Raw genomic sequence first — 72,089 nt, 5'->3', positions numbered from 1 at the left:
GCAGAAGAAAGGATCATGCAGGACTCAGAGGAAAATAATCCAGACTCCACATCTGAAGTATTATCTTCTCCCTGAAGTTTATTATCATGACTGAGCGCTTTTGTTTGTGCTGTTTGCAATTCATCATATGATAATAAGGAATAGTTTGGGAAATACTCTTGTTTGATACTATTGCTAAGGGTTAGATAATTAGATTGATGCCACTTTTTAATGTCTCTGCGATAAATGTGAAGGTTCAGCCAGCAGCGGCAAAGACTGGAAACGGCTAGCATAGCTCCTTCCAAAGTAACTCCTGTAAAACCACAAATTATAATTTTTACACTTGAGTTTGGGTACAAATTAACCAAAAAGATATAAAGTGTTAATTAATACATTTTAGAGGTACTGGTTTGTGAATTTTGTTACTTTGGACAGCGTCTGGCTAGCTGTTTACCCCTATTTCAAGTCTTTGTGCTAAGCTAACCAGCTGCTTGCTATAGCTTTATATTTGCCGTACAGACATGAGAGTGGAATCTATCTTCTCATCAAACTTTCTGTATGAAAAAATATCCCAAAATTTCAAACAGTCTCTTTTTAAAACTCTATATGGACAACAGACGTCATATCCCAAACTCATCCAGTGAAAATACTCTTCATAAATGGTGGACATCATCTGTCTGTGTCCATTTAAATGTGTTGATTAAAATTATGATTTTTTATGATGTTAGACTGCTTTTAAAATGCAGTCTAACAAAGATATCCCCTCTGAGGTTTTATTGAGAAATGACTCATGTTGGGTCGTCTTCTATTCTGTGCATTGAAAGCAACAACGGTGCGGCAATTTAATGAAAGTTATTTAGTTAAATTCTGTCCCTTTAAATAAAAAAGAAAGAATGTATATGATGAACTGTTGCTTCTAAAGCAGACATGCTCTCTCCAGTATCTGGACTGTATGTAGAGATTATGGTCGAAGTTAATAAAAACAAATATTTGGACGTGTGTGTGAGATTTTGTGTTGCGAGGAACACCGCTCTGACCTCTCACCTCTGACCTTGTTTATGAGCCGTTGGTTCCTGTCCGCAGACCCCTCCTCTGTACCCGTAAGCCCACAGAATTCCACCGCCCACACACACACACACACACTAAAACAACAGGAGTCCTCTTATCTGATCGAGCCATACACAAGGCCCTGGAGAGATAAAGGCAGAACCAAAAGATTAGCAAACGGTGTGTGTGTGTGTGTGTGTGTGTGTGTGTGTGTGTGTGTGTGTGTGTGTGTGTTTGTGTGTGTGTCATGGCCTCTCTCCCACTATGATCTCAGGCTGTGTGGACCATGGGGAGCACTTATAACAAGCAGTTATCCAGTGGTGAATTAGTTAAACTATAGAGATTCAAAATGCTACTGACAGCGACACCTGCTGGCTGCGTGTGTTACTGCAAAAACGTGAAAACAACTACAGTATATTGCAAGATTTAGACGTTTTCATGTGCTTTGAATAATAATTTGTGTCTAATGTGATTTTTTCCCACAAAATGGTGGATACGTTTCTTACTTCACAGACAAGTTTATTCTCGGTGTATGAGCACCAGAGGCTTCACATTTCCACATCACACTTGGCTCCAAATCTCTAATGATGACACAAATCATGTTTGTAGGTACTCAGATTTCAGAAACTTTCCTCCTTCAGCAGATAAATGTGAAAACTGCCGTCTAGTGTCAAACTCTGCACATACATCATTCTGCACAGTGAAGCTCAAACGTTAAACTAACATTAAAGTCCCCCTCCACATTTTTCTAAAACACTTTCGAGTAGAAGTAAAAGTAGTTAACGTCTGCTTGTCCTGAGACATTAAAAATTAATAATTACAAACTTTATTTAGGAATCACTTTTCAAAACAGTGCTTCATGTGTGAAAACCAAAATAAAACAATTCAATGGAATAACATTAATTAATTAAATACTATTGAAAGCCAGTAAGTGTAGACAACTGATAAAATACCCTAATTAAATAGAACAGATGGAAAAATACTGAACTAAAGTAAGTAAAACAAACAATGACATGATGGGTGTTCAACAAATGTCTTTCAAACCTTTTATTAATGGGTCATAAATCTTTGCTATGTTTGGCGGACTGTGAAAACAGCAGGGGAGATGATGGAAACAAATCCTGGACTCTATTGTTCAATCATAGCAAAGTTTGATATTTTGTACTATAAAAATACGCTCAGATTTCACATAAAATAAACCAAAAAGTGCTTGAGTTCGAGATCTATATTTCAATTTGTCTTTTTTTTTTTTTTATCCTTTCAACAATAAACTAAACTAATTACGGCTCATACGTTGTGCAGCCACCTGACCTCTTTTTTTTTTCCTAATTTGTTTCAAAAGTAGGTTATCGTCACTATAAATAGCATGACAGGCATGATTACCTCGGGGGGGAAAGCTTCGTTTGCTGACTCGTGGACTCAGAAACCCTGTTAACAATCTCAAGAGTTTCTGTGGCTGAACATCTTTTTTTTATTGAGCTCATTTTCTCTCCAGACAGCGGCTGTCATGGAGGCATGTTTGAGTCACATACAATTTTGTCTCCACTGCCCTTAAACCACACGAAGGGCGCGGTACATCATTAACAGATGATGTGGTTTTGACAGCTGTATCAAAGATTACATTAAACATATTATTACATTAATATGTTGCAAATTTAGCTCTTTTGCAAAAGTGTGTGACTTTTCTTGAAGTTGTGAAAGCACTCCAGTCATAATACATGCTTTAGGCCAACATATCTGAAAGGCAATATGATGTCAGTGCAAAAACTTAATATGACTGCACAGCTCCCAGACTTGAGGCGCCGCTCAGATTCACAAACGTACCATAAATGTCTTATAATGTCGCAGATTTGGCGTTCTAGCTGTTGTTCACTTCTGTGTTGCTGGATGTCAAATGCTGTTGGCTAGATCATCAGAGTTACTACAACTGTTTCCCAACACCATGACTATGTGATTGTGGTCTAACAGAGGAAATATGAACATAATGTTGGCAGTAACCTGCAGCACCTGGAACCTCTTATTCATCACTACACTGATCTTGATCAGATGTAGTACTGCACAGAAAGTCTGAAACATTCCTATCAGATTACAGAAGGTTGGATGCAGATCTCAGATTTTGGATGGGGCACCTGCACGATACGGCCACTAGATGGTGATAATAAACACTTGACGTGTGTAGTCCAGTGTGGCATGAAGGGATAATGTGAAGTCTCTGTGTCACATCTCCAAATCTGGGAGCTAAAACCGCATCGATTCACTGACTCACTAACAGTATTTCATAGAAGAAAACATGTTCTGATACATATATAGAGAACATTCACAAAAAGGAGCTCTTTCAGGTGTGCTCAATGTTTGTTTGACTATAATTTAGTATCTGTCTATGAACAAAAAATGTTAACTTGATCTTGTTGGACTTTTCTTTGTATAATTAAAATGTAATATCCAGAGCTTGGAAGTTAAGTTATTTCAACGTGTAACTCATACTGTGTTTGACTGATTACCTTGATTTCTTCTACAAAGTTAAGGATTCTGTTAAAGCTGCTGTAAATATGAGTATGTATCAGAAATAATCTAAATGAAACCAACAAAATAGACCATAAACATCACATTGAATGCATTCATCATTGTTTAACACTTTGGGAAAAAATCAAGCCATAATTAAAGATTAATGGAGGTATTTCATCATTTCGTCATCATGAATCAATCATTCTCTTTCTGTATGATTGATCATGCATAGGTACTGAATGGCATTAAGTAAGAGATGACAGTTTGAGATAATAATCTCATCAATAATATAAATGATAGAAGCTGAGCTGAGTGCGTTCCGTGGCTTTAAAACCTGCACATCAAACAAGATCCTTCAAAAGATTCACTTTTTGTTTTCAGTGCTCTGATCTTAGCTGTTGCAGACCAGATTCTGTTATTGTTTTTTATAATCTATCAAGTGACGGTGCAGACACGCAGTATTAGTGTGTAACATTTGGATGCACTAAGCCCTGATAAGACGCTGCCACTTACGTCAAAGAAAAGATTAAGAAGAAAGGGACATCCTTCTGTTCATTCTTTTCCACTATAAAAGAAGCCGCAGTCTTGATCAGTACGTTAAAGTTGCTTTAATTTCTTTTTTTTAAAACATTTATTCCAGGCTGAATTATATCATTACCACAGTTTTGACATGTACATCATTAATATTTTAGTTAAACCATCAGAAAATAAAAACAGCCATAGAAAACATTGGTTTTCTGTCACATCTGGACAGAGGTGTATTTGAAGTCCTGTTATAACAGCACACATACATGCGAGCATTCCTCACTCTTCTTCGGGAGTGTGGCTCTTTTTCCAACGAGTCGCACTGCACCGGGATGGTTAAATCCCATAAAAGCGTCACACACACAGGAATTCAAATACACCTGTACGTCAGGTGCGCAGACTACACTGGAATAGTTTTATTAAAACATTGCAAGACAGAGAGTCATTCACCATTAATAAGAGAGGAAAAACGCTGCTCTTGCCTTTATTCTCCTACAAAACAGCTAGCTATTATTTTATCTTTAAAGTTTGATTTTTACAAGACAGAGAAAAATTAAAAAAACATATGAAGTTGTGATATGAAGAGTGTTGTAAGAGTTTAAAAACATTATGAAAGGCCATTAATCAGTGACTAGACCCACAGATCTTAACATCGTTTGCATCAATGGTGCAAAAAACACTGTAAAGTACAAGACCATAGGTAGCATTGTTACCATAACATGGGCATCTCTCTTTCTAATAAAATCACACATGTAAGATTGTCTCGCTAATACGAGAAGTGGTCATTGATTAATCAAATATTAAAATGCTGTACAGGAATGGTGTTTGAGAGGCGTTTGAATGTTAGGGCTCTTGCTCTTGCTCGCTCTAATGACTAGATCCCGATCTAGTCATTAGATCCTGAATTGACTTGCTTTGAAATCTGAAATTTGCTTACTACATACTACATCACCCATAATGCAAATGGTGGTTATCAGTGTGATGTCACAGCTGTGGGTGGACGCGTGCAGTTACTACAGATCTATGTGTGCATGTAAACAGGACAAAAGTAGGGTAAGATGGATTTTATAAGCAGCTGTGGTGTGTATTGTATTGAATTGAATGTGTGTGTGTGTGTCTGTACAGCATATGTGTATGTGTGTGTGTGTGTGTGTGTACAGAATGTATGTGTGTGTGTGTGTATGAGGGCATGCGTTGCGTCTGTGTAGAAATGACTCAGGCTAGATAAGCTGGCCCTTACTTGCTGCCAGTCAAACACACCGATCACTGTACTTACACACGGTAACACTGAGATAGAGCGATAGAGCCAATCACGCTGCAGTGATGTCACGCACACACACACAGGTTCACGACTACTGTTTTTTATACACTGTACACAGTCTCGGAGCAGGAAAACAACCACTGGAAGTGTCCCGGGCAGTGTGTTTTTTTTCTTCTCGTTCTCACAAAGTCACCTCAGAGAGAATTTGTGCTTAAATGGGTTTTTAAAAAAGAAAAAGAGAGAAAAACAAAAAAGGAGTCGCTACCGGTGGCTAAAAATATCAATCCAACGATGTCACCAGTTGACAAAATAAAAGCAGAGGAGGATAAAAACCTAACAACAGTATAGAAGCAGAGATAAAATACTACAGTTTGTCACAGTATCACATCCCGAATGTCAGCTTATGATAAAAACATAAAAAAACACCCACCATCCTTTAATTTTGAAACATTTTGAAGCAACATTTTTCATCAAGGGACATGATATTTCAGGTTTCGGGACACAACTTCCTGTTTTTTGTTTTTTTCACTGCTTTTGCTTTCCTAATCACATCCCTGAATGAAAACAAAAACATTAAAAGTAATAATAAAAGTTTCCATCCCTCCTCAGTCCTGGAACTTTTTGACTGGCTTACATAGCACCTGGTAAACGTTTCGTCGTAATTTATTCCATTTTCTGTCCGTTGTTCGCCCTTTTCAAGTGTCTTTTCCCGTTTCCTTTATTATGTACAGCTGGAGGGAAAACATTCCACTTGAGTTGGTTTTTCCCTTTTTTTTGAGACATATGGAGGCAGTAGGAGAGAAGAGGATAGAATCAGGCATCCCTCATGTTATTCAGAGTTTTTTGGCACAGGTTGAGCCTCCTTGTGTTCTTTGACTCCTCTCACTCGAATCCCCCCCCCAAAATCGAAACAGTTATTCCACAACAGGATTCCTGGCTCATATTAAAAATGCATTAAGCGACGTGCGTGTTGCACGTATACGGAGAGAGAGAGAGAGCCAGAGAGAGAGAAGTGGACACACTTTTTTTTGAGCTCACGATTCAAGTTATAAGTCTTAGTTAAGACGACGAATGTTAAGCTAAAGACAGAGAGCGTGGATGTGGTTGGTACGGTTTCTATCTAAACATGGCTTTCTGATTCACTGGCTTATTATCTATAAAGATGTGTGTTCAGTTAAGACTATCTGCTTATTTGTGTGTTTGTTTTTGTGTGTGCGTGTGTGTGTGTGTGTGTGTGTGTGTGTGTGTGTAAGTATGAGATATACAGCAAAAGTTTCCATGATAAACACGCAGCACACCACATTACCAGTAATGATTCAACAGTCTATTCTTCATGAAATCAGAGTAAAGCACACGTTTTACTATTTACAGATCTGTACAGTGTGTGTGTGCATGTGTGTGTGCATGTGTGTGTGCATGTGTGTGTGTCTGTGTGTGTGTGTTTGCATGTGTGTGTGCCTGTAGTCTGAATGTAAAAGTGTGAGGGGATTGAGTGGGTTTGAGTGGGTGTAGCTGTCTCCACTAGGGGGCGGTGTACGGATCCCGGTGGAGGAGGACAGATTTGAACAGTAGTAGAAGAAACTGAAGTCCGAGTCAAGGCGCTTTAGTTGCTGTGCATTGTGGGTGTGTGTCGGGCTGATCAGCTGAGCAGCGCTGGGCGTGTGTGTGTGTGTGTGTGTCCACAAAGAATGAGAGAAGAGATAACTGATCTTCTGAGATGGGTTTCGGTTTTATGGATTTTCTGTGTTGAGACGGAGGAGTTGACCATAAAAGTGCTGTCCTTTGCTGAGGCTCTTGGTTGATGAGTTTCTGGCTTGCTGTTGTGTTTCTGGTGAACCGGTTTTGGTGAAATTCAGCAGACCTTGACAAACCAGGGTCCTGTTGGTGCTTAAAGCTCTACTGAGCATTGGGTTGGGTCGTAGTGGTGTTGTTGTTGTTGTTGTTGTTGTTGGCTGTGAGAACTGGATTCAGGCAGTACAGGGGGGTGGACTGGTGCGGCTCCGGTCTCTAATGGACTGAGGACTGTGGTCGGGCAGTGGGGTGAGGCCGGCTAGCTGGGTCCAGCTGGTCGTTGGGAACTGAGCGTCGGTTCTGGTCCGGTCGGTTTGTGGCCAGGTACTTCGCTCTCATACTAGAGGTGTACTGAAGAGACGAAAGACAATGAGGAACAAAAGAAACAAAGAAAGAAAGGAGGAGGAGGTGTGGAGAAAGAGTGAAGAGAGGTAGGTGACGAGGTGAAGAGCGAAATATGAAACAGGAAACAATGTAGCAGCAGGATTGAAAGACAGAAACAGGAAAAAGACGAGAAGAAAGAGGGAGAAAATATGTATTTACACTTAAGAAGTAGTGTAGGAATAGTCTCAGTTAAATAGTCTCAGTACATTAGATCAAGAAATGTGAATGATTGCAAGTGACAGATAGATAGATAGATAGATAGATAGATAGATAGATAGATAGATAGATAGATAGATAGATAGATAGATAGATAGATAGATAGATAGATAGATAGATAGATAGTCATGTGAAGCAAACACAAACACATAAAAGTACATACAGCAGAAACACTTGGACCAGTCATTTGGACAGCCGGGGGTTTGATTACAACAGTCGTTATCAATCATTAATAATCAGTTGATTAGATCTGGATGATGTTATTACTGTAAATTAGAGAATGTGGTTTTCTTTTTGTCAGTGGTTTAAAGTTAGTGCTCTAGTTCTGATGTACAGTAGTAGGTTAGCCTGGTATGAGTTAGTCGTCTCTTATGAGCAGCTAGCTAGTTATAGTCGGAGGCCTCTGGTTTCCCCGCTGACGACAGCCGAGTGCTCTGGTACAGGATGGCGGGCGGCCGGGTCTACGAATGATGAACTGTGGTTTTTGCAGGTTGGTGCTGCTACAAGTTTAGATAGCAGTGGAGATAGGAAACATGTGCTCCTGTGGCTGCCTAATGGTGAAGGGTGAGGGGGGGAGGAGTTGGGGGGCACAGAAACAGTGGACACATACACCTCGACCAGAAGATGCACACATAGACACACTGTGGGAGCGGGGAAGGGGGGAGGGGAGCAAGAACTTTAGAGGTTTTGGGCTTTTCTTGTCAAAAAAGATTGACTGCAGGGTACGGCGGGTGACATGGAGCAAGGAATGCATCCTATAAGTTGTGCAGAGGTAATAATGTTAGATTTGTTGGTTTAATTTTGTCACTCCACAGTATTGTAGCCCCAAATGTATACGGTTAATACTGCATGGAACAACATCCACAGTACAGGCCCAGCAGCACTTTATCACAGCCAGAAGAGTCAACCTGTTTGTGGCACTATAAACACTAAAAGCCACACAGTTAAAACAAGAGGTGCAATTCAGACTGCCACAATTATGTCTTGTGTAATTGAAGAAAAGGCTTGAACTACAATCTTATATATCCTAATCCTATATATTAAAAAAAAAAAAATCAGAGTATTAAAGGTTCTCTCACAATGTCTCTCAAAAGCAAGAATCTGCTGCTATGTAGTTTGCAAGTTCTCCTCACACGGCACTAAAAGCCACAGTGAAACCAACCAGACTTTTTACATCAGAAATAGAGAACAACTCTGTGTCTAACATGTATTAGACTGACCCAACAATCACACTAATACAATAAAAGAGTCGAGCTTCATTTGATGCAAGTGCAAATCCTACAACAGGACAACAGGCTTCTTTTAAAACTTCCCAGGCTGCCAAAATGACCTTCATACAGGCGATCCATGATCACGGTCTACGTTGAGCACAGAGGACACTTGCAGTGGTGTAGGGATAGGGGGACTACCTTCCAATAACCACACTAATGTGCTATAAACATAGCATGAATAATAAATGTATTAACACCATGACATTGACAATAATAATGCCGTTTGATCGGGCTCTATTCTTCGGTTTTGAATATTTCCCAGCAGCACTGTGGCTATTGGAAGATAGTAGAGGGAGAGTGTGATCTAGAAAGTGTGCACTTACAGAGGGTGGAGGGGACTCCCTGCCAATCAGGGGGGTGTTCTCACACCGAGGGTTCTGAAAGTTTGCGTTCTGGCTCCTGCATTATAGAATAAGAGGTTACTGCATGTGGTCACCCTGCCACCGGTGCTGAGAGCACAGTTGTTGAGTTGGTCTTTGGTCTGCCCGTGATAACAACTTAATGACTCTGTGACAAATGGCTCCTAACAAATGGCCTCAGTGATAATTACAAACCAGGGACTTAAACTTTGGTGCCATAAAGCTAGAGGTTAAAGACATCTGTCAGTCCAACATATTGTTTGTACATAATGTGTTTTTCTTAACAACACACAAGGAAAAACATTTAGTCTTACAATGGGACACTGACTCAGTGAAATAGTACTTTAATCAGTGTGAGCTTACAGCAAATACTTGAAAAGTTGCTCTAAAAATTGTCAATAAACACTTTTTAAACTATTAAAGGATTCATAAAGAAAACTTAAAGTTAACTTAAAGAAAACTCATAAATAAAATGTTAAGCTTCAAATGTCCTTAGAAGCACAATTCACTCAGAAGCCAAATAAAGGATATTTCTTTTATCTCTACACCTACAAAACCATAGGTAGCTATTAAAAAGTGAATGAACATGGTTGAATGTGGTATTCATGTAAAGAGACATTGATGTATGTGGGAACATCATGGTTCTAACACGGGAAATAAGCCTTAAAGTACTCAAATGTATTTTTACCCTTAAACAAAACACAGTCTTCATTATTCATTATTCAGTATTAGATGTTCTGTTCCAGTTTGAAATAAATAATGTAAGATATTTATACTTAAAGAACTAGTAAGTGCTTTTACATGTTTTTGCCCATTAACTCTAAATTTATAGTTTACATTGCTGCCAACACATCTTCAAAAGCATTGACCTTCTGCAAGTTTCTGCACATATTTCCTGTATTTCGTTTCCATTAATGTAATAAAACCTGCAGAGATTTGACATTGACTGCTTAGTGTTGGTAAGTCATGTCTTGTCACCATGTTTTGGTAAAGATAGCATACCGTCACATGGTTGGTGCATTTAAGGAAACTTCGGCAATGAACAATGAAGACTTTTTTGACATAAAAGTAAATATGGTAGAGATTATGTATCTCAAGCAGGTGTCACATCTCTACAACTTGATTTTTGTATAATTTTGGTATAGACTATTATGTAAATCTGTTATTTAAGAGGTAATTAAACCCTCTAAAAGCTTATGGGATCCTTATGAGTATAGTCATCAGTATTGTTAAGCATATGTGATATGTATATTACATGTACCTGCAATGGTTGAGAAAATTTGAAATGTTGTAAAACTTTCACGATAACTGTGCAGTCTGTTTTCTTACTTCTGATTTCAAAGTTTCAGCTATTTCAGCTCACCTTTAAAACAGTTGCAAGTAGTAGCACACGTGAGATAAATCTGTATTTCTCTTCTATAATTTCATATTCAGAGCAAGCAGTTGTGAAAAACTCTAATATGTAGCAAGCAAGTGAAATTAAAACTTACGCTACGGTGAGTGCAAGCCTTGACTCTCAGCTTTTTTTGATAACATTGTGGACTGACACAGGCAGGCAGCTGTTTTTCTACCAACACCAGAGGGAAAGCTAGTGAAGGGTACTAACTCACTGAGTGACAGATATTGCTGACGGTGTCTCACAGAGGACATGCGAGCCAAACAACGAGCAGAAAACTAGCTATTCTAACTTTAATATCACAAGCAGTGAGCATTGCTACGCTGCTAGTCTGACTCACAGGGGGCAAGCATCAGCTACCTATGGCAGGCAGTGTATTGATCCTGCTAGCCTCTAGCTAGCGATGGGTGCTAACTCACATGTATTCAGTGACGGGGGCATTGCTGACAGTGTGGGCTGTAGCGGGCAGGCTAGCTTCGCTACCGTAGCTGGAGCCACAGCTGTAGAGACTGGGCATGTGAACGCGGTACAGGTTATCGTGCACACCGCCCCGTGAGGCACCCGACTCGTCCTCTCCGTCTTCCTCATCCGTCCTTCAATTGGTCAGGGTAAGGGCAGGGCACGAGAGGGCATGATGGGTAGGAGGGGAGAAAGGTAGAGGGGAGGGAGATCCGAGAGAGACAACAAGAGTGTAAACAAGTGGTTGAAGAGGAGGTTAGGAGAGGGGAAGGTGTACTTGTACTATGTGGAGTCCGCTGATACAAAAGACTGGGTAAGGCCATGCCTCCAGCACCAAAGCAGCTGAACAAGAAAAAAAGGAACATGGGCAGCATTCACCTTCAAAACAGGTCCATTACAAGTAAAGCAGGGTCTCTAATATCACTGCACGACTACAATTCCCCAGCAAAGTGGAGCCATTTTGGTTGAAGTGTGCAATTACATATAATAAATCATATAAAGATAAAAGTCCTCTTAAAAGGTAGAAACATGCAGTCATTTTTTTCTTCATGCAACCTTCCTCTGTAGACATATAAGATTTGCTCCTGGTATTTACCGTTAATGTCAAACTGTTCGAACGGCATCAAATTTCAAGAATCCATTTTTTTCTTTGATGTATTTCATGCATCTCTGAGTGCTCCATGAAAGTTAAAGCAAAAAACGTCAGGAAAGAAGGAGATAATATGGCTGGTTTGGGCAAACCATTTTCAGACATAAAATGGTCAAAAATGTAAAAACGGCCAGCAACGTAACAGAATGAGGCATCAAATAAGATATGTGCTGATTTGGAAGTTGGATCTCTGGCTACAGAAATGAACAGGCTGATCAGCCACTGAGTGCTTTTTTTTTTCCTTCTTTGTTTTACATCTACAGCAGCAGTCCATTTATAACCAAGTCACATCAGGCCGGTACTGTGAAGTTAAAGGAGGGGGGGGGGGGGGCTGTATTATGAATATTTGTGCAGGTCCTACGTTAACAGAGACAAAAGGCACAAAAAGGAGTTATTGCCCTGACTGACCACAAGATGGAAGTATTTCACTCGTTCAACAGTAATAGAGCTAAGCTGTGCAGCCCATCAAACAGTCTCAGCTGCAGCAGCCTAATAAGCAACCAAACCCGAGGTAAAATCAGGGACATTATGGATTATTGTTTAATACCTTGTGGGCCATAGCATCACATAGCACTGCTGGTAATTTACACCCACCACTATTATGGCACAGGCATGTTTTCATAATTCGCAACCACTGTGATAATAACCATCATTGCATGTGTCGTTTTGACTTCTTTGAACAGATTTTTTTTTTACCACATGATTATTTGGTTGTTTGGACGGGCGGTTTCTCTGACCCTAAGGTCATTGAATTTCTTCAATATTCACCATCATTCGCTGAAGCCCAAAGCATTTCCAAATCAGGACAGGGAGAGAGGAGGAAGGGAAGGAACAGAAGGAAGAAGTGGGGCACAGAAAAACAAAACAAAACAACAAAAAAAACGTGGTGATACACAATCTAACGAAACACTGGTGCTCCAAGTCCACAGCGGTGAAAAGAAAATGAGAGATACGAACAAACATAGACACAAACAGTCAGCCAGACTGGCGGTGCTATAACGGCAAACAATAAAATAAACAAAAACTTGCAGAGAAAAGTGGATGGATGCCAAGACAGGCAGGAGGACGTTCCATAGGATACAACAGCTCAGGAGGCAAATACACTTAAAGAATGACATGCATGGACACCGAGTAGATTATTTACGGGTTGCTCTCCAGTTTTCAAGTCATCAGTTAGACTAATAAGAAGTTAGAGCTAGTAACATGTTAGCTGTTAGTGTTAAGATTAACTACACCGATGAATGAATTTAGGGGATGTGCGTGGCTTGTGAGAGATCGTGTGTGTGCATGTTACCTCTTGCCAGGCCAGGTATGTGGCACACTGCATACAATTGAGGAGAACATGAGAGCGGTGACAAAGGAGAAAAGCACCAGGTAGATGACACCCTCCACGCCGTCGTAACACAGTCCTGTCAACGCTTGGACGTAATCCTACACAGAGAGAGAAAAGAGAGAGAGAGAGAAGAGGAGAGGAGAGGAGGGTTGTTAAGTCTCCCTCCACTTAAAAATGTGTTTTTCTTCTTTTTCTTTCACTTGGATGTTTGAGCTTCACTGTGCAGAATGATGCATGAACAGAGTTTGACACATTCATTTGCAGAAGAAGGAAAGTTTCTCTGTGCTCACCTTAAATCTGAGTTTAAGACGTGTATTTAAAAGCGTGATTTGTGACATCAGAAATCATTTGGAGCTAATTATAGTCCAGTATGAAACTTGAACAACTACGACATGGAAAAGTGAATCCTGCAGTGAGTGCACATACAGATGATGGACTTTGCAGTGAATTAGGAGACATCTTTTGTCCGGCAGTTAAACTTTAGAAATGAAAAATGTTTGCATATTCATAGACGCAGCATTTTTAATGAGGAAGGAAGCACTAAGTGTTATTTTTAACAAGGTAATTGATTTTTTTTTAATGGGATTACTATATTAGACCCAAATTACTATTCAAAGTCGTTTTTTATACTTCTTAAAACATTTCTGGAGGGAACCTTTAAGATCTGAGTACTCTCCTTTTAACACAACACACAAAGTGACTCACCATGTGTAGGCTGCGACAGTCGACCAGAGCAGTCAGCTGGTGAAGACCGACTTCAGTGGAATTCAGCACAGACTGGATTTGCTCGAGAGTTCCCTGCACACGCAAACACACACACACACACACAGCGAAGGTTACACATAAACGCTCGATATAGATATCCACCCTCACGTACGTCCACAAACACACACACACCAGATAAACACGTGTGTGCTGGCCCTTTTGTAACTGCCACTTTCATCACCCTCCTACTAATGCGAATCCACTCATCTGTGAAAATAAGGACCTTCAGATCATTGCATGCACACACACACACACACACACACACACACACAAACCTTGGTGTTGGCATAATCACGTGTTGCTGATCTCAGTAGTTCTGCCACATCATCCTGCATCTCCACCAATGCTTTGTGGCTCCCTGACAGCCTCTACAAAACATACAAAGAGACACAAACAAACACAAACAACAAGTCCTTTAATTATATGATTTCTTTTCAGGTTTAAGCGTATAAATGACCTGAAATAAGGGAAGCGCAGTATAGAAAAGCAATGATGTTGGTCAAATTACAATAGAAAGAAAAAGAAACAGCAAAAACACTGATTTGGGTGAAGTTACCTGCTGGAAAGGGTTAACTTGGCCAGAGCTGCACTTCAGGTAATACTGCAGGATATCTGGGAATGTACCAATAAATACATTTTAATAGGATTATAATACATACATTTGGAATATACACATTACAGGGTATCTGCACATTTTTTAAGAACATATTTAATGACTTCAATACCTTTTTAATACCTCTTTAAGGAAAAAATGCCATTGCTGAAACAACAGGATTTTACTGTTATAGTGGGTTGAAATGGAGCTAATTTTGAAGTCATTTATACAAGGACTGCAACTCGTGATTAGTTTCATTATAGTTCCAACTGAACAAATATAATTACACTCAAAACAAATGTAATACCTTAACTCCTACAGTTCCAGACATTTTTAGACCTTGAATATCAAAAACTAAATTGAAGACATTTAAGGGGACGCTGACATTAGTGAAAGAAACACTGTGATTATAAAAAAACTATTAAAGCTCTGCATGTCTCTAAGGACGCAGCATTACTCCGGCACAGTTGTGTGTGTGTGAGTGTCTGTTTTTGTATGTGTGTGTTACCAAAGCAACATCTGTGCTCTACAGCAGCAGACAGATAGAGCGGAAACAACCGACAGACAACAGAACTCATTAGATGAGTGCAAAGAGGGAAGTGAGTTAGGGGAGAGGAAAGAAAATGGGAGCAATTGGGAGGTAAAGAGGGATATAAAAGGATGAAAAGAGAGAACAAATCAGATAATGATCCTAAGTGTTTTCTGAATATTTCTCTTCTCTCTCTCTTCTTTTTTTTTTTTTTTTTACATTTGGGACAAGCGAGAGGAAAAAGCGAGCAGGGAGAAGAGAGTTGCTGATGCATTGCAGTCAGCGGAGGGAGAGTAAGAGCTTTTAGATACCAGAGTGTCAATCAAACGCAATCCCCTTGGACACACATTCATACACACACAAGCACATACACGCACACTCGTTTCTTAAAATAGAAGCAACATGTCAGTGTGAGATTTGACTGTCAGCGTGGAAACAGGAGTCTATTGTGGATGATTCTGCTTATTTGTCAACCTACAGTACAGTATGTGTCTATGAGTAATCCATTGGCCAGTCATCTCTTACCACCTCCTTTGGTTGTCCACAATAATTAACACTACTAATGACATATTATAAAACATTTAGTTTTTCATAGTAGTGCAGAGCCTTTTATTGCACATAAAAACATTGAAAATCTGTCAGATGTATGGCTGCCCCCAGTTCGCTGGTCCTGCATTTCCCTCTCTGCATACCTTGGTTGATGACAGCATTATCCTTGGTTACCCTGGTGATGTAGGTATCCGGGGAAACGCAGAAGTCGCTGGCCGACTGTAAGAAGGTAAGCACACATGACACATCAGGCTACAGTAACATCCATGCAGTGGGAAGAGATTACATCACTGCGGAGCCGGAGAGCTCTGCGATGTTGCCATGGTTACACTTACAGCAGCGACAGCCAGTTCCAGGCCGAGAGACCCCCAGCTGATTATCAAAGTGAGAACCCCCATGAGACACACTCTGAAGGACAAACAAATGCACATTTCTAAAGTCAACATTCAGCTTACCAACATGACATTCATAACACAGTCTTAACTGACACAGATTTAGAGTTTAGAGAGGATTTGACTCATCCAACAGCAACACCTTTTGAGGTGTGAAGTAACGCTACATACCCAATCAGAGTTCCCCTGGAGTTGCGTATCAGGCCGAAGAGTACCAGGAGACAAATGAGAACATCAAACAGCAGCAGGCCAAGGTACCCCAACCACCTGCAAGAAAACAGATATAGTACAGCGTTTCATACACCCGGATTGTTTTCAGTAGCCGTGTTGTTGTGTGTGTGTGCAGAGGACACATAACCCATATTTGCACACACCAGCAGTACTTTAGTTTCTTTTAGGTTCATTCTTGCTCACTGAGTCATGCATGTGATAATTTACGGGAGCTTTAAACCCTAGAAGGACTCTGGAGGCCCATATAGCTAAAGTTGTAATAAATGTCAAAGAATGAAATGCCTCAATGCAGTTAAGGAGGTTGGCGGGTTTCCGCAAGAAAATGTGATGTTATTTAATATCCATTTCACATTTTTGACCTTACAATATTTATATATATAAAAAATACTTAATGTAGTTTTTCACAGTACACTCAGACATTAGCAAGAAGAAAAGTGAAACAAATGATCTAGTGGCAAGCTTGGGGTCTGAAGCCAAAGCAGTAATGCATTAAACCTGCATTGTTTCTAATGGTCTGCATTGGGCGATGCCACTGGCTGAAAAAAAATTACTAACTAACTGTTAAAAACTACTAGCAAATGAACAGGATGTCTTTAGTCTTTATCAAACAAGGACCACGAGATTGCGATTCCAATTATTATTGATTGACCTCTTCATTAAACAGTGCAGGTTTGTTTGGTTGCACTGTAAACAGATTCAGAAACAGGTATTATTTGGTTGTTATTCTCATTAAATAGGAGTATTTGATGCTCAATAATCCTGGGACCTGTAGCATTAAACTCAATTTGCTATTACCATGGCAACCACCGTCATTACCAGGTCAACCAGGACTGAAATCTTAAGGATTACAACTTCAGGCATTATTGCCATGGTTGGTTAACAACTTTATGAATAGTTGGTCTTTATGGTTTTAACGTACCACCTCTTAAAGGAATATTTACCCAGACAATGGTACACATACCCCCTACATGTTGGTACTGACCTGTAAAAGTCAAAGGCCTCTGTCTTGCGGGCCAGGTCCTCCAGGGAAATGTCAGTATTGGACCAGAAGGGAACATCCACCATCAGCTTCACCAGCTCGTCCAACTGTCCCTGCAGCTTTTGAACGATGGACACGTAGTCCGTCTGCTCCTGGTACGCTGTCTCCAACTGGCCCAGGTTATCCTCCACTGTCTGGTTTAAGGCTAGGGCACTGTCTGACACCTGTACACTCACAGGAAAGACAAATAAGCTAAAAACTACCACAGTCACATTTTTTTTTTTTTGCAATGGATTGTGTGGAGGAAAAAAAAGGGGTGACAATAGAGATAACTCACCAGTTTCTCCACCCCAGACACGGTGCGGTTGGCATGACGGAGCGAGTAAGCCACACGATTGGCTCCGTCACTCGACTCCCCATTTCCGTAGAATCCTACGGCGATGCCAGCGCTGGGAGGAAGAGAAGCAGAGGGAGCACACGATTCAAGAATCAGATGGCATGAAAAGAATCAATATGGATGAGTGAGCCCAATTATATAATTTTGTTCCTCTTTTTTGCTCACAGTCATGCATGTGCAGAGTTTTGGAGTGCTGTTCCTCTGTTAACCAGCAAGAGGCAGCACTGAGCTCTAAGTTATTTGCTATGGTGTCACCCTCGGGCAAGCACAGAACTACCAGGAATGATTCAAACACACACACACACACACACACACACACACACACACACACACACACACACACACACACACACACACACACACACACACACACAATAATTGGGTCACCAGACCGCACATAATATGATCCTTCTGCAGCTTTGCACCCACATTCACACATGACACATGCTACAATATCTGAGGTTCCTGGCCCCCGACGCTGTTCCAAACCCCTTCGTACTTTTTAACCATGTGCTCACCACAATTAACCCCTCACCCGCCCCACCACCAGCAACTTCACTACCGCAGATACCGTCTTTACGCTCGTCACATCTAACCCTCTTTTCACCGCATATACCCCCATTACTGCTGTCGCTCTTATTTTTTTCTTCCTTGGCCTGTGAAGCTCTTCCAAGCCCCCCCTCCCTCCCTCCCTCCCCATCCCCTTTGTGTACAGTAAGTGTGCATGTGTGTGTGTGTGACTGTACTCTTTGTATTGATGATGTATCTGCCTGCACATTCACACCAGACAAACTGTAGAGGGGGAATTTATGGCCATTGTTAAGGCAATTCATTCTAGCCCATTAGATCTTGAGTACCCCCGTGTTACAGCGGGTTTACACACACAAGCCATTGTGTTGGTGTGTGTGTGTGTGTGTGTGTGTGTTGGTTTGTGTGTGTTTCAGAGCTTTACGATGGACAGAGCTTTATATGTGACATAAACCTAGAAATAAAAAGGGGAGCAGGCTTGACAAGACACACAGAATAAAGATGAATAAAGGCTTTAATGAACTTTGGATGTTAATATAAGGATCTTACATTTCCTCACTCATTACTTCCCCCCCACCCTCCTTTATCATCCTTCATGTCATGTCAGTTTTAAGAGTTAATGATCTCCCTCCAACCCTTGTTAACTCATCCTCTTCTTCTCCTCCTCTCCTTGTATCTGTTCTTCTTCTACCACTTACTTTCTCTCCAATTCCCATCATCCTTCCTCTTCTTCTCTGTCCCTCTCTCTCTCTCTCTCTCTCTCTCTCTCTGTGTAGCTTTATCTTGCTGGTTTAATACCTGCTGCTCAAACCAGGGGATTTCATGACATTATCAACGGAACGGCTTAGGATATGAGACATAAAAGGGAGAGAGAGGGGGGAGGGTGGGGTTGGGAGCTGCAGTAAGGCAAAAGTTCAAAAGTCAAAGGATTGATTTGAAGAAAAAAAAACCATTACTCAGATATCATCTAGCCTTTAAAAATACCAAAACCTGTTCCGAATGATGCTAACTCAGAGCGATCGAGCGCTGCTTCGGTCCATTTCCAGATGAAATGGACTGACATCATCACGCTAAAAATGTTTTGCTGTACTTAAATGAGCGGACTAAAACGCTCTCAGCTGGAGCTTGTTAGACAAGGCGGTGAATGCTCTACTGAATCAAAATTGGGTTCACGGTGAGTTCAAACTCGTAGCCAAACCGATTCACCTGAATCCAAAATAAATGCATCCAACCAGTGATACAGCCAAATTACATGTTATGCTGTATAATACTAACAGTGAAACCTGAATACACTAAATAATAAACTGGTATGTATAAACAAAGTGAAATACAAACACAAAATCCCACAACTGACTACTGACTTAAGTAGGAAAATATTATAAAAGGCTGCAATTTCACAATTATTCTTTTGAATAATTGATAACAAATTTAGTCAATGAAATGTCAGAAAATAGTAAAAAAATACCAATCACAAGTTCCCAGAATCTATGCCGACAATCCTAACATTTGTGAGACGTTTTTGGTTGATAACAGATGTTCAACGACCTAACACAAGCAACACAAATGGAGGAAGTCCACATGTAGTCGGGGTGTGCCAAAAATAAAATATGATGTCATGTTAAATTGTGGACGGAGCACGCACACACACAGACATACACGCTCAGATCCATATCAAATATTCAATAAGAAATATTATAGTTAATCATAAAATATTAAAAACTGCAAAAAAACACTCTTCAGCACTGAGTCACGCGAATACAGACACAGACACACACACGGACGAACACACACACACACACACACACACAGCTCCCTCTGACTGTATAATTCATTTCTCGTCGTCTCTGCATCAAATCTGCTTCTGTCTCCATGGCAACCTTTCTAGGCCAGGGAGACAGCCGAACAGAGAGAAATAATAAATAACAGAGAGAGAGAGAGGAGGGGAGGAAGGAGGGAGGGGGGGACTAACAGTGATGAAGTAAAGAGAAAGACAGAGAGAATAAGTCATAAGAGTAGAAAAGTGATGAGAGAGTGAAAGAAAGAGGAGTAAGTTTGTGTGTGTCTATATTTGTGTGCCAAGAGGAGCAGAGTCCAGCGTCTGTGGTCAAAACACACTCCCGCCCCGCTGCTCGGTCACAAAGGTGAAAGACCTCAGAGTGTACACACAGCCTTCAGAGTCAGATCAGTACAAACAGAGGAGTGTTACCACCTGGCCGGCTTCTCATTACAGAGAGAGGACTCCATTGGTGCCATTTAAGTAGATTTACAAACAAGATGTATTTACAGTGTCAGCTTTCAAGTGGAAGTAAATAAAATGGTTGTGTTCTCAGCTTGATGGCTGTATAATCTCACATTATTTGACAGCTTTTGAAGAGTTTTAAAGACCTCTCTCCCCCTGACTTCTGTTTATTCGACACATGTTCTTTCTAAACCACAGGCAGTCATTATTTCTGTTTAAAATGTTCAGGATGTGTGTTTCCATCATGGCACTTCACTGATGTGAATTTGTGTGTGTGGGTGGGTAGGTGGGGGGGCGGGGTGGATAATGAATGATTTTGATGTTTTGATCCATGTAAATCTCTTTTATCAGCTGTTTTTTGGATTTCTGGTGGAGGGCAAGGAGATATCATGAAAGTCTAAATCTATTCAACACATTAGCCAATAGTAAAGTTTCCCACTTTTCCAACTCGGCCAATATTAAAAAAACGTCCTGCTTTAACTTTCTTTGCTCTTTTATGCACAAATTGAAAATGCATATATGAAAGGCAGATGGAAACATACCTATTGATACAAGGAGATTTATAGTACCATAATTACACATGTATGTGACTCAAACATCTGCTTTGAGTCTGACTAGGGCTGGGTATCATTTAAAATATCACGATACCAGTACCAATGCAAGTATCCTTAAAGTGATACCGATACCAACTAAGTACTTCAATCGATACCTATTACACATTTTGTGCGCTTGCTATTATTCAGTGTAACGGGCGTGTAGTGTAGCCACACTTTAGAGCGTTTAGGAAGCATCTTGGCTGCTGCACTGCTACGAGCGCTAACTCAAATTCACTGCGATTTCACCACCACAGACCGGTCGTAGCTGCTGTGGCAGTGGGCCAATCACATGTCGCATTAAATCGAATAAAGCTTACGTTGATTGGCTGTGCGTATAAATAGTCCTTTTCTCTAGCTCTGGGTGCAAGAAGGATCAATTGCATGTATCGTTTGACAGGAGATGTGTTGATACTACTTGGTATCGTTTTATTTCGGTATCAAGTACCGATACGCAGACAATGGTACACCCTAGTACCTTACATACTTTAATCACTCAAGCTTTCTTAACTATATTAAATAAATCTGACAACTGTCCGCTGTTGCAAAAAGTCCAGAAAGGAGAGGTAAACACCTTTAAACAGACATTATTTTATTATAATGGTGTGTGGAGGTGTGTGACGTCCCTCTCTCCCTTTTGCTTGGGCTTCCTGGCTCAGGAGCCAGTGGGCGGGACTAGAGAGGATGTCAGGGAGACTACCTGCACCTGCGTAGTTTGGGCCACAGCCTATTTAGGTGGCTCCATTGCTAATCAATCCCTCTCTCTCTCTTTCTTCCAGGCCTCCACCAACCAGATGGGTTAGAGTTTTTATTGTTTTGTTTGCATACATCGCACCACACATTTCACTCATCCACACATTGCATTCATTACTGATATAACTGACTAACATTCTTCTAATTTAACTTAAATTCATAATAAATGTAGTTTTTAGACACTTCATTTCATGTGTGATTCCTATTTTTGTTGCAGACTCTGAGTCGGCTCGTAACAAACAAGGTGTTACTCATACGGGGGGATAACCTCTCACCTGCAGACGAGCGTGGCGATGATGACGCACCAGGCGGTGCAGCAGCAGTCGGCGCTGGGCTGCTGGGAGTGCGTATGGGAGTGCGAGGAGTCGTCGCTCTTGCGCCGTCGGCAGCAAAGCCAGAAGGAGTAGAAGAGGAGGAAGATGAGGTCCAGGCCCAGACACAGCAGGGCCACGGCACCGAGCAGCAGAATAGACTGTGGAGCAAAGGAAGTGAGAAAGAAAAAGATAATTAGTGATATTAGGGTTTTATTTATGATTGCACAATATGATACATTTTTCTATCAAACTTTGGGAGTTGAGAGTTGTCCTTATCACATGGAAGAAGACAATTTAGGAGGCGGGTCAAGGATACAGGAAGGAAATTATCTGATATGAGCAGAAATAAGACAGACCACATGATTTAGTTTTTTTCTTGTGTACAAAAGTTCATCAATTGTGCCTCCCTTTCAAGAAGTTTGAAAGCCAACAAAAAAAGAGAGTGGTTGTTAAAGGAGCATTTGATGGATGTCATGAAAAACGCATTTGCACACTTATCAAACACGCACACCTTCATGGAGTGAGCGGAAGCCGGGCTGTCGGGGAGCCTTGTGTGCACTAGAGACCCACCACACAGATCACACACCCTCTAAAAGCTTTGAAGTGTAAAAGAAGGAAGGGATGTTGGGTGGAGGAGGGGAGGGGAGGGGAGGGGGGTAGACAGAAGGAGAAGTGTGAAAGATGGGGGGGATGGGGTGGGTAAATTTGGAAACAAAAAAACAAAAAGAAGCTGGAAAGACAGAAAAGAAGGAAGATGTGAAAGACGATGACTGAAAACAAAACTAGAAAGGGAGAAACGGGTAAAGACAGAGATGAGAGGCTGTTACAGCAATTTCCTCGGAGCTGATGAAATCTTTTTTTTATCACGCGCAGACACACACGCTGCAATGTTTAGTTTTTCTTTCCCCTCTGGGTTCGTCTGGGAAAGTCATTGCACTGCAGGACGGCGTTTCTCGTCAAACGTCTGCTAGACAACTTAAGGACAAAGGAATTCTGCTTGGTCAGGAACTAGCGAGACAGAAACAGTGTGCATAAAAGGGGAGTCCTCCATACATGATGACAAAATATGAGTCCACCTCCAAGACTCTCACAGACTTCCTTCAGCTTCCGGGCTTTCTAATCTGCCGGTCTTTACACTGACCTAAATTCTTCCTCACTGCCAGACAGCAATTACTGATCCTGCAGCAATTTATGCACCTCTACTGTAAATATGCACATGTACTGTACAGTATGAATGTGAGCGTGTGTGTGTGTGTGTGTGTGTGTGTGCCAAGATCTACATCGTATTTAAAAACGTTTCTTAAAATATAACATAATAGAAAGCATAATATTTTTAGGCAGTGATTCAAATCCTGCTGGTTTAGGGCTCATGAGCAAAAAAAGTGGTTAAAACATGAACACTGAGATCTTTGTAAGAAATATAATTTGGGATCTAGGGCCGGGTAATAAATGGATATTATATCGGTATAGTGATATTCGCACTTCTGACTCTGTCTCCACCTTTAAATCCCGCCTGAAAACGCACCTATTCCAAGTCCTCTGTCACAATGTGGACGTTTTGTATCAATTCCCAAAAGACCAAATAGATTTGCTGAATGTTGGTTAATAACATATTGACGGAAAGAAAAAGGTGAAGATCAACAGTGAGTCTACAGCTAGAGTTCATCTTCACAGATCTCAGCGTTTGCCAATTTTAGCTTTTTTTGATTTGATGACTAAATAATTACCGTAGCGAGATGAACTTAAAGTATATTGTGAGTTCCTACACCGTCACTCATGATAAGATAAGATGAGATATTCCTTTATTAGAAATTTACAATATTGCAGCAGCAAAGTGGACAGTAAAAGAAAGGGTCGATAAAAAGAATAAAGAACAATAAATAATAAGTACAAAAGCTAAAAAAAAAAAATGTAGTAGATAACAGTAATATTATACACAAAAGTAAATAAGTAATATTGATGGTGAGTGATAATTTACCTGAGTTTAGATTGCTATTGCACAGGCTTAAAGTGAGAATAAATAAATATATAAATACATTGCACAGTTGAATTGAAAGGAGAAGTAAACCTAAAACACTGATATTACACAGTAGAAAGATCAGAGACTAACGTTAGCACAGCGGAGCAGCAAACTCAAAAGAGAGCAGCTGACCAACACACACTGCAGCATTTAACGACTTAAAATAACTCGGCACTCAGTCTGTCTCAACTCAGAAACCCTGAACTAACACTGTGTGTTGGACAGTGCAGAGGCTGCTCTCCTCTGCTGGAGATAACACAGAGGAGCACTCCACCTCCACCTCAGTTTCTTATTCTCATACAGGCAGGTGACTAATTATTAGTTTAGTCTATTTTGCAGTTAAAGTTTACACAAAACGGAGCAACCTGGTGGTCGATTGATTAGAGCACATGTCACATAATCACAGCATCCCTAGTTCGAATTTGGCCAGGGACCTACGCTGCAGGTCATTCCTCTTTCTCTCCCTCTCCCTGTTTCCTGTCGGCATCTCTGCCAGCTACTATCTAAATTAAGGCAAAAAACCCCAAATAAACCTTTAAAAAATATATTTATACCCAAAATGCCAGATAATGACAGAAAATATACAGAGCAAGGAGAGGCAGAAAACCCAAATGGGCTTATTTAAAGCCTCCACCAAAGAAAATGTTAAAATTACACAATATTACAGAAAATAATATGACTACATAGCACAAAACAAATAGTTACAACATATATATCTATAATAACAAAAAAATATGATAATAATAAAACCAGAAAAATGAGAGTAAGTGTGTGTGCATGTGTCTGTACAACATGTCTTTTTTTAATTCATTCATTCACATGCAGGTAACTTTTTTTAAATAAAGAGCTTGCCGATTATTTATCTTATGTGCCAGTTATATGTCATGTTGTATTTCAGTGGACTAAAAACTGTGCAAAAATAAAATCATGTATGGAAATTAAACATTTCGATGCGTCAAAATGCATCATAATCGTTTTATCATCGCATCGCAGCTCTCTGAATCAGAATCAAATCAAATCATGAGCTGCATGGAGATTCCCACCCCTTAAAAACTCCGATCCATCCCTGATTTGACATGCTGTTTTTCCGTAGAAATTCCTGAACATCAGAAACCTCCCAGAAATAACTGTTCACAGTAAGCAGTCACACTAGAGCCAGCTGACATGCTGCCACTAGCTTCTCTTTAAAAGGCACAGATCTCTTTCTCACATTGCTAAACAATGCAGCTTAATAAGGTCGCTGTTACAATGTAAAGTCTGACAAACCAGAGCGGCAAAAAGCGCTGTGTCAAATCTGGAAGGGCTTAAGTAAATCTAACCGGGCTACTGGGTCACTAGCCCACATAGAATAGGATAGGATGTGATCTGCAGTGTAATGTGACATCTGACAAGAGAGAGGACTCAAACACAATCCTGCTGAGACATCAATGTTCTTCAGTTGTTTGAGGTTTATGATGACTGATGGGGAATTTATTCATGTGAATTGGTGTAGAGACTAATTATGAGTCAGAATATGAAAAGTAAGGGTTAAACTTAAATTGTCACCATCACCCACCATCAAAACTAACATAAACTTGCTCGTAGCTCCGTCTCTTTACAGCGTGAGTTACAACCCGCCTCATCTGTAAGGAACTGTGTGCATTTATGTGTCGATACCGGTGCTTCTGTGATTACCGCATCACTTTCTCACGGGAGAGCTGGTTGGTAAGCCGCGGCTGAGCCAGAGGAAATCACTTGATTGCTTTTCTCCAACAGGTTAAAGAAGACGAGGTGGAGGATGGGAGGAGAAGATCCTGATGGGAGAGGAGGGGGAGATAAGCTCTGCAGATTCCCAGTCTGTGGCATTATCCTATGTTATTATCTATAGGCTTAGTGCTAGAGACGTTGTGCTATGTGAAAGGCATATACTGTGCACCACTTATGCATTGTTTGAACTCTCGAGCCAGTAAAATCAACGTCAGGACTTGATACCACATAGAATAAAAACGCACTAAGCTTCGCAGAGTGAGAATGAGAGCTCACGCTACATTGACGGTTGATGGATGTTTTCAAGACGCACGTTATAAATCATGCTACAGGGGTGAAGAAGGGAGCGGTGCAGACAGAGGAGGAATGAGAGGTTGAGCAAAAGAGACATTTGGGAGAGAAAGTGTGTTATTTTTGATATGAGATCAACTGCAGAGCTCGATCAATAAGTCTTCTGATGAAATATTCATTTACAACTATTTTGTTGCTTCCAGGATTTTCATTTTCTGCTTTTTTTTTTTAGTCGTATGTAATGTGACAGTGAGCTTAATCTTTGGGTTTTGTATTACGGTTTAAACAAGCTCGGGAAGTTACAATGGGAATATTTCATTCTTTCTGAGAAAACAATGAATGCATTATTGTGAAAATAATTGGCGTTTTAATTGAAAATAAAAATAATCATTTGTTGCACCACAGTAGAACTGTTTAGTTAATAAAAGGTCAGAAGTGCATCTAGGGTGTCTGCACATTTTTAAGTACACATTTAATGAGTTTTAAGACCTTTTAAAAACCTAAGTTAACAAGTAAGTAGTTAATGCAGAAAAGTGTCACATGTGACTTTTGTACTCATACATAATATATTATGAGACATATAATAATGTAAAAGCAGGATTTTACTGTTGTGGTGGCTTGAAATGGAGCTCATTCTGAAGTCATTTATATAGGACTGTAACTAATGATTAGTTGCATTATAGTTCAGACTGCTGATTATTTTTTAACTTGAATAAGTTGATTGGTTGTATAACTATCAGAAAATAATGATAATAATGATAAATAACATAAAGTGAACAAATATAATTGTGCATCAGTCAAATGTAACGCCTTAACGCCTACAATTAAGACATTTTTAGACCTTAAATGTCAAAAACTGTGCATCTTGATTTCTATTATCTAAGCTGATGTTTTCTCATTGTTTTGTCTTTTTATGTGATTGCAAAGCCCAAAACATCTGCAGTGATGTAAAACAAAGAAAAGCAGCGAATGAGAAGCTGGAACCAATAATGGGCCTCATGTGAGAAGCCATATACAAACAAATTCCCTCTTCTTTATGTTCTTACCTATGATTTGTTCTTATATTGTTAGTACGACGTAAATCCTGGGAACATTGCACATGTATATATCTGTATAGATTTTCTACACATTGCACTTTTTCCCAATTTATTGTATATATTATATTATAATTTATTTGATCCTATTGTTGTCTTATTTGTTGTTGATTCTATTTTTAGTACACTTTTACCCTTACGCTGCTACTGTTTTCACCCTGTACTGCTGTGTCAATGTGAATTTCTCCCTAGGCGGATCAATAAAGCTGCAGCTTATCTTATCCCATTGATTTCTTATTTTTGCTCTTCTCTTAGGTAAGAGAAGATTTTAAGGCTTTTAAATCACAATTCAATATCTCATTACTGCTAGATTTCATCTTCTTCTAGAATATGAACAGTATGTGAGGTTTAACACTAATTTAAGATAATATTGCTGCAGGAGTCCCGTCAACCTTTTGACATCTTTGCTTGACAAATTATTTCAGTGACTAATTAATAATCAAAATTGCTGATCAACTAATCATGTCAGCACTAGTACTTATTTATTACAGCAGTGATAGGAGTGATAACAGATCCAGGACTCTTAGTGTTTACTGTTCGGGCTTCATGTTAAACTTATAATCTGATTTGAGGACCAGGTCTCTGCAGCCTCCTCAATCTCCGCCCACTGTGTATGATGGCCGTGAGATTAACTGTTGGCCTGACGAACCGTCAGAGCTGATTAAGCGTGGATCAATTAGCTACTAATAAGCATGATGAGCTTGGGTGTGTGTGTGTGTGTGTGTGTGTAGTTAGGCTACTCGAGATCAGCTTGCAGCATGGAGGAAGGGCAAAACGGTAAACGGCTAGGCACAGTGATCTACTTTCAATCTGTCCATTTGTGTGTGTGTGTGTGTGTGTGTGTGTGTGTGTGTGTGTGTGTGTGTGTGTGTGTGTGTGTGTGTGTGTGTGTGTGCGTGTGTGTGTGTGAGCTGACAGGATCAATCACTTCCACCTCAGTGAGTTGTCCTTGCACACACTCTCCCTGTGCTCTGTGTGTTACTCTCTGTGGTCGGGCCTTTGCCTACTTTACTATCCTGACTGACCTCCAGTTCATCCTGCTAACATTCACCTACACTACCGGGACAAAGTGAAACCAAAACTTTTTATTTAATTCTTCTCTCATGAGCCGGGTCATTAGGTGTAGGGCTGGGCGATATGGGCAGAATCAAATATCACGAATATCACAATACCTCAATGTTGATAATTTGACAATATTGTAGGGATGACTATCGGTGCTTTAAAAAAATATTTAAGATTCAAGAGTAGCATTTCTTTTTTGGTCTTTGATGAATTCCTTTAAAAGAAAAACCTATGAGATAATGCCTTCCACTGTGCAAACTGCAGCAAACTATAAAAAATACCAATTACTGTCTTACTTTCCACAGCTGGGAATGTGTGTGTGTGTGTGTGTGTGTGTGTGTGTGTGTGTGTGTGTGTGTGTGTGTGTGTGTGTGTGTGTGTGTGTGTGTTGTGTGTGTGTGTGTTATTACAGGTCACATGATTCATCTATAATGTTCTGCAGCTGTTTAACTGCGGCTGGTAGCTGACTCTGCACTTCTGCCATACTACAAACAGACGAACGTGCACACACACACACACACACACACACACACACACACACACACACACACACACAGACAGGCAGAACCTCAGAATAAGAGCTCCAATTTCAGCTCTTCAGGAAAAAGAAAATACAACAGTTTTTTCGCTGAAAGCCACAAAGTCAGCATCTCGGGTAAAGTCGAAGTCATCAGAGACCGACTGTAACTGAATACTGAACAGACTTTTGTTACAGTGTGTTTGGTTAAGGAAGAAAAAGTGAGTGAATGAGGGAGTGAACGAGTGAGTGAGACGTTGTGTGTGAGAAGAAAGTTTTGAAGCGGCTCGAGAGCTGAATACAAATGAACCTGTGCCAAATCACATCAGAAAGAAAAACACTACACAGAAGAATCTCTCTCTCTCTATTGTGTGAGAGTGTGTGAGAGAGAGGGTGTGTGTGTGTGTGTTGTTGTGGTGTGGTGACAGACTCGGTGCACTGAAGGACATTGTGTGTGTGTGTGTGTGTGTGTGTGTGTGTGTGTGTGTGTGTGTGTGTGTGTGTGTGTGTGTGTGTGTGTGTTTTGCCTCTCTCAGCTGGATGAGTGGATGCATGAAAGCCTTTGAGACAGATATACTGAGCCAATCTAAAGACAGGCCTCAGTGAAAGAGTGAAAGAAAGAAAGAAAGAGAGCATTCTTTCACAACAGACTACAGCCCTCCTCCCCTTCCCACTCTCCCCCCCCCCCCCCTCCCTCCTCCCTCGCACCCTCCCCAATCCAATTCAACCTCCTTCTTCTTGTTCTTCTCACCCTCTATCCCTTTCCCTCCCTCCCCCCGTCTAGCCAGAATTAATGATTTCACCCTGAATGGAGCCCCTATATTCACTCACACACACACACACACAAATATACACACAATAACACACACACACACACACACAGCACCCTGAGGGAGGTCCGTGACCTCACCTCGACAAACAACACCAAGTGCTAAATACGCGCTGACACAGAAAGCGAACATACTGTTTTCTGACATACATAAATACAGCACGTTATAATATGCACAACTTCTGTACGTCAAATGATGCACAAACAAACATATGATCATATCGCGGAAAGCTCAATGACATAGAAACAGCCCCCGTCTGTTAAAATATGTCAGGATGTAATTAGTCAAAAAAAGGGGGTCCTTAAAATTCCAGTGGTCACACACATTGACACACACACCAGCACAAAGGCCCTTAGTTTAAACATTGAATAGCTCCCAGGAAGTGACTATTTGGCAATTTAGAAGCACCTCCCATGGCTCATCGAACCCTCTCTCTCTCTCTCTCCCTCTCTCCCTCTCTCCTCCAATCAGTCTCTTTTTATCTCTCTCTCACTCCTCCTCCTCCTCTCTCCGGTTCTCATCTCGCTCCCTTGTTCATGGCTGTGGGTGCCTTCCCACGCTCAGCTCTTGAACTTGCACACCCTCCCCTCCCCTCCCTCTCCTCTCCCACTGCATGTCAGCGAGCTGCATTGAGGTGGTGACTGCAGTGCGTGAAATGCAGGTTTCTAAACGATGTGTCTTTGGGTTTATGTGGACTATACCGAGGCTGCGTTTTCTGCTGCAGAGACCTGGAAGTCACCTTGCTGGAGGATTCAAATGAAAATGCAGCAAAAACCGGTCCAAAGCCCCTCTGTGAAACAGAGAGGCTCTGCAGGGGCAGGGATTCATCAAAGAAGGACAGCAATTAGTTTTATACATTTAACTAATTCTAATGAATGTTTTTTTGCTTCTGGGATGTTTTTTCAGTAAATTGAATAATTGTTCATCCAATAAAAATGTCACAGAATCGTGAAAAATGCTTATCTCAAGCCACCAGAGTCCACAGTGATGTCATCAAGTTGCCTGTTTGAGGCTGAAAACAGCAAATGTTTCACTTCAACTATTAACCCTTTATCAGGCGAATAACTCTATTTGGTATCTTCCGTAATCACCTAAAATAGCCTCCCCATGCCTCTCTGAGGTCGTACAACCATGAGGATTTCTTATATATAGAAAATGTTTTACCCCTTAGACCACAGAGGAACCATATATGGTGACTACATTCATCTTGAATCGCAACATAAAAATGATACATTTTGATGTCACAAAAGCAAAAAAGTCATGTAATATCCCCCAATAACCCTCTCGGGTTAACATTTTGAATTTCCAAGTATTTCAATTAGTGCCTGATTATTTTTTGCTGATTGACTTATTCATTGCTTCTGAGACTTTTGGTCCAGTCACCCTCGATAGTCAAGCGATGCCTACTCACAGCTCCTCTTTACTAGCTGCATGTGTTATTAAACTTTAAGCAGAAAGAGGTTCTACTCTCAGATTGTGAAATATTAACAGTGGTTTTAGCATCCCAAATAAGTAAAACACAAGAAGACAAAAGAAAAAAATGTAAAATATTGAAGCAGAAATTGTCTGTCTTATTTTGGTATTCATCATGCCAACCCTAGGATTTATATTGCAACCTTTAGGGGTCTCAACACACAGGTTTGAAGCCAATCAATTGATCAATGGATCGACTAATAAATTCTGCTACATCCATCCATAACAATGATGGAGCAGGTAGGGGGGGTTAGTGTCTTGATCAAGGACATTCCTCTACTCTCTCATACACACACACACACACAGCATTGATCAATGCAGGGAGGTAACCCACAACTCTATGGTTGCAGGACAGCCTCAGTCACCATATGTCCACCCTGCTGTGAAATTGCAGTGTGGACAGGTGGCAGGACGGTGAAGTGAGCTGCATGAAGAAGGGGGGGATGATGAATTCTGAGTGGGAGGCAATTATTCTCCCGTACTTGTCTTACCTTCTGGTACTCAGAGTCCTCCGGCCTGAAGTCACTGCTCACTACCTGGAACTCCAAATTGAAATGAGGCAACCGGTGGAGCAGATTCACCCACCACGGTGGAGAGTAGTTCACCACGGCCGCCATCCTTCAGCAGGTACCTGCCCGGCTGTCGCTTCACTGTCTAACCCTGATTCCTCACGCGGACACTGCAGAGAAAGTCACGACTGTTGGTGGGTTAACATGGCACCGAAACGACACCACTGCACATTTCATTTTCCTTTTGGCACAGCTGGAAAACAGATATTGACGTCATTTCACCACATCATATTTAGCATGAGATAAATGTAGAGTGTGGCTCCATCCCTGCTGCTAAATCCTTCAAAACTGACCCCATCAAGGGCAGTAATTACCGATGACTGACATACTGTACATGCCAATCACCATCAGCATACCAGTATACTGCATACACTCTTTCTAATAGTTATGAGTACAAAATATCACTGTTAACTAAAACACATCTCCTGCAAATTTCCCCTTGTAATGTCTTTTTCTGTCTTTCTTCCCCTATGAATGATGACACACCTGCACATGCTGCTGCATTTTTTTTTTTAAAGACTGCATTGTGTGACGTTACTTCACCAGTTTTCTTTGAAATATTGCACCCTTTCATAATGCATTGCATACTTAGTATAAGTTATATTATTTTGCATGCGTTTGTTTTGCAATTACTGCCTTGTAATTTGTCATATGCACCATCATAATTGTTGTGAAGCCATATGTTAATGTCATCAAACAGCTCACCTGTCACTTCCTACACAATAAACAACTAAACAACAACATGAAGCTTACAGGAAAGGCGCATTGATCCTAAAATGGAGTATTAAATACCCCCCCCCCCCCCCCTGTTGTTTTAGACACACAGATTAAAATCTATGAGGTCATGCTGCTTTAAGACACACTGGCACTTGAATTATGGCTGACAACAGCAATGGCTGACAGCTACCTCGCATCACCCAAATTTACGCCCTAAAAAACTGATAAAACTCTGGCTTTGCGGGGGGGGGGGGGGGGGGGAGTAGGGGGGTAATAGATGAGTCGAAATGGCCGTTATATCAAAAACCTCCACACACACACACACACACACACAAATATTCATCATATACACACACAAACACACAGCCGCCAACTCCTCTGCTAATATATTGAATTTACTGTACAGACACATGTAGGTCAACTCGGTCGATGGTGTCCTCGCATATTCAATATTCAAACCCCCCCGCAACTCTTGTTTGTTTATTAAAGGGGGGGTCGATAAATAAATAAAAAATAAAAACATATGTTAGCGTTGCCCCGGATTATCTCCCTTTATCCTGCTTTGTCCGTTAAAACTACCGCAGTCTCTTTCTTTGGAGTCGTCAAGGCAACCAAGGAGGAGTAACGGCCAGAATCCACTCGGGTGGCTTCGTGTCTGTCCGTCAACATCGAACCCTCCGTTCGAACTCTGTGTTAAAGAGGAGAACCGAGGGGGGTAAAGGGGGGGCGACTTACCTGGTGAATCCCAAAAAAAGCAGCGGGTGTAGAGACTCAGTTTTCTAGTGTCGTTTTGGGGAGTCCAGGCCGGCGTCGTGTATATATTTCATATTTCCACTATTGTCTTCCCAGGTCCGGTGGCAGCCGAGCACTGCTGCATCAACGCGGACACTCCGAGCTCGCTGCGACGGCTGCAGTCTCAACCACATTGAAAAATAAAAAGGGGGAATAGCGGTCAACGACACTCACATTTCACCACGGAGAGACTCCTTCGTGTCGTGTCTCCCCCCGACCCCCAAAAACTAACCGTTCCCCCTACAGATAGAGAGCGACAATGCAGCCGCAGATGAAGGGTTAAATTTGTTGACCCGCAATCCAGTATCTCTCTCCTTCTCTGTCTCTCTCTGTTATTTTTCCTTCACAGTTTTTCAAACATGCAGTTGGTGTCTTTCTTCCTAATAAAGCTCTCGTCGTCGCCGGTTCAACGCTTTTTAGCGCTGAAGCTCGTCAATTGGATGATATAGTTGGAGCATGAAGCAAAACACGGTGTTTAAAAAAGCCCTGGAGGACGGGGCTTTGCGGCAGCTCCAGCTCTGCAAACGACTCCGTGTGTGTTTGTGTGTGTGTGAGAGAGAGAGAGAGAGAGAGAGAGAGAGAGAGAGAGAGAGAGAGAGAGAGAGAGAGAGAGAGAGAGAGAGAGAGAGAGAGAGACAGAGAGACAGAGACAGAGAGACAGAGAGAAAGAGAGAGCAGATGCGCAAAGAGTCCACCCCCTGACGTTGAAATGATGGTATTACATGTTAAAGAGATTTACTTTTGCAGAAGAATAACCTATTTAAATATGAAAGAACCAATACAACAATGCCAAAACACTCTGTTAACAAGCAAAAGTCATGCATTCAAAAACACAATACAGGGAGGTATTCAAGGTTCACAATTGTTTTGCCCCTGGTTTAATTGTATCAACTCATAATTAGTCTCTATACATAATGTCGGCACCTCAAACCATTCATGAATACCTCATCAGTCATTAATAAAGTGGTGATTTTAAAACAACAGTCAGGTGCCCAAATGAAAAATGAAGCAGGTATTTCTTGCCACAATCATTCCTCCTGTTCTTATTGGCCATTAGAAGATATTTTCATAATTCATTTAAAATGTAAGTGATGGGAGACAAAATCCACAGTCCTCGGTTTGATATATTAAAAGTAAAATAAAGTGGATACCTTTCCAGTAAGAAACTTCCCTCTTTGTGTTTCCTCGGACAATGTTTCTCTGTTGAGCTGCGGTGGAAGTATAGTAACAAAAATTGGGACTTTGGCACTAATAAAACTGTAATGTTTAAAAATATCTACTGGCACTAATAAAACTGTAATGTTTAAAAATATCTACTTGATTTGACTCATTTGGACATCTGAAACTTCAGATTAGCTTCACATAAACTTTTAAATACATTTTTGCACGGAGGGAGGACTGTGGATTTTGGATCTTCTAATGGTCAGTATGAACTGGAGGAATGATTATGGCAAGAAGAATCTGCTTCATTGTATATTTTGGGCACCTGACTGTTGTTTTAAGAAAGACTTGTGAACCCGTCCTTTAAAAGTAGAGTGGTTTACTTTACAGCAGTGATGGAAGAATATTTCCATTTAAGGTCACGGTACCAATACAAGAATGTAAAAAATATTTTAGTCATGCATTTAAAATGTAACCACACAGAAGTTTTAACGGTCTGATGTACTAAAAGGACGGGTTCACAATTTTTAAAGTCTGTCCTAAAACAAGCCAGGTCTTGTTGTAATAATGCCTCCTGTTCATACTGACCATGAGAAGATCCCTTCCAAACGTACCCTCAATGCAAGTTTATCTTTGTCTTTTGAGTAAAAAACATCCCCACTTTGTGCCTCGACAGACAGTTCTCCTGTTTAGCAGCAGTGGAAGGATCATAACAAAAAGAAGGAACTTAGTAGTTAAAAAGACTAACTTAGATTTTTTATGTGCACTTTTACCTGTTGGGCCTCAAACAGTTATTTGAATGAAACCATATGAGACGTTTAGACAGAAAATCCCAACACTTAATGACTCATGTACGACATCTGAAACAGGTCAAGGATCTCCAACCAGACACTGCTTTGTAAACGATCATAAGACAAAAAGGTTGAAAGCTGCTTGTTTAATCTTTAACAACGTATTGTATTTTATAGGTTTATAGTGTTTTCTGTGTAAAATCACAATCTGAAAAAAGTAGGAACTGTAGATGTCAAATAAATGTAATAGAGTCAAATGTACAATACTTTTACTGCTACAGCGAGTATAATTGTTAAGTATCGTAATGAAATTCTCAAGTAATGTATAAGTGCCTCAAATTTGTACTGAAGTACTGTATTTGAGTACATTTAATTAATCTCCATCAAGCAAGAAGCACATCAGATATGGCGGTATTCATTATAAAAACAATTTATTTTATTGAATGTCTCAGAAATTCAGTTACACACATCATGTGGGGAAAACTGCACTCGTCGTCTGTTGACGTCTCTAAAGGTCGTCATTTACACATCACTGGCATCACTCCCCGTGTTTCCTCCACTGTGCTGACTGTGTGTTTAGTATTGCAGCAGACTGATGTATAATTTATTCACAGTTTGGCTCAATAGTGCATCAGTTGAGAATCGTACCTCAGTATCAGCCGTCATTTGCTAAGCATACATGATAGATTTACGTAAGGACGTTTTCGTGTTACAAATCAGGCCTGTCAACATATGACTCATTAATTACATTTTCCTGTGAAATCCAGAGGATTTTTCAGTGATGTGGCTCAACTGGACCAGTCAGGTTAGCAGAAATTAATACATTTATTATTACCATAAATTAAATTTGAATCTCCATGCAGTAGGCACTTTGGCAAAACAAAACAACCGCTGAGAATAAATAAGACAAATTGAAAAAAGGGCTATTTGGCTCGAATAATACACTACCAGAATAACAGGTCAAAATGAAAGAGGATGCTGATTTCATGATCACAAGACTGCTTTCTCCTTCACTTTGACAGGAAATCCTTTCGCCCCAGGGCCAAGCGTTTAAACACTAAACCAGTTGATCACTCAAATAAGACACTGAATGCATATTTTTGTTTTGACAGTATCCTGAATAAGACCACGATCAAAGTGAGGTGTTTATGTGCCTCGTATTTCCATGTCATAAAAGATACTGCACCTGATTTCCCAGAATATTCTGGTTATTACTGTAGAAGTGCTTACACAGACGGCAAAATATGCAGACAGCAAATATTGTGAGTGCTTCATAATATCCTGACTTACAGAACGTCCCAGCTATATTTTGTAGGTTCAGTAAGACAAAAAAAATGGTGATTTAAACCTCTGAGTAGAAACAGAAGCAGATATTCTTCCTGGCGACGCTCCTTTCTCTCTCTCTCTCTCTCTCTCTCTCTCTCTCTCTCTCTCTCTCACACACACACACACACACGGAAACACACATACAACCCAGGTGGTCTATAAGATTAAGACTTCTCTTCTTCTCGGGGGACGTGAGGGAGACACGATGATGTCATCAGAGTCATCAGAATCGACTGCAGTGGATCCGCCGGACTCTGCTGGGAACTGGAGCTCCGTTTGGGCTGCAGGAGACACATGGATAAAACTGTGTTAATTGAATTTAGCCCTTTCTTTTTTTATTCTTTTTTTTTTTATTCTGTATTTTATTATTTTTAGACTGCAGACTGTAATACATACATTCATCAAACCGGTAGTATCATCTCTGCTATCCATACATTTTCATGATTTATAAACTTATACAGTTTGGGAGAGATTAAATGTTTGCATAAGAGCAAAAAAAGGAGTGACGGGTAAGTCCAGGAGAGGTAAACTAACATGGTAGAAGGTGCAAAGAACAGGATTTCATGTATGCTGCAATTTGCACAAGATATACTGATGCATTTCAGATTCTTTAAAAATCTGGCTACATATTTCCCAACTCCATTGTCTGTGTCAAATAAGGTTTTAGTCAACGTACAAACGCCCACACATACAAAACAGTGTTTGAACCTTATGTACTCTTAACTAGCTCATTATACAGAAATGGATATATCTAACCTGTTGTCGGTGTCACGCTGGATGCATGAGTACTCGAGACAGACCAGAGGTCTTCTTCCTCACCCTGCTTTTCACCACTGTTATGGAGGGATGCAGAACCTTGCCAACAAAACAACACATAACCAGCCATTAAAGAACATTATGGACACATCCTCACACTCAAACCAAAGCTTCTCCCTTGCTTCCATTCCACAAACACATTTTACAACATTTTTTACCCTGTAAATTACTGCATGTTTTTAACCAAAATCACCAGTTATGACTAAAATAAAATCAGGAAAAAAAGATTGGATGGTTTCATCCAAAATCTCTCAGTGAATCCCTCTGCACATCAAAATGTAGGGCTGGTCTTGTTAGCATGCAGCCAAAACTGCTGACATCGCTGCTGTGCTCTATGCACCCGTATGCTGCTGTCCTATTAGAAAGTCAGAAAGATGAAGGCAGTGAAGTTTAACAGGGTCGTTAAGGTCAGGAAGTAGCTCAGGATGAGGACTCGTTGCACAGTGGACGCTCTAGATCTTTAGGTGTCATGTGAGGTAATACCACTGATCCACACCGCTGCTCTCTGTCTGTTCTCTAATGGAAGACTGTATAAGATTAAGCTGGAGCAGAGAGGATGCAGTCACCGTGGAAATTAGATCAGCGTGCCAGCAAGATCCATCACTTCTCATCAAAAAGGTGTCTGGGTGGAAATGAAGCTGTGCTGCTGCAGACCCACAATAAGACTAAACCCTGTCTGACACCTGTAGAGAAGCTGTGCTGCTGTGATGGTTTGCTTCCTGTGGAAAAAAAACACCTTCCTACATCTACAGTGTAAAGAAGTGTGGATGTTTGACAAGTTGTAGTGCATATCTGTGATTATCCATGCATGTTCATACATATTTGCCTCAAGCATTAACCCCTTAACCTTCAAAAATAAAAGCTTGAAATAACTTAAAGGGAAAATATTATGCACATTTCCAGGTTTATATTCTGTTTAAATTTCATTGTAGTTTATGTGCAATGACAATAAAGTATCTATCTATCTATCTATCTATCTATCTATCTATCTATCTATCTATCTTACCTTATTTTACCTCATTTATCTTATACTGACCCTTTATGTAGCCCTTTAGTTCAGCTTCTGTCTGAAACAGGCCGTTTTAGCTCCTGTCTCTTCAGGCCATCAGCGGACTTTCGACAATTCTGGAGGCTACGTAAAAAATGGTAGGACTCGAATGTCATTGTTCTTGTTCTTTACTAAAATGTGGGAACTTCTGAGATCTGAACATATTCAATCCTGAATTCGATCTAAATATGCACCCATCGGATGGCCGTTGGCAGGCACGAAAGATCTGACCTCATCACGAGAAGAAAGTAGAGGTAACACTGCAAGCCCTGGCTTTTGACTTGCAGTTTTGGACATTTGACCACATTTAACATGGATATTTTTTTATTTTATTTTATTGCTTGTTTTTAAGGTTTTTAATCGGTTGGCGCCACCTTATTTATCTGAACTTTTACATTCTCATACTCCAGCAAAAGCACCGAGGTCATCCAATCAGGTGCTCCTGGATGTTTTCCGATCTAGGCTCATAAATAGAGTCGACCGAGCCTTTGCAGTGGCTACTCCAACCTATGGAATAGTTTATTTCTACATATAAGAACTGCTAAGACCCCTGAAACTTTTAAATTGCTGCAGAAAACCCACCTTTAGATGCCTCGATTTCTTTTACTGTGTCATCTATGTGTTTGTGTGCATGCATGGATGTATGTATGTACATATATGTGTGTGAGTATATATACATATATATATATATATATATATATATATATGTATATATATATATATATATATATATATATATATATATATATATATATATATATATATATATATATATATATATATATATATATATATATATATATTTCTTTAATGTACATATATATTGTCATGTAATCATTATGATTAATGTAATATTTTTTTATATTATTATTGTCTGATGTTCTTAGTTTTTTTTAAGCCTGTTCAGCTGAGGTTTTTTAAATGTGCTATATAAAAAACTTGACATTGACGTCTGACATTATAACCACAAAAGCTAACTATAATAAGAGATTCAGTAAAGATGGATGGGTTGCCACATGGGTGTGGTAAGATGAAGGAGTGGGAAAGTGTTAGTCTACTTTGTTTTTCTTTTTTTTGGTTTCTTTTTGAACGATACTAGTACCTAATGTTTTTTTTTTTATATATATAAAATACAAATTTGATCAAAAATGTGTGTGTGAACCCCACCTGTTCTGCTGGGTGTGTGTGTTGACCGAGCTCTTCTTGGTACCAGCGTTGGCAAACTCAGTGGAGAAGGCACAGAGAACCCTGAACTACAGACACACACAAGTTATGAATTTAAGTACTGCTTGTATAATGTACTGCTTGATTAACTGCAGCCTTCTTTTGGGTTTTTTTCCATCATATTTTTCCAATGTAAACATGACCCACCTCTCTATTGCAAGACTACAGCGAGCAAGGTGTCCCCTGAATGCAGACTGTATCATTGTCAAGGCAACCACATCCATCTCTCCTTCTACAGGAGGGGCGACATTGCTGCAGTTTGTTGCCTCAACGGCCTGAAAAGAGTAGATGAGACAGAGACAGAGAAAAAAGAGAAAAATATAATAATGTAAGATGAGGCTCAGTGGGTGAGACGCAGACTGAAAAACATGCATGTGATGAGTAAAAGCAAGATTACTGGTGACTCAGTAAAAATGCATTTTAGAGACATCTACTGGTTGTTTGAAGAAGCTGCAACCCTTTATTTCATAATGATCTCAAGTAGTGCAGTCCAGGCTTAGCAAATGTCTTGTTTAATGTACATTTTCACATTATTTACTCCATTATCACGGCAATTCTTTACTCTTGATGACACACTTTGCAATACTGCTAAATAAAATGCAGACACAGCATCATACTATGAAAAAGAACCAAAAATGTCATACTACATCTAAAATAATGTAGCCCTTCTTGATTACAGTGGCCAATAGATTAAAAATACACCTATGAGATACTGATGCAATGCTTGCTTCTTTACACTCTGTCCTAACAAAATGCAACGTGCACGTCAGCAACAAAGTCAGTTTGATTGCTTTGTTTTCTATTGGGATGTCTTAACTGGCTGTGAGTGACGCAGTGCTGCACGGCGAGATGCAAAGTTGGTCAGACGCCCTGTTTTTATTTACTTCCTGACACTCGCATTGAAAGTGCATGGACGAGGAACATCTGATTCATTTAGTTGAAATGAGGAGTTATCTATCCTCATTTCAATACACAAAATAAATAAGGTAGCAGCTGGCTGGAGGAAGGTTGACGTTTCTAGTTAAGTTACTGTTGGCTATATTATGTGCCATTTCCAGTTAAGAAACATCTAAATATCACAATATAAAACGTGTTTTTGTTTAAAAAGCACAAACAAAATTAGCAAGTGCTCACCCATCTTTTACTTGCGTGGGTACATCTCCAGTTTGATCTTGAGTGCACAGCTGATAGGTACATGGTTTGTTTAAATGAGGTAACAGAAGTGGATATTTAACAGGTTCGGTGTGAGCGTCCCATGTTATGAGATGCAACATGATATTTGGATATTTGGCCTGCTGTTAGGACAGTGTGGCAGATAAACTCTGACTTTAGGTCCGTGTGGAAGTGTTTGTGTGTGGGCGAAACCTTTTCCTGCAAGTCCTTGAGCTGCAGTTCTCTGAGGAGATGACCTCTTAATGCTGACTGCAACAAGACGATGTCCTGAAAATGAATGGAGAGAGAAATCTGGGACTAAGTGTCTGGACTTTTTTTTTTACATAATACGTCTCTCACACATCATAACTTCTTTTTTTACATAATTGTGGTGTGTTACATACCCTATTTCTGTATTCCCTCCAATTTGTCTGGATGATACACGCTGCTTTCTCTCTCTCCTTCTGACGGCCATTCTCACTCTTCTGCTGGGCTTCTTCCCTCTCCTTCTCCTTCTCCTTTCCTCCAGTGTCGCCTTCTCCTCCCTCCTCCAGTCCTGCTCCGCCGTGAGTGTCCTCGAGGTTCTCGTGTGTTGTGGGAGAGAGAGAAGACTGTTCAGCCTGTGCAAGTTTGCTTCTGTCCTCCTCCAGACTTTGAATCCTCATCTTCAACTCCTCCAGTTCCTGTCTGAGAAAACACAAACACACATAATAAAAAGTTAAACATGTGAAAACTAAAAAATCTTATATAACCCAGTATTAGAATATGACAGATGTTGCATGTTAGCATTAATATACAGTAAGTTTCTTTGCCACTGTGAAAGCATGTAGACTAATGAGTTAAGTAACAAACACATAAAGTTTGCTTAGGCAATGCTTTAAAGTAGAAGTTAGCATCTATAAATAACATAACTTTATTTACTTTACTTACTTATAACTTTTTTTTTAATCATATTATTGATTTGACCAGCACCCACACTGCACCTTCCTCTTTCAGTCATCTTTGTTTCTCACCGAGCTGTTATATATTTAGACATTATTTGCATACAGACATCAGATATGGAGCTCTATGATGAACAAAATATTCAGTTTACTATCATGTAAGACACAGAAAAGTCCCACATTTTGTGTTTCTGCTTAAACAATTAAATGATACAATGATTATCAATTATTTAACAATTATTAATTTCCTGTTGACTAACTAATTGACTGCTTAACTTATCATTGAGGCTCTAATGCCAGCTGTGTCTGCCTGTCATATAAAGCTTCTGTATGTGATCTATAAAGCTGATTCAGGTGTCAACCCACACATCAATCACACATCACAAGTAAAACATACTCATGCTGCTGTCTCTCTTTGTCCCGTTCATTGGTCTGTTCATCCTTCCATCGCACAGCCTCTTTCTTTAGTTCTTCATTTTCTGTCCTCAACTGTCTCACTTCATCACTGAAAACACAAACACAACACAGACTCAGACTCAGGAACAAATGTAAAGCTTTTTGCCCCCTGCTACAAACAGCATGTAGGTCAATTTACAGTCTGGTAAACCATAATAATAGTCATTTGTTTAATGGGACGATGTAAATGTTAACACTGAGTTAGTTTATAGCTCATTTGCACCTTCAGTCCCTTCAGTAGGTCACTATTAAAACATTTAAACAGCACAATAACAAACATTACAAAGCTATCAAAAATACAAAGCTGAATGTTAAACTGTTTTCTTCCTCTGGAGTATAATTCAGATTATTCAAATGTATGTCAGCTACAGTTTCTTCTCACTCACTCTTTACTTGACAGCGTCTCTTGGAGCTCCGCCTTCTCCGTCTCCAATTGGCTGAGGCTTCCTCTCAGAGCAGCGACCTCCTCCCCTTCCTCTGTGCTCGTTCCCACGGAGACCACTGCCTCTGTTGCCATGGCAAACCCCTGCGCAACGTCCAGAATCTCGGTGGGCGTGGTCTGAACCTCCTGGTCCAATCGGCCGCTGCTCTTTGCTCTGTGGGCGTGTTTCCTGCTGTCCTCCAGCCTCTGATTGGAGGAGAGAGGAGTCAGTCTGGTGGTGAAACTGTAAACTCTGAACTGACAGCGTGACTGAAAGACGACTGTGTGTGTTTACATGAAGGATTAGTTACAGTTGCCTCTCACCTTCTCTACTTCAAAAAGCCTCCTCAGCAGTCTCTGTTTACTCCACTCTCTGTAACCTAAGAGACACACAGACATTTTCTCATAAGTAAGGAAGCAATACATCATTGTTACATTTTTTTATTGCAGGGTTGGAAGATTGATTATCATCTAATCAGATATAAACACCCAGCTAATTGGTTTAATCTAACCTGGATTAATAATATAGTTTTTAAAGGACTTTAAAAACACTGAATAACCTACTATTCTGCTATTTATTCTATTTTAATGTTTTTTATATATATTTTTTAATACCTGCTATTATTTAATTAGTTAATTTAGATTGTATTCGTATTTGCACTGGTCTATACACAACTTATCTATTTCCAGCAAAATGTGAACATTTTTCAGAAGTATTTGGGGGTTTTTTGGTTTTTAAATTAGAACAAAATGATCAATAATTGATACTTTATCATTAGGGTTGATCAATATGATGTTATATAACACAAGAAAACATAAAACAACCAAGAAGACATTTATACAAAGATAACTATACCTTTTTAATATCATGTTAAAAATAGAAAAGGTATATTTTGTGGTAATGTTAATACTGCAGCAGCTAAAAAGGCTGAAATGCTCCTTTAGTTAGGCTGCTATTTACATCATAGCCAGTAGCTCTCAGAGTTAGTCATCTTATTGTCTATACACAGACTCTAACAGTGTAGTGGTAATTTGGATGGCAGAGAGAAGATTGCAACTACATGCGAGTCAAAAAACTTCACTCACCAGAAACAGAGGATTCACAAGAATAAAAACCCTTTTACACAGATGAGGACCTCGTGAAAGCCGTAATAATGGGAGGACATAATGTACTGTGGATGTTGCACACAAATAAGTCGGTAATTACATGATGATTTGGCTATTAAGTTAAAAAAGAGCAAAACTGCACCTGGATCTTTAAAACAGACTATGACAGTAGTGGTAATTTGGATGACGGGGAACACAGCGGCTACGATTATATTAGAGCAGGAATGCTTCATGGTAATACTGGATTTATAGGATTGTTGCATTCATGTGATATAGTACCTTTTTCCACTGGATAAGCCAGGAACAGACATTTCTATGTAGTAATTTATCTATAAATCAGATTTCTAGACAATTAGTATATCATGTTATATGTTGACATATACAACTTATAAAGTGGTACAACATTTTATTTCTAATGCACACCCATAAAGCAGAATATTGTTTTACTGCAACTTGAACTTCTTTGTTGAGCAACATTTTTTATTCCTTGTTAGTATGAACTTCCCTGTTTATTTTTTTTGTTTATTTATTTATTAATGATTTTTTTTTTTTAGCTCAGAAAAGGTAATATAAGGGGATAGTCTGGTTCCAGTTGGTATATTTCTGCTGGAATTAAGAGCAGAATTCACCATTTAATGCAATCAATGTATATAATATATGGTGAAATACATTTAAGATTATTCCTTTAAGATGACGCAGGTATATTTTTCCGATATTATTTTAACTTCTTGTTTGGAGTCCAACTTCTAAAGTCATTCACACGTCACAAAATTAAAGATTGATAACACATACAGCAAGTCTACACTTCATATTCTCACACACAGCAGAAGAGTGAAGAGAGCAAATCAACTAAACTGGAGTTAATTGTGTATAAGTTATTGGTGCAGGGGGGGGGGGGAGTGAAAATGTATCAAGGGGATAAAGGAAATACATGTCTTTTAATTGTGTGTGTTGTGGACTCTAGTGTGTTTACATGTGTGAGTAAAGACCTTTGACTCCTCCAGAAGGGCTCTCAGTGTTGAGCTCTTCTCTGAGCGTCGTGTTTTCCTGTTGAAGCTGCTTCAGGTTGTCAGACAGACGCAGAACCGTGGAGCTCAGTGCTTTCTGCTGTCTCTGAGAACATTTACTCTCTGCTCGACTACTGCAGACACACACAGAGAGAGGACACAATGAAGATGGAGATGATGGAGAGATTCATAACAATGATCTACATCCTGTTCCTCTTGCCAGAAGATATTTTTCTTGTGAGATTAAGAACCAAATCATTGTCAGACCCACAACCAATGACCTACGACGACCAATTCAGACTGACACAAACACAGGTTTTTTCAGGCTAACTGGATCAGGCTCAAAGCGGCGTGACTTTGCGATATTTCTACTTCCTGTGACACAAATTGTCCTGTGTCAAAAAATAAACATAAAACTTGATCAGGAGATGCGTACCTTTTCTCTGCAGCTTCAAGAAGCATCCTCAATCTTTGGATCTGCCCACACACACATACACACAAATACATTACCAGTCAGACGAGATTTCCTTTCCCACAGCTGAGCTAAAATGCTGCAAGTAACAAAACACAGACCTCTTCAAAGTAGGTTTCTACTGTTATCTTCAGCTCCTCCAGGTTCGTAGTCCTCAGCTCGCTCTGCAGATTACTGGAGAATAGAAAAGGAAATAAACTGAACATTATGCTGCTTCACAACTAAAACAAACGCACTGATGTATAGGTGTGGTGACATTTTACCTCAAGGCGTTTTCTTTCTCTCTACACTGCTGCTCCAGCTTCAGTATTCTCTGTTTCAGCCCGTTGAGAACCTTAACGGATAGAATAGGTTTTATAAGTCTGTTTATGATCCATCCTTAAAAATGATCTATTGTATTTCCACCAATTCACTGGATACACTCACCACACTCCCCTCTTTTTTCTTATCCACCAAACTACGAGTATAATCAGATCCCTATAAATAAAATTAAAAAAGGTTTTAATAGTAAACAAATATTTTGAATTGATCTGTAGTTTTTGTGACAATAATTAGGAGCAATTTATCGATCATACTTTAGTGGGATCTAACAGTTCTTCTAGCTGTTTCTCTCTTTTAGCGTTATCTCCCTCTAGGCGGCGTAGTTTGGCTTTCATCTTCTGGTTGTCAGACTTCTGTGCCTGGAGAGACTGAAAAGAACAGCAGAGAGACATGTGGAGAATGCATATGCAAATTCTGAGGTGTCAAATCTGAATCTTACTAAGACTGTAAACAAATCAAAGCCACTTCAGGAGGCCTCAGATGCTTGCTTACATCGTCTATTCAACCTGAACTCTCCAGCTGAAGGGCAATCTCCCATTTTGCTACTATGTGTTTACACGTTCATTTTTATTCAACTTTACCTTCTTGAGGCGAATGATCTCATCATACATGTCCTCCTTCTCTCTGTAGTCCCCGCTGCTGGACGTGGTGCCTGAAACACATACAGACAAATTGGGGGATAAATTGGTACATAATCACCCCAATGCACATCACTCACATTCTCACTTTTCTGTTATGAAACAACATGTTAGTCATATCCTCTCACCCTCCCTTCCCATCTACTTTTCCACCTTCTCCGACATGCTCTCACCATTCGATGCACAGTGGAGTTGTTTGTGTTTCCTCGCAGTCAAAGTCTGTCTCAGAAGCTCTGGTGTGACGTCGCACTCTGACCTCAGCATCTGGGACAGATCTGAGATAGAGGACAACAGGAAAGAGTCAATATTCCATAAATCAGTTTGAACACTTGTGGAGAACATCTTGTAGTTTGTGCAGTCTATGAACCTGAGTTCATTCATGTTTTCGACCAAAGGGGCTGGCACAAGTCAGAAAGCTAGACTTAGCTAATAAAGTGAAGAAATTGGACTCAGATTAATCAGGTGGATAAACACATGACCCGAAATGAATGTTAATGTTGCTCTGTCGCTGCTAGATGAACTGAATGCAGTTATGTATAAATCAAAACAGACTAAATTCAGAATACAATGAAATACTGTAGGAACACATGTCAAAATATTAACCCAAACTACTACTTATTGTTACCCAAGCTAGATCAAAATATAATGAAAAATGTGAATCAATACTTCAAGAACATAAGCAGGAAATATAAGACAAAGATATATTTTTTTCTATCATAAAAGACTAAAGAAACCAGAAAATATTCATATTTGTGAAGCTGGGAACAAAGAATTCGGACATTTTCTATTAAAAAAATGTCTCAAAATGATGAATGTCATTTTCTGTCAATCAACTAACTGTTAGTGTCGTTGTTATTCACTTTTTCTGTGGAGTTCTTCTACCACTAGGTGGCCAGAAAAATCAATTTGAACCAGTTTGAGCCTGCAGTCAATATCAAAGCCCTCTAAGTTTCCCAAAGTCATCAGTACTGAGCAGGACACCTACAAAGTCAGCAAACCACTTATCAGCTGAACAAACAGTCTGATTCTTGCACTTCTTGCACTCCATCCATCTCTCCTTCCACCTGAAGGAGAGAGCGACTGCGGAGCCACAGTTGTGTTTGAAAAGTACCTACCGTGGCCGTTGCTGAGGGACGTGAGGCGAGCTGAGCCGGTGTCCCCAGGAGTGTCCCCTCTGGTGTCCCCCAAGGAGGCCCTCGGCAGTCTCCAGGCCGCCACCGCTACTCTCCTTGGGTTCACATTCAGACTCGAGAGGTATGGAGACCCTACGTATACGCAGAAACACAAACAAGCGAGCAATTTGGAAGGTGGGTTACGTTTCAGTGTTTGCAAACATTCACCACAGAGCAGCTGAGTGAGGCTTACTTGGAGAAGAAGGTTTGCCAGAAGATCTCTTCCTCCTCGTTCTCTGCTGGAGGATAAAATAAAGTTGTTAAAGCAGAAGTATGAAAAATATACTGTACATTTAAAGCAAGAGAATAACCCTAATATTCATCATTAACAACCAGTTTATTTACCTTTTCCAAAATATCTGCAGAGAAAGAGAAACCATCCTCAACCTACGTTGAACAGAGGAACGAGGCAGGATTTTGAAAAACAGAGGGAGATAAAGAGAGGAAAACATTATTCACACTTTATACAAATGTACTTTTTTCAGATGTTTCTGTTTAATTTGTGTTAATCAAATTAATCCCACGTTATTCCCAATCTGGGAGTAAGGGTCCCCCAAAGACTTCTATGATAGATTTGACTGGCGACCAGATAATAAAATGGATAACGGGGATTTATGTCACACAAAATGTAATCATTTATATTCAATTTGAATTTTATTTAATTGAATTATCATTTTCTTTTTCAGGCTTTTCTTTTCTGCTTCTAGCTCTGAAACAGGACACTTTTACCTCATCAAACTTCTAAAAACTTTATTAAATTAAACAATTAAACAATGTAAAAAGGAAAAAAATAAAACTCTTTGGTCAAAATTATGGCTGCAACTAACAAGTATGTCGATTATTGGTTATTCTGTTCTCTTGATTAATTGTTTGGTCACTAAAATGTCTGATAATGGGGAAAAATGTTGATTACTGTTTCCAAAAGCCCAAGGTGCAACCTCAAATGTCTTGTTTAGTCTGGATCAAGAGTCCATAACCCAAAGATATTCAGTTTACCATCATTAAGGAGTAAAGAAACCAGAAAATATTCACATTTAAGAAGCTGGAAGGAGAGAATTATTGTAATTTTTCTTACAAAACGACTCAAATCAATATCTTTTAATATTTTGTAAATAAATCATGAGGTGGACTTTATTTGGAGTACACATTTTTCATAAAGTATCTTTATTTTATATTCCAAAATCTACATGAATTAATGAATACATTTTCAAATGATAGATTAATCTTGCTTTATAAGAAATGTTCTCCTTTATAAATCATGTCAGTATCCATGAAAAACACTTGAACTTAGATTTTGGTGCTTAATGGGTACACTTACCCTAACAGCTGAAAACATTTGTAAGAAAAGTAATCAAATGTAATAAGTTACATTACTTTGATAAAGTAATTGAAATAGTTACATTACTTATTACATTTTAAATAGGGTAACTAGTAATCTGTAACCTATTACATCTCCAAAGTAACCTTCCCAACCCTGATAAGGACTTTTTTAAAAAGAGAAAATATTGACATTTAAGAAGCTAAAATTAGATAATTGTTGTATTTTATTCTTACAACATGAGTATAATCAGTTCATAGATTATAGAAATAGTTGGCAATCAAATTTTCTGTTAAATTACTCTCAACACATCCAGGTAAAATACTCATATACCAAACTACTGAACAACTAAAATCGATTATATTGTGAGAAGATTACAGCTACAGGCTCAGTATGGACACAAATCTGACAACTTACAAGCTTCAGATAAACAGAAAAACACTGATTATACCTATTAATATACAAACTTTACTCAGGGATAGAGTCAGCTGTAATCCTGACCTGAACCCACACAGCTTCAGACTCACCAGCTCCTCACAGTCCTCGTCTGTTTGGACATCACTCGCCTCCACAGACATCTTGGCAGCAGCTGCACTAAACATGGCTGAGGGGGGGGGGAAACAAGCGTTACGTTAAGTTGGAAAACTTCACTTTCTCGGTGTGTAATCCTCTCATTTTTTCCTCAGTCACAAAAAAGCGCACTTCAGTTTAGCGCACTCTTTGCTAGTAAAAAAAAAACCATGGGGCAACAAAAGAGACGCTAGCTAACAGTTAAGCTACAACTCGGATTTTCATCTAATACAAGGTGAAATATCCGTATGACAAGCTGCTGATGAGGTGATAGAGACTGTTGTTAATCATAGCTTCCTTAAATCCCTTAAACATGTCGTTTTCTTTCTCCGTGTCGAGGTGGATTGTTTTCACACCAGTGTTGCAGATTGAGTCGTCTAGCAACCAGGCAGCTGTTAATGAACAACGGTCAAAGTAGCGCGAAAAAGGGCGAGCAGCACCGGAACCGCGTGATTGTGCCTTCCAAATAAAAAACTTAAACATGAAAAACCTTACAAAAACGGGAAAAAACAGATTATAAAAAAAGCAGTCTTAGTTTAATATTCATTTAATATCAATATTATTTTTTACTGATGATAAATATTATGATATTTGAATATTTTGGAACGCTTTTTTTCCCCAATTAGAGACTTATTTTGAAAAGTCAAATCGGTTGTACAGTGTTAGTTTTGCTCGGCTTGACAATGCTAATAACTAAACCACAGCCCAGAGGTGAAACAGGGCTGACCGATATGGACAAAATCAAATATCACGATATTTTGTGATGCCTCCATATAGATATTGTGACAATTTTGTAAAGATGACTACTGGTGCTTTAACAAACCAATTACCAACGCTGGGAAGATTACTTTGGAAATGTAATAGGTTACAGATTACTAGTTACCCTATTTAAAATGTAATAAATAATGTAACTCTTTCGATTACTTCATCAAAGTAATGTAACTTATTACATTTGATTACTTAAGGTGTTTTTCATGGATACTGACATGATTTATAAGGGAGATAATTTCTTATAAAGCAAGATTTATCTCTCATTTATTTCTAAATCCCTACCTTGATTCTTTGTTGCCTGCCATTGCCATGATTTCTGATCTGTAGACAGTGATGATGACACGTAAGTTATCAAAGACACACAGTAAAACATAAGGTAGTGAAGGAGAAACAGGCGAAATCCAACAATCATCTCTCCACATCTGGCACTCATATAAATTAACTGCCCCTTGCATCTCTTTTTGCATCGCTTTTCACAGTGTTCTCTTCCTTACAAACTCTGCAGAGAAGACTGTGGCCTGCTGTTACTGTATCATATTCTCATAGATGCTGTTTATACAGGTGCTGGACCCCCGGAGCCACACAGACAGGGAGACCAGCATATTTTTTGTTCTGGGCAAACAAACTCACTGCAGATCCTATCACAGATGTGCAGTTTTCACTTTTCTGATAAAATAGTTGAATTGTTTATTCAACCAAATGATCTTTGTGAGCCCATAGAAGCTAGCAAGGCTTACCACAACATGACTGTAAGTGTATTGCTTCATACATGCATTTTACAATAAAACTACAATATCCCATCATATCTGTAAATGTGGTCAAAAAGATATGACACTAAACAACAGTAAACGTTTAAAACAAAGGAACAGATTATACTATACGTCTGTAATTGCAAATTCAAGTCTAAGAGACTAAAAATCAACATGATTCCAATGTTTATGCAGATTAATAATAATATCAGCTGATTGTAACATCCACACCATAAACTGTGAGAAACCTCCTGTGCAGTAAATGGAAAGAGCTGCTGTCAGAGCTGGTAAACATTTTGTGCAATATATTTACTAAGAATGAATGTTCACAGTATAAAAGTACATGTAATGTGCAAATGTAGAATACAAATAGTTAATACTCCATGTTGGATGTGACTCAAATGTGCAAATCAGGATTCCTGCAGGTGCTCCTCTGCCCAATATAAGACCTCACTTCTTACCCAAATAATTCAATAGTTGCTGCTTATCAGTATGAAAGAGGAAGTTTCTCTGTGTGAAATGTTGCCTGACAGCAGCAGCATGTCTGCCATCTAGTGAGCATTTAACTGCGCTGCATGTTACCCAGAGGTCAAATGAGTTTATGAACTAACTGAAGCCAAATCGGGATTTTGGTCATTTAAACACTTTTTTTTAGTTTCATATTTTTTGATGTAGAATAAAATGTTAGTATAATTGTAGATATTTAGAAAGACAATTACAGAATTTTGAGTAAATCCTGAAATACATGTATAAAACAAACCTGAGATACGTAAATTAACATGACTTCACTAAATATAGTCACAATAGGAAAAGCACAGGTGCATATGATCAAATAAATTAGCTGTGCCAGTTTCAGGGTCCTGGTATTATTGTGCATATGTGCTCAGTGTCACATTGCCATAGTTTACTGGGACACTTTAAATAAATAAAGTAATTGTAAATATTATTAATAACACCTGTGCTTTTCTTTCTATGACAAGACAAAATATCTGCTTTTAAAATGACCTATGTTGCATTGAACAGTGCTGGTAGAAGTACTCAGAAAGTAAAGTTAAAGTACTTTACCTAAATAAAAAATACCACAATGTAAAAATACTCAACTACAAAACATTGAGCGATCTGTCAGTGTTGGCAGAACCCAGAGACCAGCGTTAGTCCTGATAGATGTGTGGTGGGCTCGCTATTGTAGTCGCTCCTGGCAGGTTTGGTCATATTAAAAACAAAAGTTGTGTTAATCTTTTTGCCATAAATTACCCAGATCCACATCCTTGTTGTTATTCTGTAAATGCCCAGGTGGGGCAATATTATGGTTTTTCCAAAAGCCCCTACAGACCCAGTCCCATTTGGTGTGCATGTCCTATCCACCTTCAGACTCTTTTTGCAGAGGCCGAGTCCCACCACCTATCCCTGAGTCCTAGTCCCACTCAAAGCCTCTTTGCATTACTTTCCATATAGTCTCACACTCACACATCCTTCAGATGGAGTAATGTTTGACCAAAAAACTCTCTTCTTCAATTTGTCTCCACTTCACTAGCAACCATGGGCTACCCAATGTTCATTTTCACTTTTCAGCTTAAACTATCTCTTGCATTGAGGCTTTAAACTCAACTCATCAGTGAATTCCCATTTTATACAATGGCAGCAAGAAGCAACTGCTCCTAAAATTTAAATACCTGGGAATATTGTCATTTGAAAGTCAAATAAACACAATACATTCATGTTTTGAAAGACTTGAGACCAAAGCAAGTGAGAGATGAACAAGAGAGAGTGAGAGAGAAACAAGCCAGAAAAAAAGTCCAATTTCCTGGGGACACACAGCTCTTCACTTGCCGCTTCTGTTCAGTGTTAGTGTCTTGACTTCATTGGGCAAATAGGACAAATCTAAATTAGGGACGTGTTGCTTTCTGTTACTGCTCCTCTTTCTACTTCAGGCTATCCAGATGACAATGTGCCAGGGCTGCAACTGAGAAATATTGTTGATTTTGTCGATTACATTGTGTTTGATCAAAAATCTGTAAAATGTAAATGCTATGGTCAAGTAAACAAAGGTCTATAGCTCAAAGTAATGACCTAGAGTTGCCCTTTTTAGTCTGAAAAACAGTCAAAAAATGTGGTGTCTTTTAACAGTGATTTGAAAGCAAAATCTATATTTTAATATTCTCTCTATCTTGTGTTTTAAAGCAATACAACATGTATTAGCACACATACAGACACAAACTCACTTCAAATGTCCCATGAGCTTTGCAGGACAGTAATTTACACGAAACATTTTTTTTTTTTACAAAGCAACACAAACACTTTGATGCAAACTTATGCAAATAGGGGACTGATTGTGTCATACTTGCTCAAATGAAAAAGATCTGCCAGTTTCACAAAATCAGTGTGACCATCTGAAGTAGTCAAGTCAGTTTATTTATAGATCACATTTCAAAACAACAAAAGTTGTTTAAAGTGCTCTACAGAGACTGAGAACTACAATCAAGTCACGTGTCTGTGCAGGAGGGACTTTACAGGACACTGCAGTGAGGTAGTTATTAATCTTTCAAAGCAGATAACAGTAACGCTTTATTTTAGTCATGCTAATTTAGTGATTTTCAGGTATTTAACAGTTCATTTTTAGGAGATTTTATAGAGCTGGTGATGCGGTTTGGTACAGATTACAGTAAAAACAGTTTAGTTGATAAATTCTAATTCATTATATCTCCACTCATACCAAATTGTTAATTTGCGAAATATCTCAACAAGTTAGACTCTTAACAACTCTTTAAATACAGAAAATACTTTGTTTTCAGTGTGTAGTTTTATGTGTTAAACTATATATTAGTAGGTTGACTCTTAAAAACTCAGTAATGAGCACATTTCTGGTATACTTCCAAATTACACAACCTTCTAAAAGAAATGTCCTAAGAATGAACAGTAACACACTGAAAACCAAAGATTATAGCAGCGCTTGCCCCTCCCTCATGACCACTACTGAGGTGCCCTGAAGCAAGACACTTAACCCAAAAACTCCTCCAGTGGAGCTGCACAGTGGCCAGTAGATCAGACTGTAGTTGACTTGGGCAGCTTCCAGGTGTGACTGTGATCAGGGCGTTCCTGTAAAAGAGAGGCGTCCTCTCAGAGAAACTTCCCTGAATAAATTAGGTTTATAAAAAAATATTTTCTGTCAGTTAAAGTACTGGCAAGAGTCACTTTTTAAGAATTATAATATGAACCTAAATATGAGCGGGTACACCAACTAAACCAATTTAGCACTTTGTTGTTTTTTCCTATAGTTTGTTCCACACTGCACCACCTCATCTGTAAATCAACTGATAAATATCTGAAAATTACTCTGAAAATATACAGCGACCTGCAAAATAAAGCATTACCCAGATCATTTTATAAAATCTGGCTGGATAAGTCAATCTAATCAAACATTTATTCAAATCAGACCCATTAACATAATCAGATGCATAGTTAAATATTGCTGCAGGGGAAGAGACAAACCAAAACAGCTAAAGTGGATAAAGTGACTTCTCACGGGTCTTTGCATCAACCTGCTGTTATTATTGTATTAGGTGTGAGGAAAAGATAAGCACTCACACACACGTCAGCAGCTCTCTCCAGTATAAATAAAGGTGGATATGCAGGCAGGAGTCATGACAGAGCCCAGGGGAGGAGGACGGAAGAGGCAGGGAGGGCTGACCACAAAGATGTGTGAATCACACAGGAAGGAACAACATCAGGAAACAACCCGAGCTGAACTGGCTTTGGTCATCTGATTTCTTTTGTGTCGTCCAAAACAGAATATTTTTAATTGCCTACACTACTGCAGAACGCTTACTACTACTACTGCCTACTAGTTCTTCCAGTATTTTCAGTACTTCCAGTGCTGTAATCTACTGGTGGTGACGTATACTTATAGTGCACTGTACAGTTTGTATGTGTGTGTGTAAAACAAACAGAGAAAGAATGGGGGGCAGGGAAAGAATATCATAACGGACATAACGTCTCACCCTACAGCACATATACGTTACCATGACGAGATGTCACCAGGGGCAAAAGCAGAGAGAAAGGAGGGAAAGAAAGAGTGAGGAGAGGCCCATCGCCTGGAGGAGAGAAAACTTTAAAGGACGGGTTCACAATTTGTAAAGTCTGTCTTTAAGCGACAGGTGTTCGTATAAACATTTAAACAGGTTTTCTTGCTGTAATCATTCCTCCTGTTCATCCTGATCACCAGGATCTCCTTAAAGTGTGCTCACAAGTAAAATGATGGGGGACAAAAAAATCTACAGTCCTTGTTTTAAGAAAAAAGTGAAGATAATATGAGGCTTCACACACAAATAAAGTGGATCTTTTACACATTTACACTCTTATTTCCCTGTTGAGCTACAGTGGAAGGATTGTAACAAAAAGTGGGAATTCAGCACCAAAAAGATACGCTGACTTGATTTGACTATTTTTGGGCAGCCAAAGCTTCATATTAGCTTAAATTAAACCTTTAAATACATTTTTGCACAGAAGGAGGGCTGTGGCTTTTACCCCCTGCCATTTATGATAAAATTGCATTATGAAGGTATCTCTGTGACAGATGCCAGAGAACTGAAAATTGTGAACCTATCCTTTAAGTAGTTTGGTGTGATTTTCATATGTAGTTCAAATTCATCCTAAAATGTGTTGAATTGGGTGCAGTTCAGAACAGTCTTCCAAACCAAAGTGGGAAGACATTTCTGCATACGGACCTGGCTTTGCACACTGTAATTTTGAGTGGAAAAGACCTTCCCCAAACTGTTACCAGAAGCAGAGCATTGTCTAATAATATGCTCTCACGATAAGACTTCCCTTCATTGGAACAAAGGTTTGCATGAGAAACAGATCAAAAGTGTGAATAGACACACTTTATGACAGATAAATGAATGTTCTTACAGCAGCGTGCTCACTGTACCTTCTTAGCTCCACTTTGATCATCTGTTTCTGTCACTTTCTAACAAACTTTTTCTCAATTTTTTCTCCAGAGCTGACCAGCAGATACACACACGTACACACACACACGCACACAGTACTGAAGACAAACACTGGTCTGTCAGCTGGTGAATGGCTCTATCCATGTGGAACTGATAGTGAGCAGATCTCAATTAGGCTACAGAGAGAGAGAGGTGGGGGAAAGAAGGGGGAAAGAAATGTTTAAGTGAATGAAATACAAGGTTTTAAATATTGTGTGTGTAGGTGAACAGTGGGGCTGCAGGGGTGGAGTAAAGTTTGCCTGAATTGCAGTCATCTCTCTCCAACTGTACTCTGGCTGGGTGTATCTGGGGCGTGTACTGCTGTTATAAAAAAAAAAAAACCAAAAAACTCCCAGTTCTGCAACTCCTGCAGCTCCAGCGAGGCAGTCTGGGTTTGCAGTCAGGGGACACTCATCAGCAGCAGCAGCAGCAGCATCTTCATCAGTCAGCAGCTCGCTCTCTCTCTCTCTCTCTCTCCTTTGCTCTTCCTCTCTCTTTCTGTCCCACCCTCAGACACCCACACACACACACTCTCTCTGTCGTCCTGTCCGTCCGTCTGAACCAGCACAGCATCTCTTATCTTCTTTTCTCCTCTCTCTTATTTGTCACATCATGTCTGCAAACGGCGCCGACGGGGACTTGCTGCAGATCCCTCTGGGTCTCATCAACAGCGAGGGGAAGTATCTGACGGCGGAGACCTTCGGCTTCAAAATCAACGCCTCGGCCAGCAGCCTGAAGAAAAAGCAGACGTGGACACTGGAGCAGACCGGGGAGGACGGCAGCGTCGTGTTCCTCCGGTCCCACCTGGGCCGCTACCTTGCCACGGACAAAGACGGAAACGTGACTGCGGACAGCGAGACTCGGGGCCGGGACTGCCGGTTCGTCATCACCGAAGCCAACGGGCGGTGGTCGCTGCAGTCCGAGCCACACGGTCGGTTCCTCGGTGGCAGCCAGGACCGGATCACCTGCTTTGCTCAGACAGCCTCACCGGCGGAGCAGTGGAGCGTGCACCTGGCCGTGCACCCGCAGGTCATCCTCTACAGCTTCGCGCGTAAACGCTTTGCTCACCTGAGCCCCCAGGAGGTGTCAATAGACCGGGATGTGCCCTGGGGGGTTGACTCGCTTGTGACATTGGTGTACAGGGACCAGCGCTACCATCTGGAGACGTCTGACAACCGATTCCTCCGCAATGACGGCAGCCTGTCCACAAAAACGGACAAAGACACCGGGTACATGCTGGAGTTCCTCTCCGGTAAAGTGGCATTCCGCGACTGCAATGGTCGCTACCTGGCACCCATAGGCCCCACCGGCACAATGAAGTCTGGGAAGGGCACCCGGGTCGGGAAGGATGAACTGTTTGGCCTGGAGCGGAGCCACGCGCAGGTCGTGCTGACTGCGGGGAACGAGAGAAACGTTTCCACGAGGCAAGGTGAGGCTCTGCGACCCCTCAGAGCCCCCCCCCCAAAAAAATCACATTTCACCATGTTGATGAAGTCACTGCATAACTGGGCACACACCACAGGCAGCTGTTGCATGGTTTTAGTGTGTGTGTGTGTGTGTGTGTGTGTGTGTGTGTGTGTGTGTGTGTGTGTGTGTGTGTGTGTGTGTGTGTGTGTGTGTGTGTGTGTGTGTGTGTGTGTGTGTGTGTGTGAGAAAGAATTAGAATTAGAGACCCCTGTTACTTCATTTCCCTACCATGTGTTATTCATTATCATGCTCTCACTTTCTCCCCCCTCCTTCCTTCCCTCCCTCCTCCTTTTTTGGCCGCTCTCTGCCTAGCTTCACATTTTTCTGCAGTAATTCTACCCCTGCATTGTGGCTGGCTCAGGGTCAGCTCCAGCCTACAGTTATCCATCATTCTTTATCTCAGAATAGACCGAATAGACTGAAAACCAGAAGCGAGACAAAAGAGATCAAATGGAGGAGAGAGGCAGAGGGATTTTCAGAGAGAGAGAGAGAATGAGGTGTGACTCAGATTGTCCTGCTGAATGAAATGAATGTGGCTCCTTTTTTTAATGCCACATGCAAACCTCTTTGTCTTGACGCCACTCAGTCTCAGTTTGAGTCTGTGTTGCCATCCTGGGACTGATCATGGACAGCAGTTTATCAATGCAGTCAATATGCATTAATGTGGAAATGTGCATCTGTCTGTGTGTTTGTGTAAGAGAGGCAGAGAGAGGGCATTTTAGCAGAGATTAATCATGGAAGAAGAAAGATAATCATTGTTTGAAAGAGGTCAGCTTCAGGCCTTGACTTGTGACCTGATTGGTATGTGATTTAAGTTACGGCCATTAAGGTATGACTAAAGTTTCGCAGGGTAGAGTCACAGAGATAACATTCAGACATGTGCTTTAAGCCCAACAACTCTAAATGGGACAGGAAAGAAAATTAGGTTTTTGGGTCAATCTTTTAATTGAATAGCGAGAACTGTTCTTTGTTGGAGAAATGCACAGTGCTTTTTATAAATTATTTGAGACAAGTTTAGGTCAAATCTCAACCACTTTGCGGGTCTTTCATATCTCTGATTTGAACATTTTCTTTCCAAGCTGTGTACTTACATAACTGAGACCTCGTCTTTGTTGAAGGGTGCTTCACCAATTGCACTCGTGAAGTTCAGTTTACTCTTCAGGTTGAGTGTGACTCAGCTTGTTAAATCAGTTGTATAATATCTTCTGTGGCTCTGGATGAGCTTCTGAAAGGGTTGAAAAAATATCCCAGATCAGAGTTATCTCAGTTTGGGCTTCGGAGTTTTAGCAGAGCCTGCATCACAAACTGGAGGTGATGGGGTTTGAATAAAGTTGGTTATTAGGAGGCAGGGAGAGTTTCATAAAAATTGAATGATCCAGCAGTTTTTTGAGTGTGACCCACACTGAAGATTAAAAGTGTTTCTTCACAGGCAGTGTTGTAAAAACAGCCATCAGTAATGAAGCAGCAACTTCCTCAGTCCTTTGTCAGCATCTACACAGAGTGCGTTCAGGCGCAGTATTGCTGTGTAGGCTGCCTGCGTTTTGGCAACGCTGAGACACCAGTACGACAATCACTGTAGATACACGTGAGAAATGCAAGAAAATGTACTTAAAGTCCAAAAAAGCTTCAGGTTGGAGTTACGAGTGTCAAGTGTGAGTGAAACACGAGCCATTGTGCAGCTGTTGTAGGCAGCTCCATTAATAATAAAAATGAATATGTTCCATCAGACGTGGATCACATGGACGAGTAAAAAATGCAGTTGAAACGCCTCCTGTGTAGATAGGCTTTAAAAGTAAGGATATCTTGCCTCTGCTGCCTATTTTGACCTTTTTGGGTTTTTTTTTTTTTTAATCTCTCCATTGTTAAAACCACATCCCCTGTGTGGGTGTTATAATTAGTTGGCAACTATTTTGATGAATGGGTAATCATTTTTGGGTAATTTTTTTAAAGGAAATTGCAGAAATTCTCTGATTCCAGCATCTTAAATATGAATATTTTCTGGTTTCTTTAGTCCTTGATGATAGTAAACTGAATATCTTTGGGTTGGTCAGGACAAAACATGACATTTTAGGTTGCGTGTGGGTCGACATTTTCTGACTTTTTTAAGACTAAATGACTATTTGGTTAATTGATAAACTAATCAACCAATTAATTAATAATGGAAATAAACATTAGCTGCAGCCCAGCTAAAGTACAATAAATCAGTTTGGCCTCCAACAGCTGGACCTAGATTATGAGTCCCAAATCCATACTACATCTGAATTCTATACATACCATAAACCACTAATCACAATATACTGTTTTTGTGATTAGTGTAAAACAAATGAAGCATACTTCATGTCTCATACTAAACTGAAACAATGCAAAACCTCCTGTGATGTCACAGCTGTAACCTCAGACAACCAGCATATTCAAAAATGGGAGAAACTGCCATCTCCTCTTCTGCCATTTTTTAAAATTCCAGCTGTTCCTGCATCTGTTTCCGCTGTGCGTTGCATTGCAGGACAATAGGGACCAACTACACTATGCATACTTTCTGGTTTGTCAGGTTTCTAATGTGGACACACTATGGACTGAAAACCTGCTTACAGTTAGTGTAGTGCAGTATAGATTTGGGACACAGTGAGACGGTTCAGGACATCCTGTCCCTTTAAGAACCTTTTAGGGGACGTTCATGAATTAGAGCGTAGTTGAGTTTCAGACGAGGAAGAAAACCTCCGGAGACAAATGAAAACTGACAGCACACTGCCCCACTTTTTTTAGGCATGGACCTGTCAGCCAATCAGGATGAAGAAGGGGACCAGGAAGTCTTCCAGATGGAGATGAGCCGTGAGGACAGGAAGTGTGCCTTCAGAACTGCTGCTGGGAAATACTGGACCCTGACAGCAACCGGAGGACTGCAGTGCACCGCCTCCACCAAGTAACCACACACACACACACACACACACACACACACACACACAAACACTCATCATATTGACAATCATACACTTATGCCAGTCACAGTCTGCTCAGTGTTTGATATTGTGTATGTGTGTGTGTGTGTCAGGTCTGCCAACAGTTTCTTTGAACTGGAGTGGCGTGACGGTCGTGTGTGTGTACGTGCAGCAAACGGCAAGTATGTGATCGCCAAGAAGAACGGACAACTAGCTGCTACTGTTGACAACCAAGGTCAGTCATGTTTCAGATGTTGCTGAGCTAATGAAAATATGTTATTATAGTACTTTTCATTTGTACATTTTAAAATGAGTTCTATTGCATTGTAATGTTACTTTTACAATGCAGAGTACTGAAGTGTTGTAGAAAACTATTTTTCGCTAGGCAAGACCTATCATCAAAATGCTCATGGGAAACAAGTCCTACATCTGTCCGATCCAACCCTGACCAGTCTGTGTCTTTAGGAGAGGCTGAGCAGTTCCTGATGAAGCTGATCAACCGCCCAATCATCGTCCTGCGTGGAGAACATGGTTTCATCGGGGCTCGTAAAGCAGGAACTGCGACTCTCGATTCCAACCGAGCATCCTATGATGTTTTCCAGCTGGAGTTCCACAACGGAGCGTACGCCCTGAAAGGTAGGCAGCCATGTTGGAGGACAAACACAACACTGAGTGTACAGATCGATGATGTTGGTTTTTATGCAAGCTTTCCTCCATTTACTTTAAGCCACATAGTTCACCCAACTACAGAAATGAGCAGTGTTTTTTTTTTTTTTATATACTTCCATTAAGGGGCACCAATGTCAGAAACATTCAGTTTAGAATTTAAACCTGCTTTATTGGCAGTGAAACACATGGAAGACTCACTTCTAACATCTGAAGGAAAATAATCACATCAGATAGAGGGCAGATGTTATGATGAGACCAGCTGTGACTTTATGACTTTAATGTGATTAGATGTTCAGCTCTGATGCTTATTCTTTTTCTGGCGTGACAGAAATATGTGTCTATAGATTAGGAGCAGCAATGGTAGGTTAATGTTACTTGTAGGTGGGAGCTTTTGCAGGATTTTGAAGTATCACGTTTATTCAGAAGAAATTACTCAGAAAAACAGGAAAATGATCTTGTTAATTCAGAAAAAATTACTTAGAAAAACTGCCTTAAAAAAAAAAAAATTCTGTAGAAACAAGCTATGATCAAAACTTGGACGTTTTTCTCAACTTATAAAGTTGATAATGTGAATATGTTAGCCAAAACTGCACATATACAAGAATGGTATCAAACTTCTAATCTGACTCTTGGTAGAAATAAAAAATAAAATAAAAAAGCGTAAAAATAAGATTTCCCTGAATATTATTTCTTTAGTATTAGAATGGCAACCTTGACATTAAATGCAGTGAGGGTGGATTTGATTTTTGGACACATTACATAAACGTCATCCAGCCCTTCATGTACTTTAAGGCTTCATTAAGTGTGTGTTGTTTGTCCAGACTCCCAGGGGAAGTATTGGTGTGTTGGAGATGACACAGCAGTGGCGTGCAGCAGTGCCACACCTGTCCAGTTCCTCTTTGAGTTCTGCGACCTCAACAAGATGGCAATCCGTGCTCTGGGAGGGAAGTACCTTAAAGGAGACCACGCCGGGGGGCTAAAGGCCAGCGCCGACTCCGTGGATAATGCCACCCTTTGGGAATACTGAGAAAGCACAACCGGACTCCACCAGTATCTGACACGATGCGTCTAACTATTAATAGATCCTGTAGGTAGCTGTTTTTTTGCATAATATGTGTGTGTGTGTGTATGTGTATGTGTGTGCGTGTGCGTAACTGAATTTGTTTGGATGAACATGTGGTTGAAATGAAAGCTGATAAACTGGAAGTTATTGCACCAAAGCACTTCAGGTGTTTTATTGTTTTTCTTTCTCAATCCTTATCTCTTCTCCTTTTTACTGGAGATTTGGATTTCCATTCACTCTTAAATGAATGAATCATTGTGTGGTTGAGCATTATTTGTTTCACTTACAGTCAAACTTTACACGAGCTGTACCTGATATACGTCGGGATGATTACTGCGATTATTAGTCGAGCCTATCTGTGGTAACTACTGGTGTAAACGAACACGTAGACGCTATAACTCATAATTTACAATATCTAACCTTCTCCTGTTCAGTGTCCTGCTGCCTCTATTGCTCCGCTTTCATCTCCTGCTCTCTTTCAAACTATAAAGCATAGCACACATCAGATAAAGGGATGTTACTGATTTACATGTTTCAGCTGTAAATAATGCTTTTTCTTTGTCACTGAATGCTTCAAAGACAGAGTAACCATGGAAAACTATGTGAAAAAAAGTGTTTCTAAAGAACAAAATGGGATGTGGCTGGCAGATCTAACATGTACTTCGCTTGTGCGCTACTTAATGCACCTTTCCAGTTTTCTCTCCTCAATCTTCAACGTGCAGACAGACTTAATCTGTGTAGCCAGATGTATCGTCAGTAGTCTGTAGTCAAAAGTTTCCCTTCAAGACTACATTCACTATGTTATTTCTGGTTCCTTAAATGAATGTACGGTTTCAAAGAAACAAATGAAAGGATTGGATGAGTGAAAGAAGCTTTGAAATTTACCCAGCAACTAAAGGAGCCTTCTTAGTTCAAATGATCATCTTTTCTGTAAAAAGGAAGTGATGCGTAGGGCCTAGTGGTCACCACACACTGCACACTCAAAAGCACATTAAATAGACTGAAATATGCAGTCATAGATATATTAATTCCAATTGTGACAAGCCAGCGACTCAAAATCTGCACAATAATGTAGTCAGTGTTGACTTGAAAGAAATTAAAAGCACATGTTTGTTGTGATGAAATGTCTGCCTTAGATTGGGTCCTGCTGCTGTTGTGTGAACACAATGACGGAGTCATCTCTCTGACGATCGTTGTGGCTGTGCCTTCCATTTCAGCCTCTTTTCATGTTCTTATACATTTGACCTCAACTGAGTAAAAACCCCAATAAAGTTTCTCCTCCTGACAGTTGACCATTGTCTTGAATCCTTCTTTTCTCCAGTGAAAGAGTCAGTCACATGTTCTCTTATTTACATTAAGTAGCAGGTTTGCAGACAGTTTTTGGTTCATTTGTCCAGGATTTGACAGATTCTTTGTTCGTTTTCCTCCTCCAACGCCACAACAAAGGAGGTGAATTGATTTCAACAGCGATATGTCTTTAGGAACAATGTCCTAGTTCATCTCAACAATCCACAGACCTCATCCACAGTTTTCATTGGGGCTGTTTATTTAGTTTAAAGTAAGTCCAATAAAAACAGTTAATAATGAGGTCTGTGGATTATCCCCAAAAACCGGGACATCATTTTTAAAAGCTTTGACCACCACGAACAAAGTTCCCTAACCCTCAGTATGCTGGCATGGTAGCAGAAGTCATAAAAATGAAACCAAACCAATCACTGATCTTTTTGTTGAGCTTATGACATCAGGATATTTAACTTGTATTTTCTCATAGTGATCCTGTTGTGGGATAAATACACCTTTCCAGATCCAAAAATGTATTTTCTTTAACCAATATTCCAAGCAGAAAACACCTCCATTCCTCCAGACATGTACCAAACATGTCTTAAAAAGTTCAGAAAACATCTTATGCCCTTTATGCAAATCTGCAGTCATAGTAAAAATTACGTTTGCACCCCTTACTGTAATTTGTAACAGTGTTAGTGATCATCATTGACTCTTTAGCGTCCATTGCAAGTTTGAGCTTCTTCAATGATGTCAGTATAACCCTGAAGACAGTCTGTAATCTAGACATGGCTGAAGTTGGAGAAGAGCTATGTGCATAAAAGATTGTGTCTTCTACATAACATTTTGGAAAACTGGAGAGATAATATTGTTTATGTATATTGCAATAATAATGAGCCAATTACAGAACATTGTGGTACCCCCACATTATTATTAAAGGGGACGTTAATTTGAGACCATCAATTCATATGGCCTGTTTCATAATTTAATATAATATCATTTAATATGCATGACACCACTTCTGAGTATAATCGTCCAAACCAAGGCAGCATGATGCATGATTTGTTTGTAAAATGCAGTCATTAACAGCATCAAATGCCTTAAAGAGATCAACATATAGTGCTGCACAGGGCTGTTTCATGTCCAGAGAATGTATGATATCACTTAATACAAGTGTAGGCTATGATTGAACCATGTTGAGGCCAAAAACCTGAATGTTGTTGTTAAAGAATACAGATTTTGTCTTGATAAGCACAAAGATGCAAGAAAAATTTAAAGTTTTGCAATAGTTGCTCATGCTGTCAGTGAACCCATAACTTTAGCTCATTTCCATTCAGTTGGGACCTTACCAGTAATGTTGTTAGTTGATTAAATGTTAGATTAAATATATGTGTGGTGCAGGTTGTGATTAAATGGGCACTAAGAGGTAAGGATCCAGATTGCCTGCTTTAAATAGTGCATTACATACTTCAAATGTGATAACAGGCTGAAAGGAAAAAGTGCTGCTTGGTGAAGAGGAAAGGTGAAGTGTCCAGCAGTGATACAAATGGTGGTTAAAAGCTTCCAGTGTACATACCTAAAAATTATTAATATATTAAAAGTTCAGTTCACAGTCACATAGCAACCATCTTGCTCTACTAATAAAAATCCGTTGTCATAATTTTTTGCAAATACTGTTGTGTGTGGGAGAAGGAAGGAAGAGTCTGCATCATGTCCCCTCGAGATTTCGCGGAGCCAAAACTGTACACGAGAAGGGAAGAAGAGGGCAGAGGGAGGTAACCTACTCTACTTACTTTGTCCTTCTGCAGAGGAAACTCAGCTCTCCTCCTCTGAAAACAACACCCAGTCCTTCAAATGTGAGCCAAACTTCAAATGTTGGGTTTTGACAGAAACACAGGAAAAGACCAAAAGACATCTTTCATTCTTCGGTGCCTGGATCTCTGCATGTTGCCATGGTAACGAATAAGTGGCAGGGTTGGGGCTTGTGGAGGATGGATGTTCAGAGATTTAACAGACACACATAGATCAATAATCTCAATAAACCTGGAAATACTCTCAAGCAGTCACATATTTTAAGATACAGTTTCTCTGGCGCTTAAAACTGTGAGTCAGAAAGGCGACTCTGTAAATAAAAACCTCAAGATAAGCACAGACATATGATAGTCCCTAAATGAATTGGAGCTCACAATAATGCGCCAGTACCCCCATTCCCACGTCTTTTCAGCCACTCTGTGGGTCGGTGTGCGGTGTGTGAAAAGCCCCTATCGCCTGTAAAGAAAAACAGATGGCAGGGTCTTGCCAAACTTGTCTGGCAGAAAAAAGCTAATATGGCACTTCAATGGAAGGAGCAAATAATAAGCAAAGGAGACAGACAAAAGCACGAAATTAATGAGATGGTAGATAAAAACTGAAAAAGTAAAGCAAAGAAATGGGTTAAGCTGACATTGAGGAAGTAGGGTAAATGGTTTTTTTTATGCATGCAAGTAAGAAGAGAGTTCTGAGGCAAAGAGGTGAGGGAGAATAAAGAGTTTATTCAAAAGTTCCTTGGTGAAACTATTCTTCTTGGTGAAAGACTAGAACGAGATACTGTCGCTTCCTGGTGAAACCGCGTCTCTGAATTAGGTGATTTTTTAGATTCAATTTTCTTTTATTGATCCCTTTTATAAGCCACTACCTTAGCACTATTACATGAACAGAGGAATGACTATAGAACATTAAGTCACCATTTATTTAATAGTAAGATAACATACGGATCTATTCTATCCCTTCAGTGCAACTACAGTTTGTTAGTTCAGTTTTTCCCCTTATGTTGTCTTTTAAGTTGGGAAACAGTGTCTTTTCTTTGCTTCTCTTTAACCAATAATAAACAAATTAATAAACATTTCAAAGCTCTGATGAAATAATAAACCAAAATAAATAAAAGTACTTATCTGTAAGAAGTGATAAAGACACACACATGGAGTCAATCAGTCCTCTTGGTGAGACGCTCCTCTGCACATCCGTTGTGAGTCCTCAGCTCTTAACATTTCCAATTAGTAGTTTCTTTGTTAATCTGTACTGCAGGATTGCATCTTGTTGTGTGAACTGTAACACTACTGTCTCTGAACAAACATTGTTAATTTTACAGTGTATATTTTAACTACATAACTTTCTTGACCCTATTGCCGTGTAGGATCATGCGCCTTAAACTGTTGACTACTGCCCTCTAGTGTAAGTATTGTGAATATGAATCTGATTTGATTTCAGTATGTACAATAAGGCTAAAAGTATGTGGATGTGTGTGTAGACCCCTTTAGTATGGGAGATCTTAATGCTACAGCAACTACTGATATTGTAGCCAATAGTGTGCCTCAAACCTTGTGCCAACAGTTTGGGAAAGACCTTTCCTGTTTCATCATGACAATGTCCTCACATATTAAACAAGGTCCATAAAGTTTCGAACTTGACTGGCCTGCACAGAGTCCTGATCTCTAAACATCATATCCAGGATGAACTGGAACATACTGTTTGCAAGCCAGGCCCTGTGGCTCATGAATACTCTTGTGGTTGGATATAATCATAGTTAGAGCATTTTGTGAAACTCCTTCCCATAAGACTGGAGCCTCCTATAGCACTAGATTAAAAGTCCATGTTTATTTATTCAAACCATTATTTAAGCTTCAAAAACTACTGAAATGATGTCAAGATTCTGAGTTAAAAAGAAAATACCAACAGTTGTGGGTGATTTAAGATCATAGTATTGAATTAACCAGTATATGACATTCTCCACTCCACCAGTGTCTCTGACTATACTACCATTAAAACTAAAATGATACACATATTACAAATATTTTTAGAATTTGGTTTGACTGCTATCTGTTCAAGATTCATAATCCACATATGACACAAAAATGAAACTGGGCCTCCTGCATAGCAATAAAGTCTGATTGTCTTTTTCAAAGTGTAAAGCTGTTGTGCAGTTATCATCAATGTTTGCACTTGATTATAGAAAATATTCTGTACTGGCACGCTGCCCCATCATCACTTCAGCAACTAGCCTAAACCATGTTAATCATAGTGCATAACACTTTATCGCCAATGATTGTTCCCTGTATCACAAGCTTGGGTGTTTAAATTACAGCACACAGACCAGTAAGTAGGCTACCTGAAGTTCACAATTGTTCAAGTGTGTGTTTAAACACAACTCAGGCAAGAGTCCAGCCCGCAGGAACACTGAAAAAGGTCTCTGATGCTGTGATCCTTTCTCTTGCTCATACTGACCATTAGATCCTGTTCAACTTACAATGAAAGTGAAGGAAGACAACGTCTACAGTACTGGTTTTGAGCAAAAATGCATTTAAAGGTGTATCTGAAGATAATATGAGTCTTCAGAAGTCTGAGTTGGATATCTTCAAAAGAGGAAAAATCCCTCTTGACAGAATGTTTTCCTATTTTCTGCTGCAGTGGAAATATTGCGACAAAAATAATGAATTTGACAATAAAAACACTTTAATTGAGGAACATATTGACATGATTTGATTAAATTGCATGGTTGAAGATTTAAATTATCTTGAAATAAACTTTTAAATTCATCTTTGCACAGAAGGAGGCTTTTGCCCATCACTTACATTGAAAATGCATGATGAAGAGGTCTCTTAATTGCCAGTATGAACAGGAGGAATGATTACAGCAAGAAAAACAGGCTTGAAAAACTGAATCTATCCTTCACCCTTAGATTGATGTACAATTCTTGGCAGCTGGTTTCATGTATGCCCTCACACTAAATTATTTCATTATCCTTGGAGATTTGAATGTTTTTATGACTCTTGTAACAGTTTTAACCATTTTTTTTGTCGTTGTGGCTGTCTGGCATTACTTGTGTTGTTTCTGTATGCTGTTTGTCTGACGATAAAGGTTTCTTGTTCTCAGATCTCTCTCGATCTCTCAATCTCAGACTACGTGATTAAATAAACGTTCCTGACAGCAAAGTTGGGAAATCACCCACAGAGAAACAGATGTCTGAGAAGTAGTTGCTTTGTAAAAATGCACACAATTCTGCAAATTTATGCTCAATTAAAGGCCAACTTAAAAACGTCATACACAGTGGACATGTGCACATTGAAGAACCACTGTCAGTGGCATTCGTTAGAAGTGCTATCATTATCTGTGGTTCATTTACTTTGTTGGCTGGTTAGTTCCGTTTTTGTTTAATTTGTTCCTGTTTTATTTGCTTCCTTATATTAAACAGAGGGTACTGACCTTCTTCAAGGGTAGTGATAAGACACAGAACAAGTTACTGTGCGCACACAAATGCACGCACCCACTGACAGATTATCACAGTATCTGTTTACCCAGCTACTTTCAGTCCGAATGTGAGTCGGTTGGAGACAGACAGGAAGAGTTTTATTCTGTATTGACAATAATGACACACTTCAGCAGAATCTATAAAACCCCCTTGATAACTGGAATTCGGATATTCTCCTCTGGCTTCAAATCTTTGTGCTAACAATCTGTTTGTCTTTGGCTTGACCACACAATGAATTGCTTCTCAAGAAATCCACGTAGGTGTGGTTCACTCAGGCGGAAATTAGGGTATACTGTGCCTAGCAAATAATATAACTCTACTCCTGAATGATTAAAAATACAGACCAAAACCATCCTGGGTGTGTTTTTTTGTTTGTTTTTAAGTGTGCAGCATTTTATATATGCAATATGTGTGTCTGTATCAAACAGTGGATCTTTGTTAGAGAAAAACCTCTCATGACTCATACTGGTTGTAAATATAACTGCACGTGTCTGTCTCTTGGTTTTGTGTGCATGAGTGATCATCCCTTTATAACTACCACACTTCAGGCTGTGGGCTTTGGGAACATAATAACAAATCCATGTGAGGATAATGGACCAAGGGCGAAACCAATAAGGGAAATGACCCAAAAAATGCAAAACAAAGGTATTCTGCTTCAAGCTCGTCACTTACAGTTGATGTTCTCGGCCGGCCATATTTACTCATGATTTGGAGTTTACTGGTAACACATTTTGAGATCTGAATAATGCACGTAGACTTCATATCAAAGTGCAGTAAACAGAAATCCAAACAGTAATTGGTGGGACCACTTTGCCTTTAAAACAGCAGTTTTTGGTATACAGTTTTTCAAGGCACTTGGCAGGTTGGTTTTTCATCCATTTAAGAGAAGTTTCCACAGTTCTTTTGTGGATTTTGGTGTGTCAGCTGCTTCTGTCTCTTCATATAACCCCTGACTGACTCCATGATGTTGACGTCAGGTCTCTGATGGGGGGCATACCATCTCTTACAAGACTCCTTCTTCTTCTTGTCACTGAAGACAGGTCTTTATGACTCTGTCTGCATGTTTGGGGTCATTGTCATTCTCCATGAATGAATACATTTGCGACTGAACAGATTCATCCTTGGTATTTCGCAATGGATAAGAATCTAAACATCTAAAGACAGATAAAAGTAGGTGGGTTACTTCACAATATTCCCATGTACCCTATAGTAAATGCAGGATTGTCCCTAGAGTACCCCTATTGGGGAATCATAGCTTAAACTACTCAACAGTGAATAATGTAGTTGGAATTAACTCAGTCTCAATAGCATTAAAAAGTCATAATAGTATGGAATAATAACAACACAACACTTCCTGCAAAATGTCTCCTTTTACTTTAGATTATTGCATTTTGTTTGTACATTTCCTTACAGTTAGTAAACATGTGAATGCAGTCAATAATCTGTATTCTTCAATCATTATGAAAGCATTTGTTAAGCTCAAATATGAATATGTTAATGTTCAACACATTAACAAATGTGGAAACTGATCATTATTTCTTTTATCCATTTGTTTTCCAAGTTTATCAACAGCTTGTATACACCTCCATGAGTCTTGGTCGCTGTAAACAAGCCACATGACTCACTGTTGACATAAGCCTGCCGGTAAAGAGACATTAAATTAATTTATGTTTCCATGTTACCCGGTCTTTAATTTCACTGCAGTCTCAACTTGACCTGTTTCCTGAGTGTTTGCATCCTGCTTCACCTTCATTCATGCAGAGGATCTTATTGGTGGAGAGCAGTGATGCCCAGTCTATAAATGCCCATAAGTGGATGTGGAAGGGCGCAGAGCCTCTCACAGCCACAGTGGAAGCAGGACTCACCACACCTTCTCTGGAGGGACAGCTGCACACTCATCAGACCAGCATGTCTCCATCAGGGCGTCCCGATGCGGTCCGGTTGGTCTTCCTCGGGGGAGCAGGGGTCGGGAAGAGCGCGCTCATCCGCCGTTTCCTCCACAACCGCTTCGAGCACAAGTACACGCGCACGGTGGAGGAGCTTCACGTGCTGGAGTATGAAACAGCTGGATCCGGGAAGATGCGTCTGGAGGTGTTGGACACCAGCGGTAGTTACTCCTTCCCGGCCATGCGGGAGCTCTGCATCCGACACAGTGATGCCTTCGCCCTGGTTTACGCAGTGGACGACCCGGGCTCCTTCGAGCACGTGAGGGGGCTGCGCGAGGAGATCCTGCGGCTGAGGGGTGACAAGGGCGCACCCATCACGGTGGTCGGCAGCAAGGCAGATCTGACCCAGACTGAAGGCCGGGTGATGTTGGCAGCTGATATCATGGCCGAGGTGGAGGGTGAGTGGGATGCCAACTTTGTGGAGGCGTCTGCACTCACCGGCTTCAACACGGTCGGGGTTTTCCAGGCGCTGCTGCAACAGGTGCCCCACCAGCTGAGCCCTGCAGTGGGGAGACGCAGAGACACGCTGCCCACACCAGTGGTCAAGAAAAGACCACCACTGAAGAAGCACAACAGCTGTATTCTGTCATAAAGGACATTTCTTAAAAGGACTCAGCAGCTGGACTGCTCGTGTATACATATTGCTGGTCGGTACAGTTTGTCTACTGAGGTGGAAAGAGGACTATAAATCCTTAAAATATAGGGTCCAGTCAACATCACACAGACCTCATTGTTCAGTGAACATTTTTGTGTACATCTTTTTTAATCTTTTGTGAATAAAATACATTTTATGATATTGTCTGTTGTTTCATGTATTTACAATTCATACATTTCAGTCTGAAAAATTAAGATGAGTTTATTTTATCCAGTGAAAGAGTGAATATTGTAACTCAGTCAAAATATTTTTTTCCCTTATGAAAAATATCAATGAAATTAAAAAACTCTGCTGCCCCACCCTCACCACTATGGAGTCACAATTTGGTCATAAATCACTTATGAAATAAGACATTATGAAATTAATTATGACTAAATTGGGACCCCATACAGTCCTGCTCAGTGGGTCTATTTTTGACCAAACTTCGACTTTGCCTTTTAATTTTTTAGTGATTTCAGAGCTGTGTTTGGTAATGACAAACCTTTTAGGGGTCTTAGTGAATCTCACTCGTCCCTGACTGCTGTGTTAGCTGTAGGACTGTGGGGTATAAAATACAAAAAAGTTGAACCCAGATGATTTAAAACATGCATATTTGATGATTGGTAAACTTGGTATAGTTCCTTGAGGGATTCCCCCAATACGGTGATGACTGGTTCCCTATAACTGCACTACCAACACTTTAACAATATTCAACACTAATTCTCAAATAAGACATATAATATTATAATTGTCATTTTTAAGTTGCTATCATGGCTCAATAAATAAATCCATGCAGCCTTTGAGCTTATAATATCTCCTTTCTCCTTCATCCTCGTCAAGATGAACGCCATGCATCTATTCTTAACCTCAGCTGATGTATGCAGAGAATATTTAGATCAATTGGTGCTTTATAAAAATAGCTCCTCTCTGTCAGCATAAAGCCACATCGTGCTGTTTTGGATGTTAAACAAACACACATACACAAACACACAATATCACATGGAACAAAGAGGATAAACAAACCCACGGATCTCTTGCTCTTTTCTGTCCCCTCCACATCCACTTATGCGCCTCTCATCTTCCTCTAAGTGTCTCATGCCCCTTTCAGCTCTGATAATAACCTGCCACTGACACAGATATAACACTTTTGTGAGCATGAAGACTTCAATAAGAAGAGGAGCAGTGTTTCCGGGAGAAGCACCTCTCCTCTATT

General features: G+C 39.9%; 5 protein-coding genes across 7 annotated transcripts in view; 3 read left to right on the top strand and 2 right to left on the bottom strand.

The window, feature by feature from the left end:
• LOC133990843 (beta-1,3-N-acetylglucosaminyltransferase lunatic fringe-like) overlaps positions 1-945 on the top strand; it is a 10,810-nt gene extending 9,865 nt beyond the window's left edge. The window contains exon 8 of the mRNA XM_062429253.1: positions 1-945. This exon is cut by the window's left edge and continues 1,647 nt beyond it. The gene's annotated coding sequence lies outside the window, so the exon portion shown is untranslated.
• Positions 946-4,120: 3,175 nt separating this feature from the next.
• On the bottom strand, positions 4,121-33,683 carry ttyh3b (tweety family member 3b). Of its 2 annotated transcripts, none has more exons than XM_062434727.1 (15): positions 33,094-33,683; positions 31,564-31,769; positions 22,001-22,197; positions 17,553-17,664; positions 17,219-17,439; positions 16,177-16,272; positions 15,949-16,021; positions 15,757-15,832; positions 14,497-14,552; positions 14,216-14,308; positions 13,881-13,973; positions 13,137-13,273; positions 11,154-11,327; positions 9,303-9,378; positions 4,121-7,459 (listed from the first exon to the last, which is right to left on the bottom strand). In XM_062434727.1, the coding sequence occupies exons 2-15, from the start codon at positions 31,687-31,689 to the stop codon at positions 7,325-7,327; spliced, it is 1,665 nt and encodes a 554-aa protein (XP_062290711.1). In that variant the 5' UTR covers positions 31,690-31,769; positions 33,094-33,683; the 3' UTR covers positions 4,121-7,324. The 2 variants fall into 2 exon arrangements, with proteins under 2 accessions (XP_062290711.1, XP_062290703.1); XM_062434719.1 differs by having other exon boundaries at positions 31,564-31,751.
• A 1,839-nt stretch (positions 33,684-35,522) lies between these two features.
• On the bottom strand, positions 35,523-49,471 carry iqce (IQ motif containing E). Of its 2 annotated transcripts, none has more exons than XM_062434650.1 (21): positions 49,049-49,471; positions 47,549-47,590; positions 47,397-47,442; positions 47,147-47,296; positions 46,205-46,306; positions 45,975-46,045; positions 45,648-45,761; positions 45,499-45,549; positions 45,336-45,406; positions 45,174-45,246; positions 45,037-45,077; positions 44,583-44,734; positions 42,811-42,866; positions 42,452-42,693; positions 42,007-42,114; positions 41,073-41,355; positions 40,882-40,956; positions 39,664-39,791; positions 39,460-39,545; positions 37,185-37,283; positions 35,523-36,709 (listed from the first exon to the last, which is right to left on the bottom strand). In XM_062434650.1, exons 1-21 carry the CDS (start codon positions 49,121-49,123, stop codon positions 36,585-36,587), a joined length of 2,190 nt encoding a protein of 729 aa, XP_062290634.1. In that variant the 5' UTR covers positions 49,124-49,471; the 3' UTR covers positions 35,523-36,584. The 2 variants fall into 2 exon arrangements, with proteins under 2 accessions (XP_062290634.1, XP_062290644.1); XM_062434660.1 differs by having other exon boundaries at positions 47,397-47,439.
• Positions 49,472-56,058: 6,587 nt separating this feature from the next.
• Positions 56,059-63,006, top strand: LOC133993587 (fascin-like). The gene is made up of 5 exons (XM_062432580.1): positions 56,059-57,025; positions 59,827-59,983; positions 60,113-60,234; positions 60,465-60,635; positions 61,490-63,006. Exons 1-5 carry the CDS (start codon positions 56,209-56,211, stop codon positions 61,693-61,695), a joined length of 1,473 nt encoding a protein of 490 aa, XP_062288564.1. The 5' UTR covers positions 56,059-56,208; the 3' UTR covers positions 61,696-63,006.
• Positions 63,007-70,204: 7,198 nt separating this feature from the next.
• rasd3 (RASD family member 3) lies at positions 70,205-70,834 on the top strand. The gene has a single exon (XM_062440209.1). It carries the CDS (start codon positions 70,205-70,207, stop codon positions 70,832-70,834), a length of 630 nt encoding a protein of 209 aa, XP_062296193.1.
• The last annotated feature ends 1,255 nt before the right edge of the window (positions 70,835-72,089 follow it).

This window comes from Scomber scombrus, chromosome 2 (genome assembly GCF_963691925.1).
Source record: "Scomber scombrus chromosome 2, fScoSco1.1, whole genome shotgun sequence".
Lineage (NCBI taxonomy): Eukaryota > Metazoa > Chordata > Actinopteri > Scombriformes > Scombridae > Scomber > Scomber scombrus.
Note: the sequence above shows the minus strand (reverse complement) of the source record. Positions and strands in the feature narration are given on the sequence as shown.

Bases quoted from the DNA above. Each gene is read 5' to 3' on its own strand.
- rasd3 (XM_062440209.1), top strand. From the start codon at position 70,205: ATGTCTCCATCAGGGCGTCCCGATGCGGTCCGGTTGGTCTTCCTCGGG.
- LOC133993587 (XM_062432580.1), top strand. From the start codon at position 56,209: ATGTCTGCAAACGGCGCCGACGGGGACTTGCTGCAGATCCCTCTGGGT. The intron at 59,984-60,112 runs GTAACCACACAC...TGTGTGTGTCAG, and splicing joins CAGTGCACCGCCTCCACCAA to GTCTGCCAACAGTTTCTTTG. The intron at 60,636-61,489 runs GTAGGCAGCCAT...TTGTTTGTCCAG, and splicing joins CGGAGCGTACGCCCTGAAAG to ACTCCCAGGGGAAGTATTGG.
- ttyh3b (XM_062434727.1), bottom strand. From the start codon at position 31,689: ATGGCGGCCGTGGTGAACTACTCTCCACCGTGGTGGGTGAATCTGCTC. The intron at 17,440-17,552 runs GTGAGTTATCTC...GTGAGTGTACAG, and splicing joins TGTCTGGGGTGGAGAAACTG to GTGTCAGACAGTGCCCTAGC. The intron at 14,553-15,756 runs GTATGCAGAGAG...GTACATTCCCAG, and splicing joins TAATGCTGTCATCAACCAAG to ATATCCTGCAGTATTACCTG.
- iqce (XM_062434650.1), bottom strand. From the start codon at position 49,123: ATGTTTAGTGCAGCTGCTGCCAAGATGTCTGTGGAGGCGAGTGATGTC. The intron at 45,078-45,173 runs GTCTGTGTTTTG...GTGTGTGGGCAG, and splicing joins TAGAAACCTACTTTGAAGAG to ATCCAAAGATTGAGGATGCT. The intron at 36,710-37,184 runs GTTAGATATATC...TGTCTCCTGCAG, and splicing joins CAGCGTGACACCGACAACAG to CCCAAACGGAGCTCCAGTTC.